Source organism: Limanda limanda, chromosome 4, assembly GCF_963576545.1.
Source record: "Limanda limanda chromosome 4, fLimLim1.1, whole genome shotgun sequence".
Lineage (NCBI taxonomy): Eukaryota > Metazoa > Chordata > Actinopteri > Pleuronectiformes > Pleuronectidae > Limanda > Limanda limanda.
In genome coordinates, this window is record NC_083639.1 from 20,268,478 (window position 1) to 20,339,341 (window position 70,864).

A 70,864-nucleotide genomic window follows, 5' to 3' on the forward strand; every position below is an offset into this window, starting at 1 on the left:
CCTGGATCACAGTGCAGGTGTTCTGTCCTTCTACAGCGTCTCTGACACCATGACTCTCCTCCACAGAGTCCAGACCACATTCACTCAGCCTCTCTATGCTGGAGTTAGGGTTGGTTATCCTGGAATCGCAGCTGAGTTTTGTGAACTGCTATAGACTCGAGTCATTAAAAGCAGTGATTTAGATTCTGTGTTTTAATCTTTAACTTCTTTTGTCTCCATGTTTGTTGATCAAAGTTCGTCGTGGTGACGTTTCTGCTCCGCGCAGAGCTCAGCTGTCAATCAAACACTGACCTTCCTTTATCACACAAATTTAGTTCTCACTTTGTAAAGACAGAAATCTATAATAATACTGACATGAATGTGTTTGAAAGAACCGGAGCACCGAGCGGTGGGAGGCCCTGTTGTATTTCGAAGGACTTGCATTTCCATTTTGGGGCTTTTTCAGGGCGAAATTGCTGTAACTTCGGTGTTCAATGTTCAACTTCCCTCAAACTACATGTGTGTATCAACAGCCCCCCCCCCCCCCCCCCCTGCAGACATTCAGATGGTTTTAAGAAATGGGCGTGGCAAAAAAGTGGCCATTTTGGCCATTTTCTACAATTTTACTCTGATGAACTTGTCGTAGGGTTTTCATCAGATCAACTTCAACTTCTGGGAATGTCATCTAAACAATATGGTGATATAAACTGCCTGAGTATATTTGATTTCATCACCAGGTGTGACCGTGGCCTGGCGTCAATCGAGTCCAAACTAGGCATGTAAGACACGAGTCGCGACCTGATGACATCTGCAAAGACACCATGACTTAAAATCACAGCGCCACCTAATGGATACAGGAAGTGAAGCGTTTATCCTTGCCGCAGTTTGCAAACTCATGCAACGCGGAGACGAGCGCTTGGTCATCGATCGCTCTCTCTTCCCCGACCGCAACAGACTTGAGATCGCCCGTGTGCTCAGGCCCGTTAGTGCTGCAACGTAGCCCTAGTTATTATTATTGCTATTATTATTAATAATAATAATAATAATAATCTGTGATTGGGAGACAATAAAGTTTATCATTAAAAAAAAGTGATAGCTGACAGTAGCTTCTGTCTGACAGAAGTTCCTGGAAATCGCCACCCACCACCACTTCTTAAATGACAAATAGTTCAGAGGTTCCAGTTTCAACACTTTATTTAGCTTTGTCTGTCTGTGTCCAGGTGAAGGTTCCAGGGCTTTGGGGACAGGACCTTCCCCGTTGCTGCCTCAAAACTCTGGAACTCTCTCCCTCCCCCTCAAAATAAATGCTCAAAACTCATCTGAGAACACACTTTGATTCTTTAACCTTTTAAGGTGCCAAGATTGTTGTGAGTATTATGCTTGTCGTTTTTATTGATATCACTGCATTTCTATTATCAATCTGTAAAGCACTTTGGATCACCAATGTTGTGTTTGAACTAAAGTGCTATATAAATAAAGTGGAATTTATCATTTGTTTAATATATGGGGGTCTGTGTGTGCTTTATAAGAAGGGAAGAATGACCGAATGTAAAAATACTCAAAGAAAACATTGCATTCAACATTACACATTGGATGATAAGTGGGTGTCTAGGTTGAGCTATCCACTATGTCCAGCACAGCCACAAGGTGGCCTCGTTTCACCAGCATGGTCATGAATTACTCTAAACTTGAGTGCAGGCAGATCACTGAGGCAAATATCGGATATTTGTTGTATTTAAAATCCAAGCAGATAAAATTGAGCCTGATAATTCATACAAGTGATAATAGAAAGATCATTATACAGGTATTTTTCCCAATCCATTATTCGTGTCTTATTTTGAATGGAAAACTAAAACCTGTAACCAGCTTCTACCATACGACAAACTGCACAAATCTATTAAACACATCATTACATTGAGCTGAACTGTATTAAACGTGACCCTCCTTTATCTGAACCTGTTCGTAAACCACTCGTCACATGTTCAATGACAGGGTTGCATCACATGTTAGGCAGAAGCAATAACATTTGTTTTATTGCATTTCTTGGCAAAATGTTGCATGATGGAAGTAAAAGCATACAACAGCAAATATTTACAAACAGTGCCAAATTACATTACATAATTACCATCAAAGGTCAGAACAGCTTCCATGCCCCAATAACATCAAATATTTGAATATTGCATAAAAACGGACTTCTCACTCTGTTGAATCTTAATGAGTAGGTCACCTTGCTGTAGGCTGCAGCCTCAACATTTTTCAGCCGGCAACAAATTTCCCCCGATGAGGTCACTGATAATGTTTTTCACTAATCTATAAATTAGCTAAACAGATCTGAACAAGAAAATCTTCAATCAACAATTTCATCTAGGACTGTGCGTGCATAATATGCATCACAGATCAACCTGTCTGAATTTACTCCTTAATCAAACCTACAGTATATTATATTACAAATATAGACATGGAAATTCAACTCGAGTGTTTGTACTGGTCACAATTTTAAAACACTGTTTAATTTCAGATCCTGACCAAGGTAAAATGATGTATTTTCAGGTAGCAAATGTAAAGAGTCGTGATTTTGATATTTTACATTCATTGTTCTTTTCAAAACACGGTTAACAGGCAACACAATGAAATATGATTCTAGCTTCCAGTATTGTGAAGGTCACTGGAGCGAGACTAAATGTAAAAGTACAGATCTCTCTTGAATTATTGATTGAGCTATATACTGTTATTGTTTTGCTGGCTTATGACTTCAAAAACTGTGCTTAACCTACTCATGACATGGTTTTTTTTCTCCAACATTAAAAATGCCAGGTACAAACATTGTTTACTGTATGTGCGACATGTTGGTGGAAAGATGAGAGACGTCTCAGGACAGAATCAGAGCCCGGTTGGGTGCGTGGGATTTTAGAGATCGAAGGTAGCGCCTGGCTTTCTCTGTCATTATGAGCTGGTCTTTAGTTTGTCCACAAACAACCCTTTCCCACTCCTTTGACATCTGAAAGGAGAAAAAATATGTCACGCTAGAATTAGATCAAAGTAAAAAAAGCAATTTTCCACTGATGAGGATATTACTTCCTTTTAAAGTTGAAGCTTAAACTTACAGGAACTGGTGGCACTGTGCTGGGAAATATGGCACTGTCACTCGGTCCCAGGAGGAAGCCTTGATCCAAAATATTGTCATGCCTCTTACTGCACAATGACGAGGAGTTCAGAGGAACCGTAACAGGTTCTTCCTGTGGCCAAAAAAATAACAAAAAGTCAAGAGTTAGAACTCATCAGATCTGCAATCAGAAAAATAAAATGTGTACACTTTTCTTTACCTTGATGCTGTGACTGAATTCAGTCTTCATGGATTTGCGCTTTGTCACTTGGCAGTCCATGGAATCTAGGGCCAACGACTTCCGAACTTTCTTCGTAGGTCGATGCTTGGAATAAAAACAACAAAAAGCACCAAGACATGAACAAAAAGCTTCCAAAGGAATGTGGATGATGAGATTTTCTGTCTAAAATAAAGGCAATGACAATAATTACATAATCACTAATCATGTGGCAGCAGTGCTATTCTTAAACTCATGCAGCGACAGGATAATGGTGTGCTCGCAACAAAGGCATTTTTCTCACGTAGAGGTTACATACAAAGTCAATGCAAAGACACAAATTTGAGCCATGACGCGTCTTTGCATTGACTTTGTATGATATCTTGATATGCAAAAAAAGTTGCATCATGTTGGGTGTAGACACACCATTAAATCAGAATGGGGCCAAAGACTAAAATCAGCCAGTGAGCAGCAGTTCTGAAGTGAACTTAAGTCACCTGCAGGCGACGGTAGATTAACTGAAGTCGTAATGTGCAGCTGACAGATCTGTTGAGCAGAATCTCTGAGGAACCCTCTTGTGGCAACAATGTCTGGGTGAGCAGAGAGTTTTGAGAGCAAAGGGGGGGCTCTACATAGTACTACAGTGCTGATCCTAGTTAGATGCTTGCACTGTGGGTGTTGTTAGTTTAAAGCATTCTTGCATGGTGGCGGCAGATGTGTTTCTGGTTGGGGGAACTGAATGAACAAGTGTTTTCACATTCACTTGCTCCTGTGCAGCTGCCTGTTGACAAACAATGGAGGACTGTCCCTGTAACGCACTGCACCAAGGTGTGAATTTGTCCGTACGTCAACAGACCGTTCTAGCGACCACAGAACAAACAGATCTGGGTGGGGTAGAGCGAGATGAGATTGTCCACAAGTTAAATAGCAGCAAAGGGTGTGTTTCTCTTGGGCAGATGGGTGGAATAATTTAAACAAATACAAATAAAACCATGGTAAAAGTTGACTTATAGTTACCATTGTTTTGCGTCTTTGCTCGTGCGGAGAGTAACGTACTGCCCCCAAGTCAATTCCGGCGTCTCGTAGGATGACCTCGTTTATGTCGTCCTCGAGGTTTGGAGTCTGAGGCTGAGATAACACAGCAGAGAGCAGTGTTAATGCAGTGTTAATAAATAACAACAAACCCACTGAGAGTCACAGACGGACACTGACCAGAGGCTGCAGGGGGCCGTACTTCTCCATGGCATTTTTGAATGGCGTTGGAGTTCGGGGTGTCTCGCAGAGATCGGACTTGTGGTTGGGTGTCACAAATCTACATGGAAAGAAAACGTGAACACTGAGGCTCAAAATCAAAAAGTAAAGTGACGGAACACTCAACACCAGATGTGGGGAGCACGTACGCCGAGTTCTCCTTTTGAGTCAGGGGCGTTTTGTCTCGCTGCAGCGGTGTACCAACAAGGGCCCTCTGGCTGCACACAGGCGTGGACGTGAGGGACGGGTTCTCCAGGTCGTGAGTATCCTGTTTGGTCCACAGGTTGAGGAACTGAAACAACACAATAGTTAACCTCACACCACACAAGAGGCAGCAGCACAGTCTGTGGTACAGAGTTAAAGTCTAAGAGCTCACTTGAGATGGAGAGAAGGGCAAGGTTTTGACCGGAGTGCTCTTGGGAGTCATGGAGTTGTTGTCGGGAGACAGGCTGATGTATCTCCGGCGTCTGCGGTTCAGTGAGGAGGGCGGCGTCACGCCTCCGGGAGAGATGGGGATGAGTTCCCCTCTGTTGCCTTTGCTCAACTCCTGCAACGCGCTGCCCTCCAGACGAAACTGGTGGCGCTCGGGGCTCGGACTGTCCTCGGGCAGGTCGAAGGCTGCGAGGTTGCACCAGCCATCCAGGTCCTGAGAGCAGAGGACACATTTTTGCTTGTTACTTGAACACCGTTCTCCATCAGTAGATTAAAGCAGTCACTAAACAGTAGCTTAGAGGAGTGAGTGCTCTTACATACACATGTAAATTATATGTTTTGCTGTTGGAGGTGTGACTCTGGCCCTTTTCATGTCTGGTATTAAAATGCATCCTGAATGCGCCTCAATCTTTTCAGGTCTTTGTAATCAGATCCCACTTTTCCATCTTCATGCTGATAATTATGTCATTTGCATTTGTGAAGATGCTTGTTTTTACCCAATAAGAGAGAGAAGAGTCAGGAGGGACTGAATGAATCTGGTGCAGCCCTGTTTTATTGAAAGTTTTTACCAATTTAAGAAAAATACCAATCATTATGTGTAGATCAATCAGTGTTGATATTACAGCCACAAACAAAACAACATATGGGAACTGAGAATAGTAAAAATATGTCGGATTCATTGTGAAACTGTTGCGGGTCAGAACATCAGCTGAGAAGATGGTCCTTCATGTGTGGCTCCTGATACACTTTTGTTCGCACAGCAAATAGAATGTGGTCCCATGTGTCCAAATGTGTTTGACGCATTCGGGTTCGCTCACACCTAACATTAAAAGCGGTCCACTTGTGATTAGACCACGCAGGACAGGTGTTGATGCCACGTCTGAATGGGGTCTGTGTCGAGTACTGGAGATTCTTACCCCATCCACCAGGTCCATCACCTCCTTCAGGCCCGGGCCAGCAGGCGAGAGGAAGCCAGAGCTGTCCACCACCCAGCTGGAGCGGGAAACTTCTCCTGAGGAGTCTGCTTCTGTCTTAATGGAACCGCTGCCCTTTGGAGAGAGGTCAGCCTTGGGTTTGGGGCTGTTACTGGCTTCATCGAGGGCTGGGACTGACATCTCCTGCACCAGGTGACAAGAGTAGACAACTTTATCAGCCGTGTTGCTAAAAAAAAAGCTTGTAATTATTGAGTAACGCGGCTATTATATCAGTTCACTTTATGTCCAACAATTAACAGATTGAGGTTTCGAAACCTTTTTGTGGCGGAGTGACTTTAACAGATTTTGTTTTAACCTTGTTTGGTTTGGTTTAGAATCACACTGAACTCCAATGTCAGCATCGCTGGTTTAAGGTCCTGGACCCAGAATTAATTAAAGGGCCTTGGACCAAAGAGGAGGATGATAAGGTAGGTAACTTGTTCACGAGCAATGCAGGAGTTTGAAATATGATTATACTTAAAGCAGTCAATATTTCCGGTGTGATTTGTGATGGAGTTGTTATACATATGCACACTCCTCAGCTCATAGAGCTTGTAAATGTCTACGGCAACAAACAGTGGGCACTGGTAGCCAAGCATCTGAAAGGCCGACTGGGGAAGCAGTGCAGAGAACGCTGGCACAACCATCTCAATCCCAATGTGAAGAAGTCCTCGTGGACAGCCGAGGAGGATCTCATCATCTTCAAACCTCACAGTCTGGGCTGAAATCGCCAAGCTACTCCACCCATGTTCTGGTTGAACACCTCAGGGGCGTGTTTACATGACTTTCATCTGAATGGGGTCTGTATTGAGTACTAGGGATTCTCACCTCATCCTCCAAGTCCATCAACTCCTTCAGGCCCGGGTCAGCAGGGGAGAGGAAGCCAGAGTTGTTTGCCACCCAGCTGGAGCGGGTAACTTCTACTGAGGTGTCTGCTTCTGTCTTAATGGAACAGCTGCCCTTTGGTGTGAGGACAGCCTTGGACGGCCCTGCTTCGCTGGACCTGGCTTCATCGAGGGCTGGGACTGACATCTCCTGCACCAGGTGACAAGAGTAGGCAATTTTATCCACCGTGTTGCTAAAAAAACACTAGTAAACGATTGAGTATATTATATTAGTTCACGTTATGTCCAACAACTAACAGTGAATGATGTTTTCAAAACCAGGTTGTTTTTAAAACCTGTTATTTTTCCAGTGGTCACTTACTGGAGGATTTGTGTTCTGCTCTGGGTCGTTGTCGTCACCATCCTGAGAGCAACCAGGAATCTGTGTAATCAGAGAGCAACGGTTTTATTGGACTAAATAAATCCAGCATCATTCTGCCCCATTGTATGATTTTCTTTCTCATGACAGTATTTCAAAATCAGAATCAGTGGTGGGTGATGTGTAACACACCAGCATCTGCACCACCATGCCACACCCAATTTTTAGCAGATGTTGACTCATCTCTGTGACAACCTCGGTTACCGGCTTCATGGCAAAACAACAACGTCCCCCTTTCCATGTTTGTAACTTTGATAAGGAACAGAAGGGCAGAAAAAAGGCTCCACATTCTTCTGCCTGCGTTTAATACTGGATCCATCTCCCTGGAGAACATGCTAGAAAGAAAACCCACCTGCCCATCCTTATCCACACGGGCCAACATCTCCTCAAGTTCTTCCGGCTTCAAGACCTCCCCGGCATAGAAGCCCATCTCCAGCTTCCGTTTGATGGTTGAATTCCAGTGATTCTTCACTGCGTTGTCAGTTCTATGAATAAATGTCATGACATGAATCCTATCAATATGGCAAGGACGTTCTCTGCAAAAAATCCTGTGAACAATTTAATCCCCTGAGCTGTTCAACCAGCACATTGACGGAGAGTCTTTTACCTTCCAGGGAGCAGCTTGGCGATTTCAGCCCAGCGGTTTCCCAGCAGACTGTGAGCTTTGAAGATGATGAGATCCTCCTCGGCTGTCCACGAGGACTTCTTCACATTGGGATTGAGATGGTTGTGCCAGCGTTCTCTGCACTGCTTCCCCAGTCGGCCTTTCAGATGCTTGGCTACCAGTGCCCACTGTTTGTTGCCGTAGATATTTACAAGCTCTATGACCTGAGGAGTGTGAATATGTATAACAACTCCATCACAAACCCCACCGGAAATATTGACTGCTTTAGGTATAATCATATTTCAAACCTCTGCATTGCTCGTGAACAAGTTACCAACCTTATCATCCTCCTCTTTGGTCCAAGGCCCTTTAATTAATTCTGGGTCCAGGACCTTAAACCAGCGATGCTGACATTGGAGTTCAGTGTGATTCTAAACCAAACAAAACAAGAGTAATACAGAAATAATCTGTTAAAATCACTCAGCCACGGAAGCCCCCATGTTTACTATAACAACTAGTGGTGGGGGAAAAAATCGATTCTGTTCAGTATCGCGATATTTTGCGCCCGCGATTATATCGATTCTGTAAAACAAAGTATTGCAATATTTTTTTTACAATTATATATGTAACAGCCCCTGGCTGGCAAAGCATGACCAGGAGAGTTTCAGAGTTTAAAAGATACCTAGTGTGTCTGCGGAAAGGATGTTCTCCACGGCAGGAGATATAGTAACGGCCCAGAGGAGCACTTTAACATCTGAGCATGTTGACCAACTCCTTTTTCTGAACAAAAATGCCAATATTCCCAAATGAATTTAACATTTTGGGTCATGACCTTGCAGCCAACTGGACTGGACTCTAGCAGTACACATTTGTTTATTTTTCTCAATTGATTGAAGCTCTAGGTTACTCTTATTTATATGATTATTCTGAGGTTTATGTTACTCTATTATGTCTGCTTTATGTTACTGTATTGTATTTAAATAATTGTAAGTTATGTGCTGGGAGCTCAGCGTTCATGTGAGAGGTCTCCTATTCAGAAAATAATTACAAAGGTCCTGTGTCCTGAATGTTCAAGGACAAAGTTTTTGCATTACCCTTTCTTAGTTTTTGCACTTCAGTTAATGTGTAGAAGACAATGTTGTTCACAGAATTAAATGTGACATTTGAAGTGAGTTGAGCAGTCTTATTTCCCTCTTTTTGTAATGCCTTAGAATAATATGGGGGACATGAATCGCAATATATCGCAGAATCGAATCGCAATACTTGCAGTATCGCAATATATCGCAGAATCGCAATACTACTGAATCCTGGCCCAAATATCGCAATACTATTGAATCGTCACATTTTTGCCAATTCCCACCCCTAATAACAACCAATAGAAAGTTAAACTCACCGGTATGTGGCTGGCAAAATATTTCCAATCAGTTGGTCCCAGTTTCTGAACCAGAGCCTTGAGCTTGTCATCCTGTCAACAGGAACAAATTAGCATGACTCAGGTTCCAGTGGATCAGTAGCTGAGACAAATTGCGAAAGGACATGTCCGGTCAGTTACCTCCTCTTGCTTCCACTTCACCTTGACCCTGCCACCGTCCCTCTGCTCGGCCACATCGGAGTCAGTGTCCTGGACCATGGCCTCCTCCCCATCCTCCCTGAAAGAGCACAACACAGCGCTGAGTGAATGGAGCCAAGTGACAGTGAAGCAGGATCCCTCCGCGGCTCGGCCCAGCCCTGTGGTGGAACTTGATTATCAGGTTTATCGCCGCAAACAGCTAGATCCCAGACATACTCTGTTGTATATTAGAGTGAGCAGGATATTAGATTCATTTGATCGATATAACCTTATGGGAAGTGTGTCTGGCGCTTTTTGTGGCAAAGGGCGGCACACACACACACACACACTCACACAACAGTCCGTGAACTACTCATACGTCCAGGCCACATAATACAGTTTTAACTGATATAACTGGAGGTTTTAATACAGTACAAATAACAAAGTGTTGAAATCCATCTGAGATCAAATACAAGTGCTGTTGTGTTGAAGGATTAATAACAAACACACAAACAACTTACCCGCGCGGCAACCAGGACATTTCCCTCTGTTTCTGTTGTTTACGCTGCGGCGGTGGGGAGTCCTGCTGCCGCTGCACCTCCTCCTGTATGTCCCCCGGTGCTGGAGGTGTCCACCCGGTGTGTAGTCCGGTGCTTGGCGGTCCCGGAGGCCTGGTGTCGGTGTGTATCCGGGGAGCTGTCGGGGTTCGGGACCGTGGAGGTGACGGAGCTGAGCGGGTTTTCCTCCGCGCTCCTGGATTCCTATCTCGCGCTCTTCTCTAGCGTCCTCCTAACCGGGTAGTGACGTCACGGAACTTCCGCCAGGGGGGTTGGCCTTCAAAAGAAAGCTTTGGGGGAATGGGGTTTGTGCGACTCTTTATCAAAACTTGCTCCACACTTCTTTTAAGGACAGTGTTGGGATTTCCAACTTTTTAACTATAGGTTGTGGCTGACAAAATTCTAACCAAATAAAATATAAATAAATAATTTATAATAATAATAAATAATTTAATTTATTTAATTATTGAATTGAATTATCTAATTATTTAATTGTATTGTTCAGTTGTTCTACTACTTACTATTTATTTGCTTATTTGACTGTTTACTTTTTCTTTTTGCTCATTGTTGTTTTTGTTTCTTACTTTGTTGTTTTGCTCTTTCTTTTGTTCTTGTTGCACTGTGCCTGCGCTGTTGCTGTAAAACCCTCAAATTTCCCCACTGTGGGACTAATAAAGGATTCTATCTATCTATCTATCTAAAGCACAACACTCACTGTACAACACTCCGCTCCATATACTGGAACACTTACTTCACATCATATGTGATATGTGTTAATATAAACCATACAGATATTATATATCATTTTATACAATAATATTGTCTTTTGCACACTCTGTCTACATATTCCTACACTCATAGTATATTATATTACCTATTGTATAGTCAAATACTTATATTTATACCTCTACTATATATCATATATTATATCATACTCTCTGTATATTCTTGGTATATATAAGTCTATATACACATATTTATACATGTGTACATGTTATAATTATAATTAATATTATTGTATTATTACTACTATTATTATTATATATACTGTTGCTGCCATTATTACTATATACTGCTATTATATTGGTATAATTACTATCATATATAAATATATATTATGTTATATTATATACTATATATACTGTACTATTTTTTTTATATACTGTCTAACAATAACATTACCATCATATCATCAGTACTATTACCATCATCTTGCCACTGCACCTTATCTACCTATTTTATTTTATTTTATCTTGTGCTTCTGTTTTTTTATTCTTACTACCTCAACATTTTTTATTTTATTCTATTGTATTGTATTTTATTGTATTCAAATATACCGGCTGCTATGACAACTTAATTTCCCTTCGGGGATGAATAAAGTACTCTGTCTATCTATCTATCTATCTATCTATCTATCTATCTATCTATCTATCTATCTATCTATCTATCTATCTATCTATCTATCTATCTATCTATCTATCTATCTATCTATCTATCTATCTATCTATCTATCTTCATACAAATTAATTTAATAACCGTTGCTGTTTAGTGCCAATAATGTATCTTTTACTTGTCCTCATAATTAACTTTTTTGATATTAAAGGCTTATTCCCTTGGATTCATTAGACATCAGACAGAGTTCATGGAGCTGTCCTTTCTGGGGTAAAGTCAGTATGAGATTGTTTAGTTTCGAGGATCCGAATGTTAACACAGTCAGGTTTGTTTTGATGAAGCAGAAAACATTATAATCTTTTCTCCAATTGTAAACACCTTTGGCCAACATGGCATCTGCTGGTTCAAGGCCTTTCATGACGTTAACAGGTTGCCGAGCAACTATAGCGTCATTGGGAGTGTCTCCCTGTTCACTTCCGTATTCCAAATGCCAGGAGGATGGATTACGCCTGCGCACTTCCGAGGAGGAGGAACGAAGATCTACTGTTATAAAATAGACAGACGCCGGATGTTCAGGGCGCTCTGATACAACTAATGTACTGGAAGCCCATTGCTTTGCTGTAACCTGTTCATTGCTTTCTAAATAAATACTTTGATTGAGCAAACTGAGTTCGGCTCTTCTTCTCTTAAAGGATAAAAGAACACGCTTTAACAACAGAACCCCTTTCATATGTCCTCACGTATTCACAGAGCACAAGACGCTGTGGTACATGTGGAGAGCATTCAGCATCATTTCATCAAATATTAACTGATTAAAAATCTGCCAGATAGACACACGTTATTCTTCGTCATCGATGCCAGATGATCTCAAAACACAGAAGATTGTCTTTCCCGAAACAAAGGGTCAAGCAGAAAACTCGAAAGTAATATGCTCCAGCTCACTTCCACCTCCCACCAATGTTTGGTGGAAAAGGAGGAGCTCAAAACAAACAAACAAAAAAACAAGGAATTATCGCGAGATGAAGGAAGCTGAAATCCAGATAATCCAGTGATGCCACGCAACACATCTGCAATACAGACAGGTCCTAGTTAAATAAAAATCACATGAAAACAAAAATAACATGTTTAATACATTGATACTATAATAATTATAATACGTTTTAATAATGAAACAATAAAATCAAAGACATGAAATTAAAATAGATCAAAAAGAGCATGTTAGGAATAAAACAAGGCACAAAGACTTCAGATGAAAGCATGAAACTAGTAGAGGGCATAATAAGAAGTTAAGCAATTCATAGACAATGATATTAAAAAAAAATGGTACAATTAATTAAAAGCAAGATAACATTAATGGGTCTCGAGTTGTCGCTTAAAACTATCAACAGAAGTAGTTTGTCTGTTGTAACTTACATGTTCACATCAACCAATATTCCTGTGTGATATTTTATTTGTCTATAACACAAACAACAGCCACCTGATCTGAAGAATACTGCATCAAATACTCATTTTTGTTTCTCTTCCTTAATAAACTTAATTACAACCTTGTTCAACTATCCAGGCACCCAGTGCCTGAGGAGAGAGCCTGGAGAAGAGGCCTCACAGCTGCCATCCGCGGCAGAACTCATCACTGAACCACTGACGTCATCTCAAAGGGACCCCACCTTGACCCACCTTGCTGTATCCAGCTGCCTAACCACGGTCTGAATTCCAGCCGAGAGGGAATATTGAATTGAATGTTCCCTAAATTGTCATCCCTGTAAATATTCCCTTCCTAATAGATATTAATCAATAATACATAACTACATTATCTGAGACTAATAATTAATAAAATCATATACATTTTCTCCGATGGTAACTGGTGCACCTTTTCCATAACAAGTGAATCATCAGAAAACTACAATGAAGACAATCCCACAGACTGATCTTAAAATATCACGTTCAAGAAAAACATAAACATACTTGAGGTCCCTGTGACCTTTTGATCTTTGGCAGCCAAATTCAAATCAGTACATACCAACGTACATCACGAAAAAAGAATTCCCCTAGTCACTGGCTATCTAGCAGGGAGGCAAAAATGATGCTGTGTATGTCTGTACATTATTGTCTTGCTCTGCACCTACCTTGGATCAAAGGCGACTGTTGATTACTGACGAGTACTGGATGATTATATTAAAGTAGGACACACAAGTAAACGATTCTTAAAGATTCATCATTGTTTACAATGTAAATATTTATTTCGTTTTATTTTCGTTAATCTCTGTATCCATGGGTGAGGACCCATGCAGACTTGTTAGTCTAAAACAAAATGTTTTTAAATATATGAATATTTAAATAAAAGTATGTTTTTCCACAATTGAATATAAAAGAGAGATTATAGACATCATATACATGTGTTTATTTCAAAACACAAAAGTACCAAGTTATTGAATTATATTCTACTGTTGAACCTGTATGTTGAAAAGGCAGAGTTTAAAATTATGAACAACAATCCACCGACACTGGAGCAAATCATGCCTCATTGATGATGTCGTGAAAAGTAACTCTTCAACCTGGAGGAAAATGTGTTCCAAGGTTTGCTTGGAATCCCTCTGATCTTGAGCTCAGTTTGGAGTCACATCAAGAAGTTTGAGTACAACTCCTGGTCGTCGACTGTACCTGTGACTAGAAACAGATGGATTAGAACAGAGTATAGTCTTACTGTGGCCCTGTTCACACCTGATATGAACATCCGTCCTGACTCCTGAGAGATCGATCACATGTAGACAGTGTTAAGTACATGTGTTCACAACTGACATTAAAATAATAATAATAATAATGACTTTATTTGTACAGCACTTATCTAAACGAGGTTACAAAGTGCTGCAAACAAAAGTCCATAGCAAATTGATTGTAATAAAATATATTCAATTCAGTCCAATTAAAGAGCTAAATCATAACATAATTAGGTTGAGACCTTTAGTTTGTAGAGAAAACCCAACAATGAGCAGCACTTTGGCAACTGTGGAGAGAGGAACTCCCTCATTAACTGATAGAAACCTCTGGTTGAACCAGACTCAGTGCGGGTGGCCATCTTTCTCGACCGGTTGCGGGGGAGCAGAGAAAATGGGGGAGGGAGGTGGCATAGAGAGAGTAGAAAAGAGAGAGAAATGGGGGAGGGAGAGAGAGCGATCAGGAACATCACACTGTGTGTAATGTCGTACTGTGTAGTTTACGCAATCCTGACTGGAATTTGTTGAAAAAAGTAATTATTCTCACATACATCTAGCAGCTAGGTCAAAACTACCTCTTCAAGAATTTGGGATATGAATTGTAGTTTTTGAAATGGGCCTCTATTTTTGTGGGAGTGATTTGTCAAGATTTGGCTTTTTCAATAAAGGCTGAATGGTAGCTTTCTTCAAATAATCTGGGACTTGGCCAGAAGAAAGGGAGCAATTCATAATTCTAAGAAGGCTAGGGCCAAGAGAGTACTGATTACTTCTTTTGGAAGTGATGGGAGTAGGATTTCGAGAAGGCTTGACGACGAGCGCATGTGCAGCACAGCGTTCCATGAGGAAAGATTTTATTCATAAAAAGAAAAAAAAACATTATGTGGTGGCTAATGATGATAATTTGGACCATAAGCAAAACAACGCATGGTCTCTATATCAAACATGTCCGCTAAGTAGGCAGTCCTTCATATGTGGCTCCGGACACAATTGTGTCCACACAGAAAAAAAATAATTTGTTCACATGCGTCCCACACCAACTCCTATCGTGGTTTGAGTGATCGATTCTAAAGATGCATTTACACATTTGAATGCATTCACACCCGCACTTCGTGTCACTGACCACTTGTGATTGGATCAGTCAGGAATTTCAATACCAGGTGTGAACAGGGCGTGAGTCAACTCCAAATTAACCAGATACATTTTTTTTCAGTAACAAACTTACACTTATTGGTGAGCTGTGCAAGGCGCTCTCCAGATTAAACAGTTCCAGCGTTTGTGGAGGTAGATCACTTACTGCAGGTGGAAAGTCCTAAAAATGAGGCAAGATACACTTGTGATTTTACACTGATGGGGCTTTGATTTGCAAATTACTAGAACTGAATGATAAGCGTGGAAAACACTGGAACACAAATACAGGAGTGAAACTTACAGCAGGTTTAAGCTCAGGCAGAATCTCAAACTGTGGTGTGATCCGCTCAAGTTGCTCGTCTTTGACACTAAGCTGTTTGTAAGCGCTGCAGGGGGGAAACAAACTCTTAGACATGAATATAAACAGCTGTAATGATGGAATAATAATGTCAGGTTAAGTTTGCATTCTCACCCGATGACTTGGGGTAAGGGGTCAGTTGAGAAATTTAACAACGACATGTCAAAGAGAGAGGTGAAGTCCCTGGGGTCCACATCATCCTCTGGTAAACACACTCTGAGCTGCTCTGACAAGAACCCTGTGTCTGGCAACATGGTGTAATCTGTGATCTAGGGGAGAAAAAGGTAAGATTGAGATCAGTTCATTTGAAAGATAATAATAATGACGGCATTCTCCTATCGAGTGTACATCACCTCTGGGTGTTCTGCATCAATCTGATTCAGCTGGAAATTGTCAGTCATGAGCCACTGGAGCATGACATCCTAGAATAAAATTAATAACTATTTGTGCACAAAAACATACTCTCAGTGTACAAGAGAGCAGGTAAAAGCTCTTAACATCTGATGTGTTCATTAAGAAATCTTTGAATGTCAAATGGACTTACCATGATTTTACTGTTCTCTTCTTTGTCGATGTATTGGTCACTGAACATGTGGCACGAACCCAGCACAACCAGTTTGCCAGACTCCTTCATAAGATACAAGACATCTTTGAATATCACCTCATGTGTATAAACTATTATATGTGCTGTGAGTATGACAGCTACATTGAGCCTCTTACCTTTCCTTGATAGAAGGCCAAGACAGGCCTGTTGAGGGGGAAGCAGTCTGAACCAGTAGAAAGAACTGGCATGGCCGGCTTTATCACATTTAGTGTAGCACCGTATGGGTACACAAATGTCAGAGCCCTACACAAACAAACAGAAACGCACGCGTTCAATACAGCTCCCAAATCATATCACAAAATTATAAACTCTATGGAGTGTATATAGACAAGTAATTTACTGTGCATTGTTCCCAAAATTGTCATCTTTAATGATTCCTGTGACCATTTTGCCAGCAGCCCGACTGATCTCTCTAGACAAGAGGGAAGCAGAGAACTCAGATGTACATCAGCTGGTAGACAATACAATTACATTTGAATAGGCTCTGTATTTACAAACAAACAGGGATTGATTGGAATATGTTTGCATAAGAAAAACAACATGCTGCAGCATCAAACCTGTTCAATACACCATTGGACACAAGCGCCTCCTTAGGGTGGAAGTATTTGTAATACACATTCCTCACAACAGCATCTGCAGCAGACATGGAGAGAAATAATAGAAGATGATACATGATTCCATAACATTATAATAAAAACACTTCTGACTGATCTCATCTGTCCTTTCAGTGATCTCAACACGCACCATTGTTGACCAGTATTCCAAACTCCTCCAGGAGAAAGTTGATGTTAGTGTCATATTTGATTTCTCCTCCTTCACCGAGCATGACCAGGACGTTTCCTCCTCCATCCAGGTAGTGCTTCAGCACCTCCAGCTGGAAACACGTGGGGACAGTGTCAAAAACATACTTGTGTGAAACCCAGCTGGCGAGTGTTTCACTTCCGCCTCCCCCCTGAGCCTTTTGTTGAATGACATAAGTTGAAAATCATATCAAATAAAGTAATACAACTAATAAACTGAAATAAGACATCCTTCATCACCTCTGATGCTGTGAACTTCTCTCTCGGACCTGCAGAGATCCACAACTTGACGTCCTTCAGCTTCTTCGCAGACAGCTCATGTTTCATGCTGTGGAACACATCTTTTATTTTTAAGTTTTATTACATTAAATTACTGCACAAGCTCCAGCAACTATTCAAGCCGAAGCGAGTAGTTTTGTTCCAGCTCAACACTTTACTTACCTCTGAATTTTCCCCTGAGCTTGTAGTTTCCTCTGCATTGATTTATATCCATTATTCATGGTGAAAACTTCTCTTTTAGAAGCGTTAAAGATCATGCGGTTGAGCGTTTTGCTCTCCATTTTAAAGCATTAAATCACCAAACCCGACTGGTAAACGTTGACTTAGAAACAGGTTTCTCTCTAACAAATTATATATATATATCACAACAGGTTGAGTTAGTGAGATTGTTATGATATTATCGAATACTCGAATATTTCTTCTTCTTTGATCGGTGCATTCCTACCAATCCAACAACAAAGGTAATATAACGATCCTATGTTCTACATCAAAGGACAGGCCATATTGAATGAGTTTGTCCTTTAAGTAGTTTGTTGTTTGCTGATAATCTTTATTAATACATGCTTCAGACAGCCCTCCCTCAAATGTTAGAGAAGGGAATTGTAGGTACTGAAACTAAGTCCTTGTCACCATCAGTTCTTGTGTGTGTGTGTTATTTTAAATATATACTAGACACTAATAGGATAGAAAGCATGCACATTGTGGCAAAGTTTCCTTTGTTGTTGTCTGCTCTTGTGTCTCCAGGATGCTTTTCTTCTTCAAACTATTTTGTTCGCTGAAGTACAGGAAACTTTCCTAGGATTTTATTTTCTATGGGACGAAAGCTACAGGTGCAAACAAAATATATCAAACTCAACGTAACATAAAAATAAATGATTTTCTAAATCCAATAGCTTGGGGTCTATTAATTATGTATGTTAGTGACAGCAAATAAGCATTCATTCTGAAAGTTAATCACCCAGGTCAAGTATCAAAACATTTACTGGTTTTAATCTCTCTAATTAACTATTCTTTTTTATATTATTATAAATTTAAAATGTTTGGATTCTGAGCCACTGTTTGTACAAAGTGAGAAGTTTAAAGACTAAGAACAAATCAAAAAGGTTATGAATACTATTTCATTCAACAAATTCTTACTTTGAATATCTTTTACACAAACGTAACTATGTTTAAAATATGAAAAGTGTAAAACAAACATCTACAACTAGTCCGAGCAGGATCTACCTATGACTTGAGGTTTGGATCCCCCCCCCTCCTTCAGACTGATGACCTGTTCATTCTCCAGCTGAGTCAATTAACATGCAGCCTCAGATAAAACCCACCTGGACCTCAGCTGACACTCACAGGCCCAGGGGAACAATGGAGAAAGCGATCGTCATTACAGGTAAGAAAATGTGTTTTGATTCTGCAGGTGAAATTAATTTTAATCTGATCAGATGATGTGTGACTTTTTACTTCCTAGATATGAAAAGCTTTGAGTGTTCATCTCCATCGGAGCTTGACAGGAAGTTCTTTGGTGAACAGAGTTTGATGTCGTCTTTGTCGCTGGAGCAGCTGTCCACGTCCAGGGCATCAAATGAAACGGTAGCTGATGGATCTGACCCCAGGCTGTCGAGCCCGGCCTTTCTCTGCCTGTCATCAGACCCCATTTCTCCCACTGTGACAATTTCAGTGAACAACCTGAATACTCAAGAGAAGGACAACAGTCACCTGGCCGTTCCTTTACAGGGAAAGTCCTCCACTCCCTACGTGCTCCTTCAGAAGCGACAAAAGGCTGCTTTGTCTGAGCAGTCGTTCAGTGATCTCGCTGCCTCTCAAATGTCATGGGATGTGTCTCTGATTAAATCAGAGAGCAACAGCCCAAAACCATTCATTGAGTCCAGCACTCTGGAGTCAACATTTAGTCCGAAACCCCTGTCTACACAACCTTCTCTGGCTGAAGTTTCCCTGTGATTACGTCCACCCTAACACACGGAAAATTGGGATGTTTGAAAGTAAAGATTGTATATGGCTGTATGTTGTTTTCCTCTGCACCCACCATGGAGCCAAGATGACTCAGTGTGAATCTTGAAAGTACTGGACGATATAAAAGGTACAATGCTCAACAACAGTTGTTAAAGATTCATCATTGGATGTGTTGGCAATATCAATTCATCTTGTTTTATCACAGGATCCATGTGGACTTGTGTAGAGCTGTTTGTCTACGATAATGTTTTTAAAGATTTGAATATTTAAATAAAATTGACAACTTTATTTGCTTTAGTTTATTTTAACAATGATTTTTACATGATTGCATACAAAAGGGATATAAAGATTACTAACTTTATACACAGGCGGTAAACACAACAGTACCATGTTGAAGTGCAAGTCCATGAACATGTGCATTTCCTTGATCTCTGTTAGAATCAGCTTGGTCATGGAACAGGTGCATCTCAAAATAAAAAGTTCTAAGTGAAACTTAATAAATATATATATGTGAAATATATCAAGTGTTTTTTTTTTTTTTTTTATATGAAAGTTTCACTCTGACTTAAATTACTGTCATGATATTCAGATTTTTGAGTTGCACCTGTATATTGAAAAGGCAGAGTTGAAGATGTTGCTTGACTCCACTCACACTGGAGTGAATCGTGCCTCTGTGTCCACGTCATGCTCCTGCAAAAGGGAATTGAACTTTTAGACAAGTCCTTCAAGACAGAAATAAAGTTGCTTGTAGGACATTTAAAAGGTATCCCTCACCTGATTGAGTTTCTTGAACTCTACAACCTGAAAGAAAATGTGTTCCAAGATGTGCTTGGCATCCCTCTGATCTTTATCCAACTTTGGAGTCACACCCAGAATTTCCCCACATTTACGCACATAGAACTCCAGATCGTCGTCTGTACCTGTGACCAGAACCAATTTGATTAGAACCGATAATCTGTCTGTGGCCCTGTTCACACCTGGTATTAACATCAGCCAGGAGATATTGATCAAAAGTTTACGGTGTTAAGTACAGTTTGTTCATACCTGATATTAAAATGCTCTATATGCAAATAATTATGTGCATTGGTGTTCGAAGACCAACTTGTTTTTACCGTCTTACTATATAGATGTGCCTGATAACCATGTTTTGTTGGCCAGTCTGAAGAAAGATTTTAACCTTTATATTTTAATCATGTGGTGGCTTGTATTGTTAAAACAAACAAATCAGCGTAGAAGAGTAAAAACCTGTATGCATAGTAGGCGGTCCCAAGATACATTGACACATCTGGGTACGTTTGTACCTGCACTGCTGACCACTTGTGATCAGTCAGGATGAATGTTAATACCAGGTCTGAACAGTGTGTAAATCATCTAACTGACCAGATAATTATATATTTTTCAGAAACAAACTCACATTTATTGGTGAGCTGTGCTAGCCGCACTTTCTCAGAAGAGAACGTTTCATCCAGATCAAACAGGTCCAACATGGGTGGAGGTAGATCACTCAAGGCCGGTGGAAAGACCTAAAAATGAGGCAAGATCCACTTGTGGGTTTAGACTGGCGGGGCTTTGATTTGCAGATGACTGGAGATGAAGTGTGTTAAACACTGGAACACAAATGGAGGATTGAAACTTACTGCAGGTTGAAGCTGAGGCAGTGGAGTCTCAAACTGTGGTGTGATCAGCTGAAGTGGCTCGTCTTTCACATTAAGCTGTTTGTAGGCACTGTATAAAAATGTCGATTTTTCTTAGACATGAAGATAAAGAGCTGTAATGATGGATTAATGTTGTCGAGTATCGTTTGCATTCTCACCCGATGACTTGGGGTAAGGTGTCAGTTGACAAATTGAACAACGACATGTCAAAGAGAGAGGTGAAGTCCCGGGGGTTTTCATCCCCCTCTTGTAAACACACTCTGAGCTGCTCTGACAAGCACCCTGTGTCTGGCAACATGGTGTAATCTGTGATCTAGGGGAGAAAAAGGTGAGATGGAGATCAGGGGCCTGTACTACCAAGATGATATTACCTGCTCTGATTTAACCATGGTTCAAAGACGGTGTTAAAGAATAATACGAAGCTGGATAAAATGTTGTGGAAGTCTGTTGAGTCAGTTTTAACTTATGTGAGTATGTGAGCACAAACCCGTGCAGTGCATTTCATGAGTGCACTTTGATGCTGAGCAGATGAATGAATCTAGAAAATCTTCCTAAAGTACTTGGTCATTATATTGTCGGTGTATGATGCTTTTAATTGATTCTAACAAGTTTTAGCTGCAATCACATGGCAAAGCAATCTGTATAAACAATTATCATCATTACAGTTTTTCTAAATAACAAAGTCAAAAATTGATGGAACTGGATTCACTTGATCTTCCTCATCACCTTCAGTACAGCAGTAGTTCTCTCTTATGAATGTGTTCACACTTGTTCATTGGGTTCAAGCATTAACCGAATCTCAAACGAAGGCCCTATTGATTTAACAGCGCTAAACAAAAGGAAAATATCTAAGTTGCACATTGTATAATGCATGATTCCTTCTGTATGAATCTAATGCACCTGAATGAAGCTCCTTATTCAGTTATCAGTCTTAATCCACCCATAGAAAGTGTCATCTCTGTGTTTATCTTTGCAGGTCATAAATTTAACAATATGCACTCGGGCAGAAAGAAACCGTCCATATGTGTCTTGTCTAAATGTTGACTGTAAGTCTGACATGTCAGAGACAGTTCATGGACAAACTTTATTTGAAAATGTCTCTTTCAGCAGAGCATCTGAAAACAGGTTTAAAAATAGTGTAGGTGCAGATGCAGCAGGGTCATATCTCTCTTTGTTCCACTGGATACGTTCTCATGGCGTCTATCCGATAGAAACTTGTGTTCTGTGTGTAGGTGTACAAAAACTGCAGCAAAGTTGCCATGGCAGCATACTGTCGGTCAAACCTAATCTCATTCTGAAGTACCAGTTAACAACGAAGTTACTCATGATGTCACAAAGTTTCCCTTGAACTTACACTGATAAGCCAGTAACCTCACTTTGTAGTACAGGCCCCAGCTAGTTTGAAAGACAATAATAATGCCGCCATTCTCCTATCGAGTGTACATCCTCACCTCTGGATCTTCGGCATCAATCTGATTTAGCTGGATATTGTCAGTCATGAGCCACTGAAGCATGACATCCTAGAATGACAATAATAACTGTTTGTGCACAAAAACAGACTCACAGTCCACAGGAGATGACATCTCTTTAACATCCGGTGTGTTCCTTAAGAAATCTTTGAATGTCCAATGGACTCACCATGATTTTACTGTTCTCTTCTTTGTCGATGTATTGGTCACTGAACATGTGGCACGAACCCAGCACAACCAGTTTGCCAGCCTCCTTCATAAGATACAAGACATCTTTGAATATCACCTCATGTGTATAAACTATTATATGTGCTGTGAGTATGACAGCTACATTGAGCCTCTTACCTTCCCTTGATAGAAGGCCAAGACAGGCCTGTTGAGGGGGAAGCAGACTGAACCAGTAGAAAGAACTGGCATGGCCGGCTTTATCACACTCAGTGTGGCTCCGTACGGGTACACAAATGTCAGAGCCCTACACAAACAAACAAACGCTTTTGTTCAAAGCCAGCTCCCAAACCTTAATACGAAACAGTAAAGGCTATGTGGTTTATAGACAAATCACTTACTGTGCATTGTTCCCGACATTTTCATCCTCAATGATTCCTGTGACCACTTTGCCAGCAGCCCGACTGATCTCTCTAGACAAGAGGGAAGCAGAGAACTCAGATGTACATCAGCTGGTAGACAATACAATTACATTTGAAAAGGCTCTATAGGTTACTAACAAACAGGGATTGATTGGAATATGTTTGCATAAGAAAAACAACATGCTGCAGCAGCAAACCTGTTCAATACACCATTGGACACAAGCGCCTCCTTAGGGTGGAAGTATTTGTAATACACATTCCTCACAACAGCATCTGCAGCAGACATGGAGAGAAATAATAGAAGAAAATACATGATTCCATAACATTATAATAAAAACACTTCTGACTGATCTCATCTGTCCTTTCAGTGATCTCCACACGCACCATTGTTGACCAGTATTCCAAACTCCTCCAGGAGAAAGTTGATGTTAGTGTCATATTTGATTTCTCCTCCTTCACCGAGCATGACCAGGACGTTTCCTCCTCCATCCAGGTAGTGCTTCAGCACCTCCAGCTGGAAACACAGGGGACAGTGTCAAAAACATACTTGTGTGAAACCCAGCTGGCGAGTGTTTCACTTCCGCCTCCCCCCTGAGGCTTTTGTTGAATCACATATGGGTAGTTGACAAATAAGGGTGAAACAGTATTTTTTTTAATAAAGTTCTAATGAGGATTACAGTTGTATGAAATTATAATGTTCAAATGCTGAATTTTTTTAAACTGCTAGTGTTCCGTGGATTTTTTGTATAATTTCATTGTGGTGTGAAAGGACATTTTCATCCTTGTGGCCATTTTGAGTCATTGCTATACAAGACTGACCTTAGCTATTATGCTAACTGAATAATAACACAGTTAAACCTTAATATGTTTAATTAAATTTAAAATTTAAAAAAATGTGAATTTTTTTTTACAAATTTTTAACTACAGCCGTCACACTACAGGACTCTCAAAAAATGACACATTCATTGTCTGACAGAAAGAGTGAAATTTATGAAATGAATCAGAGTTTAAGTCACCTTTCAACATACACAGTACATTCCAACATCTGGGGGGCTTCCTGGTAGTGGGATAAACTAAGGGCCCCTATAGTTGTCCATGTAACTTCCATTTCAAAAATCTAATTTTCCATGTCACGCCACAGGACAGCATTTGTGTTACGAAAGTTATTTTGCTGTAAATACTAATATACTAGTTTTGTGCATATTAAAACCTAATATTAATAAAGTCATTATATACAATATAATGCCAAGGCAGTTATTACCTGCACCAGATATTTCTGGTTTATTTTGTTAATATGTAAGTTTAATGCTTCACCTATGTTACGGTCACACCGCAGGACATTTTGTGTATTCACCTTAAAATATAATCAAAACATAACAGATATTTCATACAAAATCATAAGTTTAAAACAAAGTACCATAATATGCATCACATCCATGTGTTGTTTAAGTGGTTAAAGGCATCTAAATAATCATTCACACTTAATTACAGAAAAATCATGCGTCATGTCATCCACCCATATGTTGAAAATCACATCACATAAAGTAATACAACTAATAAAGTGAAATAAGTCCTCCTTTATCACCTCTGATGCTGTGAACTTCTCTCTCGGACCTGCAGAGATCCACAACTTGACGCCATGTAGCCTCTCCGTGGACAGCTCGTCTTTCATGCTGTGGAACACATCGTTTATTTGTATCTTTTGTTTTCCACAGACGCTTCAGACGCTGATCGACCTGAAGCTCGTAGCCCAGCACGACAGACAGAGGTTAGTGTTCCAGCTCGACACTTCACTCACCTCTGGATCTTCCACTGGGCTCGTAGTCTCTTCTGCATGGATTTGTATCCATTGTTGGCAGTGAACACTTCTCTTTTAGAAGCGTTGAAGACTACGCAGTTGTGCGACTCCCTCTCCATCATTTATTATGTTTAGTCCATTCACCTAGAAACAGGTTTAACTCCGAGTTAGATCTCAGATACGAGCTGCGGATTCCACTCAACACATTAATCATTTATTAGCTCGCTATGGGTTGAGTTAGCACGAATATAAAAATAAGCCAAACCTTTATGAAGAAGCGTCCACCGTGTTGGGCTCAAATTGTGTTAGCAAACCTAGCTAGGATGCTAGCAGCGCTAGTAGCGTTAGCCGTGTAGCTAGTAGCTTGACGTCGTTATCTTCAACGACACTTCAACGTTTAGTTTGTTTCTGTTTATTTGTTTATAGACAGTGAAGGTAACTACGCGATTACAACATCCATCTACACCTGCGAAATCGCGTTACATTTGACTAACAAGTTACCTCGAAGGCTCCATGAGAAGTGGTGCATTGTGGGGCAGAATGGTAACCAGAGACGCTAGTCGCTTAGCAACCAGGAAGCGCAGGATAAACTCTCCTCACTGTTTTTGCCCAAATCGCATTGTATTCATCAGTGATGAAACTGTTACACACATGACACAGATTCTTCATGAGCTCACAGAGTTTCAAAAGAGCCTGCTTAGAGAGAAAATGGATGGAAAGTAATAGAATTAAAAATATAAAGATTATATAACACATACAGAGATACAAAACTGTTGTGTTGTGTAACAAACCGAGATCCAATCAGTCCTGAGCTTTCTGGGATTACCCCATAATTAACCTTGATTTAGAAGAGATGAGAAATTTGTAGAGGACATATTGAGGATATATATCAACTTACCTGGATGGAATAACAACAAAAAGACAAACCTGGATCTGTCAAAAAAATCAAAAGACTATTCTCCCTACCCTGTCTAGTGCCCCTGAGCAAGGCACCTTACTCCCCCGACATCTGCTCCCCGGCGCCGTACATGGCTGCCCACTGCTCTGTGTGTCCTGCACCAGATGGGATAAAAGCAGAGGACAAATTTCACTCAATTGCATGAGTGTATCTGTGCATGTTTGTGCATATGTGTGGGATAAATAAAAATGTATCTTATGTATCTCTGTATCTTATCCCACTGACATCTGAGTTCATATACTTGGGAAACCAGATATAAAACCTACTGGCATTAGGGACAAATACATGTTCAGGGTAATGCTGATAGCAAGTGAAAAAAGCTACAACCAACAGACGACTGGGTAGATGTCCTAAAATAAAATCGGGGAAAACTGGATAAGATATATGTTGAAACCATAGAGTTTGTAGAGAGTCCACACAACATAGAACTCATTAGCTCAGATGTTTTTTTGTTAAAAAGATAAAGTTCTACAAATGGAATAAAAAGTACATCACCCAGAGGTGCGTTATCTGGCTACAGGTACAGATCTATACAAATATATGAAAAGCATTTATTTTCATATGACATGCACAGGGGTATATGTGTATGATGGAGTAAATGTGCAAGAAATGATATGAGTATAAAGATGAAGAAGTTGTGCATATGTATTGTGTATGTGAGACTGTTAAGGGAATGCATGATGGACGTTAGACAGACAATTTAATCTAATATAAGCCTTTAAATTGCTATATAAATAAAACAAAAGTTTCAGGGTTTAACCAACAGAAAGGTTTAAACAGGTATACTCACTTTTGTCTACCTTTTTAGTAATAATCTAACAATTAGAGGATTTAAAAACAACTATTCCTCTAATGCTTTATTACTTTTATATTGCTTTGATATCAAACTTGAGATTTCCCAGGTAAGGAATGAACATCAATATTACATGATTATTTATATGTTTGCGAGTCCAGTGAAGTGGTATTTATAAGTTGACAAAGCAACTATTATCAACCTTTGTTTAAAAAAAGAAAAATATAAACATATCATGTCTTATCCGTTGTAAGGCTAATGGCCATTATATCAGAAATATGTCCAATACACTTTCTTGTGCTTGTTTGCTACCATCATGAATGTCCATGGACAACTGATCCCGAAATAATTATATAATAACAATTCTCTTGTCTGGGGGAATGCATATCAAATAAATCACAATATTGTTGTGATCTATACATTGGCAATTAATGTTCATGAATTAAATAGAGGATTTTCTTTGAATGCTATATTTTATTCCAATATGACAGAGCTAAACGTTGTAGATTGCTTCGAAATATAACTCACACAGGAAGAGGATCAGGGATCTTAAAAGGCAAAACAGGTAAAAACAATTATCACAGAACATGCAAATTGTGAACATTTGTTAGGAGGTTTACATCTTTCTATCTGGACTTGGTACATCATTTATATGTTATCAAAATATGAAGTAACTTCTGCCCCTGTTGTCTGCTGCTGGACTCAAAAAGTACATTTAGACCTAATTAAAACAAACAAAATACAACAACCTCTGATCACCATTTCACAGGAAAACATAACAAATCAGGAAAATATATAGATAAAATGACTTCCCTATTTGTTCCAAAAGGTACAAATCACTTTTGACCTGCAAACATCTCAAAGCACATCAGATACAGGCCTTGGATGTGTACTACCACTAAACTTTGTTCAATACGTTGTAACAGAAGCTTTCAGGTCTTGGGAGGCGGACCCAGGATCAAGAGCGTGACCTAGAGCGGGACACTGAGCGCTTCTCGGGGGAGTTGGAGAGCTGACGGAAGTTGCCAAGAGGCGATCTCGTGGTGCGTTTTTCATTCCTGCTCTCTGAGTGGGAACCTGAGCGGCTACGAGACCTCTTGCTCGAAGATTTCTCCTTGGAGCGACTTCGGGACTCGCGTTCCACTTTAGCTTTGGATCTGCTCTTGGAGCGTGAGCGGGACTTTTTACTGTTGTAGGGACTGCGTGATTTGCGTGAACGAGACTTCTCTGGTGATTTAGAGTGGCTGGACTTTCTCTTCGATCTTGAGTGAGACTTCCGTCCTGACCTGGAGTGAGACCGGCGCTTGCCGCGAGACTGAGATCTGCAAAAGAGAAAGACAAGTAAACAACGTTTAAGTTATGTGACTTTTAAAAAAATATATATATATAAAATAAAATAAAACATTGCTTCCCCAGTTTCTAGACCTTATTTCACTAACGCTCAGTATAATTCCCACTCACAGAAGGTAGGTATAATCACTTTCAGCTAGACTCTTGAACTAAGGCGACCTCCATGAAAACGATAACGATCTCTTTCCACATGAGCATTTTGGCTCCTATATGCTTGTCACATGAACACCTTCATATCTTTTCCTCCGCAGAAATTAATTTCAACACCTTCAGCATTTTCCAAATTTTCCGGCCAGCACAGGAGCCAAGTACTTGACTTACCGTGAGCGAGACCTTGAATGGCTGCGAGAACTCCGGCTTCTCCGGCTGCGGCTGCGAGAGCGCCGCCTGCTGCGAGATCTGTTGGTTCAACATGACAACCTTGAATATAAAACAGTAAGGGAAAAAAACAAAGACAACAAATTGCACACAAAAGATTCATGAGGCATTTTTTCTGATTTTGGGCTTCACTTACCTGGATCTGCTGCCAGAATATGAGCGCTTGCGCCGAGGTTTGTCCTCCACCAGACGAATCTTCCTCCCGTTAACATCAGTACCATCTAGCTTTTCTATAGCTCGCTTCATTTCTGAACGGGACCGGTACTCAATGATGCCCTCATTGGCGCGGCCTTTATGTGCATCAGCATAGGTCACTTCACCTGCTTGCCGCATAAAATCCTACAAAGAAACAAAAAATGACTGTGCTTACTAGTCTTGGCTGTGTGTTTAAGATCAGTGTCATGCTACAGTCAGTAGTATATAGTAGGGGTGGGAATTGGCAAAAATGTGACGATTCAATAGTATTGCGATACTTGGGCCACGATTCAATAGTATTGCGATTCTGCGATATATTGCGATACTGCAAGTATTGCGATTCATGTCCCCCATATTATTCAAAGGCATTACAAAAAATTTAGGAAAATAAGACTGCTCAACTTACTTCAAATGTCACATTTAATTCTGTGAACAACATTGTCTTCTACACATTAACTGAAGTGCAAAAACCAAGAAAGGGTAGTGCAAAAACTTTGTCCTTGAACATTCAGGACACAGGACCTTTGTAATTATTTTCTGAATAGGAGACCTCTCACATGAACACTGAGCTCAATCATATAAATAAGAGTAACCTAGAGCTTCAATCAAATTGAGACCTGCAAGGTCATGACCCAAAATGTTAAATTCATTTGGGAATATTGGCATTTTGTACAGTATCGATATAATCGCGGGTGCAAAATATCGCGATACTGAACAGAATCGATTTTTTCCCCCACCACTAGTATATAGAGACTACCTCCCACATTTTTTCTCAGAGCAAAAACTCAAAACAGGTAACAACTGGTTGGGAGACGGTACACTGTTTTACATTGCATTATCTCTCACCTTGAGGTCCTGCCAGCTGCATCTACTGGACAGGTTCTCCACAATGAGGCGGTGTTCAGTGCGCACAGGTGGCCCATACTTGTCCCTGCCAGTGCGATTCCAGCTGCTGTGGCCGCCACCTTTAAAGACAACAGGAAGATAAAAATGTCCACTACTTTGTGGAAAGGAGAGGACTCCGAAATGGCATACACTATATGAGAAACCACCACTACAGTCTGGTCTTGGTAACCTAGAATATGTACTGGGCCTAAGCCTCCTAACTATTTATCTTAATAGACTGCTAAGTAACTATCAGATTTCAGAAACAGGATAATTAAAGATAAACAATGTTTTTTCATCCTCATCCTCTGGACCCAGTGATCTGATGGCTTTGGGTACAGCAGTTAGGGATTACGGAAACTGAATGAGAAACAGCATTTTATTCTAAACTGTGTTTATGAATAGTTTCTTTGACGCACCATAGTAAATCCTGTGACAACAGCTGTAAAGGAACGACTATAGATCAACTTTGAATGATATAGGATCCAGAAAACAAAGATGTTGAGTTGTGTGGTTAAATATATAAATATATATATATATATCTAAATATATTTTGTTTCCTCACCCAAAGTTATAGGTCTTACATTCTTTAATTATTTTTGCTTTCAACATTTAGGTCTAAAATTATTGAATTATCTTTGCTTTCAACATTTAATCACATTTCTTCTTTGCAGTTGAACAGCCAGAAAATATCTCCCAACTATAAAGCTAGAGTTTGATTTACTGAACAATACAATATTCCTTACTTTGCTCACAACACATTTGTAAAGTTATAACACAAAGATGACGCCTACCAAAAAGTAAATACTAGAGTATTTGGGCGCCCAATCAGTGGCTGACACGTGTGCTGGCTTGGTCCTCTGCAATATGTCTTGCAAGAGTAAAACCAACAGGATTCCTCACCATCACCCTGGTCTATTGGAAAAGGATGCTGTCATCATGGCTTCCGGTAATGTCAACCAATGGTCAAATGGCAAAGGTCACACACACATTGTAAGGGGAAAGCCCAGGCCAAACAGGTCAGTCATCTTTACCCTCATTGGACTCGGACTCAGCCCGCAGTGGACTCTTTCAAATTGAGACATCAAGCACTTTGTTAATGTTGACTTCAAACTGAATACATTATTGCTTCACAAGTCTTACCTTTTCTTTAATAACTGTTACTCATGGGATTTTATCACATATTTATCACTATTATAAGTCTTTATTTCTAACTGCTGTCGGGCACTGTGTCAGCTCCATTAGATGGCAGTGGATATAAGGCTTTTCTAAAATACAAACTACCAAATACAAAAAACTGAGTTATAATTACCAAGGTGTGAATACAAGTCACATGAGTACCGACAGCTTTATTTAAATTATTGTACGTTACACGGGCAGTCAGTCTATAGTTATGATATTAAACAAAGACTGATTAAAACCCAAAATTGGCATATAGTTAGACGCACTGAACTTACTGCGTCCCCCAAAGCCGGATCCGTCTCTCCTGGGTCCTCGGGCATGCTCAATGACGACTCGCTCCCCACACAGCTCTTTCCCATTCAGTTCATACACAGCATCGTCAGCATCCCGCATGTCCTCAAACTCCACAAAGCCATACCTGTGTGGGATCAATGGGCAGGAGTCAATGCAGGTACTGCTCATTACTGTCATCATGCATTCATACAAATGAAGATTCAATTCTATTAAGTGTCGGAAAAAGGGATTAAAAAGTTAAGCCAAATCATGAAAACCATGAGTCGTCACGAACTAGCAAATAAACAGAGTTTTAACTTCAATAGTAAAGTCAATATTAGTTGATTAGGGATGATTAAAATAAAAAGGGGGTTGCTCCTGATTACCTGCTATTGTGGTATCCCTCAAGGTTCTGGTTTGGTCCACTTTTATTTTCTCTTTGAATTTTTCTAAAACATGGTATTTCTGGAAACGCCCAGACCTAGATATGACACTTCCTCAATTTAAATATTTGGATGATTTCAAATCCTGAACTGATGCTATTTTATTTTGTTCCACTACCTTTGTCACAAGCTTGTACAATACTCTTGGCCCCTATCCAACATCTCACATTCTGGAGTAAAAAATCTCGGGGTCCTCCAAAACTGTTTTCTTAAATTTGATACATACTACCTAAATTACTACGACTAATACTAACGTTAAAATCGACATGGAGATTTCATGCTAGTTACAAAGGCCTACGCGCACGCGCACACACACACACACACACACACTGTGTGTACACACTGCACGGCTGACAGCCTACAAGGGACATTTAACTACGCCACAATTTAGCCAGAGATTTTCTTGTTTTTGGGGTCTCATATCATAGTTGAAAAAATACGTATGAATATAAATGTGCACAAATATCTTATCGCATTTATTTTGTATTAGAGATGCTCATTAGAGACTCTCTGAACGACAGAAAGACTGACTCTGGACAGTTAGCCACCGTCCACAGTCAGTCACATGCAGCTGAGATAACGGTAATGTTAGCTTATAAACAATAGCGGCCTTTTCTGGTAAACTTTGATTGAATTTAAACGTAATAAAATAAGATGACTCGGGGTTATGTCTTTATTATGTTCACCCCCCTCCCCCTACACATCAGTCTAATTATAGCTGTAAATACTGAACAGTTGCACCCGGTCCGTCTCCAGTGGACCAGAAGCGTGAGCTAACCAGGCTGTTCCACATGACGAGGGGGGGTCTTACCCATTTTTCAAGTCGATCTCCAATAGTTTACCATAGCCGCTGAAAAACCTCTGAATGTCCTTCTCTCGAACATGGTAGCTGAGCTTGCCGACATAGACCCGCGGCATCTTCCGGTCCAATGGAAGAGCTTATTCCACAAGTTAGAAAACAACTGGTGTTAGCGGAGGGCCGCAGTCAGGCCGAGCAGGGGACGCGCAGAGGTCTGGCCGTTTCCGGCTGCATATTACAAAATAAAAGCCCGGCGTCCAAAAGAAGGAAAATTAATTAAATTGCATTACTGAGTGTATCTAACATTCCCCTTTACCTCCATGTTGTTATTTTATCTGCATCTGTAGAAAAGGAATCTACAGGGATCCAAATGGTCCTGGATAACATTTAGAACACAGCCTTTAATCTAGTCAATCCCTTTGACAACAAACACATTTAAAGACACTATTGCAGGTGGACAAATCTGTACATCTTCATTCCATCATCCTCTACAATCACGTCCCTTTTCTGTAAAGATATATATTAAGATGTATATATTTTATTTTCTATTTTAAATTTTTGATATTATATTCTATTTCATTGTTATTCTTTTTTATTCTATTTTATACTATTTCTATTTTTTATTTATTTTGAGTTGAAATTACTGAGGATTGCTTTAAGAGAGTGTGTGACCCAAGCATTTCATTGACAGTGACTACTTCATGTTATCTCTGTTCATTTGACAATAAAAATCTTGAATCTTGAATCTCGAATCATCTCTTTGAGAATCAGTCTGTAAGTCTTCCTGGTCCTCATGCCTCAGGTCATTACTTTTCTTCTGTGTTCTGTCCTCACTGTATTCAGTTCATGTGTCTTGACTTCAGATTGTGCAGAATGCTGCTGATCGCATTTTAACCAACACAAAGCGTAGGACCCATACCTCTCCAACTTTCGCCTGCATTCCTTGGCGACCATTATATTGACTGACGATTATAAGATTCCTTAAAATAACTTTCTTAGATATATTTCAACCAACACACGGTACTAGTTCCTAAGAGTCAAGGGTGGTGACTTAGGGTGAGCGTGCTCTTGCCATCAGGGCCCAGAGGCTCTGGATCTCCTTCCCTGGGGTAATTAGACTTTGCAGCATGTTACCAGTTTATAAAATCATTTCTTCAAACAAATTTTTACAAGAAAGACATTTAATCTGGATGTTGTTTTCAATGTTAAATTTAGTTTTCCACCTCTGATCACAACTAAGCAAGCCAGGATATCTGTCCACTATTGTATTATTATATATCTATAAGCACACTGAAAGTGTCAATGTTGCTCTTATGTTTGTGTGATGAACTTCCAAAAGCTTGATGAAACAAACTTAGATGCTTTGTATTTCTTATGTTGACAGAAAACGATGTGTCAAATCAGGGACACTAAAAGTATAAGCAGATCTTTACAGTAGAATATGGTCTCGACATTGATGAATATCAAATAAAAGTATGTCATGAGCAGCAGCTCAAAGAAAAAATCTCATCTAACAAATGAGAAGCATGTCTCCATTAGAACCTCTACTTTATTGACTGCCAAGAACATTAGATTTAGCATGTTCTTGATACAGATATGATAAATCCTATAATCAATATATTTACATTAAATTAATCTATTTATAAAATTATTAATAAATTGACATCATCAAAGTTATACATAAGTTAGACTTAGGAATGTGTTTAAAGTTTGCTGGGCTCTTTGAGGGATTTTACTCTCAAGACGCCCTCCTGGGCACAGGACACAGCGAGGACCCCGTCTCTTCTCCACAGTCTGCCTTGAACCAGTCCTCTACTGCCCCCTGCCGGACACAACACAAACCACGTTAGACAAAAGCACGATGCACAGAACAGATCTGTCTCCAGGATTTTGACAAGGTCTGCTGACACGAGCTGCAACAGTTGTATTGTCACTGAATTGGAATCGATCCCATACCAATTCACAATGCTCTAAATTGACTTCTAATTTAATTCAACTCAATTTCAGTTATTATATCAGTTATAACTAATATTGCTTGGACATAAAATAAATTCTTAGAGAACACAGGGTGTTAATTGTACAAAAAACATTCTAAACTGATGCATTATTAAATTTGAATGTTAGTACTGATATTCTGCTGTAAGCTCACATTGGCTGATATACAATACTGGACTGAACAGACCTCTCTGAAAGTCTCTGTGGTTTAGAGACCTATTGTACATTTTAAAGATACAGCTATTAATTTATGTACATTATTTTATATAACCACGTCTGGAAAACTCAAACAACCTTTTAACATTCCTCAATGGAAACTGTGTAGAACTTCTACAGACAGAACTCAGGTGCCCGGCTTTTCATCAGAGTCAACAGGTTGGAACACATCACCCCGGTTTTTAGCCTCTTTACAATGGCTTCTAGTAGGTTATATGAATTGATTTAAAGGGTATTTTAATGGTCTTGCTCCTCAGTATATTACAGATCTTTCATCCGCATACAACCATGATTGTATGTAAGTTGTAGATCCTCCGGCAAGGGCTCTTTCACTTTTGAAATAAGAGCTCATAGGCTCTGGGTCACCCTGTCTGAGGAAATACTGTAGGTTGAGTTAGTAAGCAAAGCTTAAAACGTATTTGTATCGTACCAGATTCCCTGATCTTACGTAATTCTAGTTTAAATTATTGTAATGGGTGCATATTTAAATATCTCTCACACTAAATACATGTTACTACATGGCTTCAGTAGTTTGTAGCACTGTGTAACAACAAATGAACCACATTCACTTGTTGTGTGCTTCTCATTAAGTGAGCTGCACACACCACACTGACCTGCCCATGGACTGTCGCACTCGTACAACATCCACTCGTCGCTGCGGAACGTGGTGTGGAACCACATGGCGTGGTCCAGAGAGGCCACAAACTGGGCCCTGTAGCTGGGGTACGGCAACAGTGCAGTGCCCAGGAATGCAAAGTCTGACACATATGCAGCAACGCAGCAATGCAGCTTCATGTTGCCTTCACCTACATGAACACAAATATAAACATATCATCGAATTTAGCTTATAGTGTCTTATCAGTCTCACATTTTCATTTATTTTCCCATTGAAACTTTTCCCCCCAACGTTTATGCAGTGTAGACATTTTTGTATTTTTTCTCAGTATGCTCTATCTGTTAATATTGATACTTTCATCATGATAGCATTGATTGTTTGTTTTAGCTGCAGCAAATATTCAATACAGTTACAAAATTAGACATGGACGTAGAATTATAGGATGACGCTTCAAATTCTATTCCATATACGCAACACATTCCTGCAAATGGCAGAATAATTCATTAAGATCATTTTACCAATATATCCTTGTGCTCGCACCCAGAACAGCTTCTTCGGCTCACAGGCAGCAGGTCTGTAAGAGGGCAGTGGCAGGACTGGCTTTATCTCAATGGGGATCTCATTAGCCAGCAGTTTGGTCAGGCCTTGTCTTAATTTGTCCGACAGGTCTGGTTTACTGTAAAATAACAGAAGATCGTGATTGAGGAACACCATCTGCAAGGCAATTCAAGGACTTTTTTAGCAAAGGTTTTTCTGTTAAAGAGTCAATGTGTCAGCTGTTGGTGGACCTGCTTCAAGTAGCACCTTTGTGAGCTTCTACTGGGATACTGTTTCAAATAAAATGAACAAGTGATAATGGAATATATATTCTGTGTTGTTTGTTTTTGGTTCCGGAAACACAGCTTGATCCAATTTCATGTTTGAAGCTTAAATGAGTCCTCCACCTTTGTGGTCTACTGCAATCTGTCTATTTACTTTTATCACATACTGGGATACAACAGTCAATTCCACTATTTGTTCTTAATAACTTGAACACGATCCAGTAAAAATTGCAATATGATCAATTTCAAATGGAATACCAATGGACAGTGATAAAAGTCGGTAACCTCAATCTTCTACGTTACCCTCCTTATACTTTAAAATTTTCATCTTCTCAATCATTTCACTGCTTTTTTCCCCTCTTTCTCCCCTTCAGGCACTGTTCATTGAAAAACAGCAGACACTGTTGTTGGGTTTTTCCAAATGTAATTTTCAGTGCTGAAACTACAATTTTTTTTTAATTTAACCTTGATTTTAATGGGATGATGACGGAGATCTTAAATTAAAAATGGAAACCACTGACGATACCTTTTAATGTGATATTCTAATCTAACAAACTGGGAATAAAAGCTCCACATATGTCTTGCTATACATGTGTGTTTTGTCTGTATTGGTGTCTTGTTAATGACAAATGGTTATTCTACTTGAGATGAAGATGAATAAGCTCCTCCACAGTGAGGAGGTCTTCAGGCGGAGGGACCACCGGCATGGTAAACTGATGCTGCACAGGGCTCGGCTGCAGCTTGTGGAAGGACGCTTGGCAGACCAGTATTGGCTGCCCGTGCTGGATGGCCTTCACGGAGCGCACTGTGAAACTACGACCATCTCTCGTGCGGTCCACCTGATACAGCACCGGAACCTTAGGGTCCCCTGAAAAACATCCAGAAGACATCTGAAGAGAAACAGTAACAAAGACTCTCTGTGCACAATTATCTGGACCGTTTTATTGATTATTGGCAGATGGGGAACTGTTAAATGTATAACTCTGTGAAACGGTCTATACTTTTGTTTGAAATCTTGCTCTGAATAAATTAACATGGTCAGATATCACATGTTCAGTTCATGCTGTCTGGGGTCAGCTCATCTTACCTGCTCGCACAAAATAACAGTGCAGAGAATGGGCATAGAGGTTATCATCCACAGATTTGGCCGCGGCCACGAGGGCCTGACCGATTATTTGACCTCCAAACAAACGCTGGCTGCGTGGTATCCAGTGATGCGTCCCTCTGGAGGAAATTAGAAAAACAAATAAAACATTCATACAGTTGCACCCAACTAAACCTAATATATTATAATAAACAATCATCAAATAAGTGAAACCTCCATGATTGGTTGAATGTTAAGTTTGTTAAAACGGGTGTAGATGTGAATGTGAGATCAGTATGACACTATGGTCAAGCCAGCCAAAACTCGCATCTCTGAGGTCAAATCAGCCGACACAGAAATTCTACTGCACTCATATACTGACACTTATGGTAAATGCATCCAAACCGCCAAGAAAGGGGAAGGCAACTGAGTACTCGAAGTCAGAGGAAGAACACATGTGGGCCTAGGTCCGGTTTGCAAAATAAACTGTTGACATGGAGCCTAAACAAAATGAAAAATTGGATTAAATTCAAAAGAAGTATATATTGTCTTACCTGTGCCATTTTTATGAATAGCATTTTGACGGTATAAATTATGAGATTTTACAAAATAAAAATCACACATTTTACGCTTCAAGTAGCTAATTTCTGGATACCTCAAAGTACTGTAAAAACACTTTGCTAAATAAGTTCAGAGAGAGACTGATATGCCTGTGTTCAGGACCTCTCTGACTATGAATTCATCGAATATCAAACAATTTTACTGTATAGATTAGGAGATTTTTCAAAGTAAAGTCCAACATGTGTACAATCAAATCAGTTCATTTCTGGATATTTCAAAGTACTATAAAAACAATTTGCTCAATAAGTTCAGAGTGAGACTTTGAAAAAATCTCTTAATCTATACAGTAAATATGTTTGATATTCAGTACATTGATAGTCAGAGAGGTCCTGAACTCAGGCATATCAGTCTCTCTCTGAACTTATTGAGCAAAGTGTTTTTACAGTACTTTGAAATATCCAGAAATTAGCTACTTGAAGCCTAAAGTGTGTGACTTTTATTTTGCAAAAATCTCTAAATTGATACAGTCAAAATGCTATTCATAAATATGACACATGCGACGATATATACTTCTTGTGAATATAATCCAATCCATTTCCTTTTGAATTATGCATTTTGTGTTTTCTCCATGTCAACAGTTTATTTTGAAAAAACGCTTTGGATGCGTTTACCATAAATGTCAGTATACGCGCGCAGTAGAATTTCTGTGTCGGCTGATTTGACCACAGTGGTATAGACTAATGTTAGCAGACTTCAAAACACACAGACGTTGAGGTTCATTTGATGGCATTGTGTTGCTGAACCAAAACGTGTTAGGGTCATACAGTTTACTTGGTTAAGGAGCATATTTCCTGCAGTATTATAAACACCAGTGTACAAAGACACAGGGGCTGATAGTCCAACCGTTTAGATGTGAAACTCAGGTAAGATCTTGAAAATGTAAGATATTGGAAATATAGATAATTAGAGGTAGTGCTGTCGTATTTACGGTGAACCCGACAGCCCCAGCTGTCATGTCGCCACAGCTGTGCGCAGTGACCTCACCTGTACAGGTCTACATCCAGCTTTTCTAAGTTCAAAACGCTGGTGACCAGGACGCTTTTCAGGTCCTTAGTGAACGGAGCTTCGGCTCCATGTTCAGGTCTGTCCGGGCTCTCTTCCTCTGGTGAGCCGGTGCCCCCTGAACCCTCACAGCTCTTAGTTACACCGCTGACAGTGTCGATAGCATCCGCCTCTGTGTCTGCCATGTTTCTACAGACTTCTTCTTGATGCCTCTTCAGACTCCGCACGCAGCGAAAACACATTGATGCCCCCTTCAGGTCAAGCGCAGAACTCCACTTATAACTGTAAACCAATGACTGCTCATACTGTATATAAATTTACTTTGATGAATCTTTAAAAGCAGTAAATATATCTTCATATCTAAATTAACAGTGTATATATAATTTTATATTATAATAAGATAATGTATCTTCATACTTTCATATACATGTATATATTTTAATATACAGAACATGTATCTATTTATCTCTACAAAAAGAGAACATGTGTTTATATCTTTATGTAAAATGTATATATATCTTCATATATGTGTATACAGTAAATATATCTGCTAGGGCTGGGCAAGTTAACTAGTTAATTACGAGTAAACTCATCACTTATTTAACTCAACTAATTATTTTATCTCGCATTAACTCAGGTTTGATTATTTATTGTTTTATTGTGAAAGTCAGGCTTTTATTTTGTGAAAGTCTGTTGCTGACTGCTGCGGAACCGGAAAAAAGAAAATAATTGGCGGATAAACAACCATGGATAAGGCTACAGAGCTTTTACATGGCCATTTTCATTTTAAAGTCCTTCCAGACGGAGAGTCGACAGAACCAAAGTTATTTGTAGCCACTGCCAAGGTGAATTTTCTTATCACCGGAGTACTTCCAGTCTAAAATATCACCTGAATGCAAAACACACAGTTGATATCAGCAAATCACTCAACGAAACAACGAGTGGACAGTGTTGGGGAGTAACGGAATACATGTAACGGCGTTACGTATTTAGAATACAAATTATGAGTAACTGTATTCCGTTACAGTTACAAATTAAATAGATGGTATTCAGAATACAGTTACATTGTTGAAATCAGTGGATTACATGACGGCACTTCTCTGTTTCACGAGTTTAATCACTGTCTCGTAAATCCACCGGAGGCAAAGCCCCCAGGAAGCAGCTGGAGACCAGGGCTGCCGTAATAGCGCCCGGACCCCGGCGGCGTGAAGAAGCCTCACCGCTACCCGCTCGGGACCGTTACAGGCCCCGGGACCTTGGCTCTGAGAGAGTTCCGTCGCTACCAGAAATCTACGGAGCTGCTGATCCGCAAGCTGCCCTTCCAGCGCCTGGTGAGAGAAGACCGACCTGCGCTCCCAGAGCTCCGCTGTCATGGCTCTGCAGGAGACCAGCGAGGCACGCAGGGTTCACACCGGACGCTGAAGCGACGCTAAAATAATATCACCCGTTGACCCAGTAGTATAAAAGCATATGGTCACTTGTTGCTCCAACATTAACTGCAACAGCGTCCCAATTTAATGTCATCCATCTCCAAGAACTTCTCCGCTGTTTGCTCTGTTCAATGTCGGGTGTCGAGGGTAAATTACGTATTCTCCGCCCCCCCCCCCTCTCTTTATTTAAAACTCCAGGACAACAGAAGGGGAATACAAACTATGGGATGCATGCTTTATCATTTATATCATATAAAATATGTCATCAATATCGTTTAAAATCCTTTTTCAGTGTGTTTCCTGGAGCGATACGCTCGCGTCAAGCGCAAAAAATAGACCCGACGCCGAAACGATCGCTGCACGGCGCGAGGCAGCCTTGGCGCAGGGGGGGGGGGTTCAGCCTCCGGTGAGACCCGCACAGAGGTGGGAGTGGATGGGAGCCGGACATCCAGCGGGCCCGCAGCATCGGTGGAGAGAGAGTTTAAACTGCTGCTGCTCCACTGACTAAAACAACGCCGCAATCATACACTTAAAAAATGCAATACAAACCGGAAGTATTCCAAGTATTCAGAATACGTTACTCAGATTAGTTAATGTAATGGAATACGTTACAGATTACATTTTTGTGCATGTATTCTGTATTCTGTAACGGAATACGTTTTGAAAGTATCCTTCCCAACACTGCGAGTGGAGCGAGGCTTCGGCAGACTACGTTAGACGCAGGGAGGAGTATACATTTTTCATAACGAAGAGGATAACATTAATGCCCTGGCAGTGGCATTGAGCTTTAACTTTGTATTTGCTTTGATAACATTGTTAAGTTGAGATTTACACTGAATATTTTATTTAACTGCTACTGTATTAAATGCTGATGTTAAAAGTGTTTGCACAACAAATGTTATGGCACTTTCGTTCATATGGCAGAACATTGAAAATAAAATTGCGCTATACACTACTTTTTAATTCATTATTGGATTTTGCGTATACAAATGCGATTAATCGTGATTAATCAGGGAAATCATGCGATTAATCGCGATTAAAACTTTTAATCGTTGCCCAGCCCTAATATCTGCATATCTTGAGTGTATACGTCTTCATATCTTCATATACAGTGAATATATTATTATACATACATAGGCATTGTCTATATGTGCTCATATCTTTATATACAGTCAATATATCTTCATATCTTTGTATAGTATGAATATATTTTATATATTTTTATACATTTTATATATCCTTTATACAGTGTATATATCTTCATATCTTTATGGGCAGTGTATTTGTTTTCACATCTTCACATCTTCATATAGCCTATGGAGTCATTCTTCCTGCATACTGTGCTCTGGTATGACACAGTTCCACATGTGAGAAGTTACAGTAAAATGTTACTTTCTCTGTGAGAGTAGCTGCAGTGGATTAAGTTGTTTCCTTTTTAAAACCAAATGCACAGTACTTGGATTTTTCTATAGGAAATTTAAAACATTTATCTTCCTTTGTACTTAAACCTGCAGAAACTGCCTTAAATGTGATCCATATTACAAACATTGTTCCATATGGTGTCAGAATTGGCAAAAAGAAAACAAAAACGCTTAATGTGGATTGCAGGACTGTCACCTCATTACCACATCATTTTCCATTCGAGTGCACCCAGTAATGGTTGTTCCTACTGCCTGAGCTTCTGTGATCACGCCCTCCACGACAACATGTCTTAAGCAGCTACTGCAGATTAACATGTTAGAGCTCATGCAGGTTTTCAGTATGTTGACACATGCACCGTGATAGATTGGAGAAATTAATGTACTATTATTACATCACCTGTCATATCTGTATGCAATAGGATGAATAAATCATCAAATGACTGCAGCAGCCTGGGAGTGTAGGTGTAGTAGAAAGCCTCTGAGCATGTAATGAGGTTCTAAGCTCATTGTTACAGGCTTCGTTCATATAATATTTTTTCACCATTACTGGTGTTATTGGTTAACATTTAGTTCTATAGTTTTCCCACTGCTCCTACAGGTCATCAGTAAACATGGCTACCACTGTCAGTGTTTCTATTGTATAGGTTTTCCATTCAAGTGTTGCTAAGTCCTCATTACTGCTCTGGTCCACCTGAAATAAATAAGACTTGCAGAAAGAAGCAATAGAGAAATCTGTCATGGCATAACCAAAACTGCTCCAACAGTGGCAGCAGAGGATTTTAACTTTGCTCGAAACTTGATGGAAGGATGCAATGTAGGTCAAGGAAGAACCCATAAATCTCCCTTGTGGATCCAGATCAGGGGATGGACGGTTGGCGTAGGTATGCATTCGACCAAGTGTCGTTATAGTTTTAAAAGCTCTCCGACAACACCATCCAATATATGGATATTTATTTGTCCAATAGACATATGTATATAATGATGGTATATTACAATTTAATGTAAAGCTAAAGCAAGTGCTTACAGTGACTTCACATGGAGGTCTGAACTTCAATGTTTCACTCATTGCTGCTTAAAAATGTATCCAAGTTCTTACGCACATCTCAGGAAAAAGGAGTCTGTTCTAAAAAGTCTGAGAAACCTGAAGTCTTGAGTATTTCTCTCAGATATTTTTCACAGGCCACAGTAGAGTGTGACTGAGATTTATCATCTGCATATTCATCCTACTGTAGAAGTTTGAGTTTCTGCTGGAAAGTATCGTGTGAAAAGATTTCTGCAGTGGAGTATTGGACATTTTTTAATCACATCTTCGCAAAATGAATCATATATTTACAAAAGACACTTTATGATGACATGGGGGTTGTATGAAGCTGAGGTGGTCAGTGGACAACTGGGCTTTGTCTGCACCAATGTGGTTGGACAAGGTTCAGAATGCACGAGATTGAGTAATCGATAACAGACTGTGCACATTTAGGGTTTGGATTCAACAACTGTGGTCACTCAAAGCATCAGGGTCATACATGTCTACTGTGACATGTAAGTCTGCATTTTATTTGGTTGGTTTGAGTTTATCCAGATTTCTGCTGCTCACCTTCTTTTCTTGTCTTTGCTCTTCAGACAAACAATTTCTCCTTCAGGCCCCTCATCCTGTTTGCTCCTGTAATCAGCTGGAAGCTGGCGTATCGCTGGGCGGACGCCATCGTCTGCTTTGAACACATTCTCTGCTCACCTGGCAGCCCCTGACTCTTCCAGCCACCAGTTGTGTGATGACACTGTTTGGAATCAAGTGCCATGCTGGGCTGGTATTCTCTACTGATCACTTCATTATAACATGATCTTTTTGTTTTTATTTATATATATATACATATGCATCTTTCTCTATGAGAAGGGGAAATCTTGGGTTCAATATCTTGCCCAAGGGCACTCGTAATGGGAAAGATTGGGATTGAACCATGCACTTTCTGGTTGCAGGACGACCGCTCTAGCCCCTGAGCCATAGATAGACAGCAAAATAACTTTTGACCACTCAAACATTATTGTATTATTTGCCACAAACAGCTATTGTGCCCACTGTGTATATGATAACTTTATGATAACTGTGTAATGTAAATTGGTTTAAATTTGGTCCAGTTTATGCAGTAGTCAACTGGCACAGCCACACATCATATACTGGCTTTTCCTGTACTATGTCTGAAATTTCACTTGAGCCAGTGAGCCAGGAAGTTACGTAGAAGTCCACTGTTCTACTCCTCCCATCACAGTTATGATAAAGTCAACTGCATTTATCTTTTCACACTACTTTAAATACAAAAACACACAGAATGTCGGTTTGGAAATGAGATTTTTCAAAGATCTGCATTTCTGGATTAGGAGCACATTTCCCACATTTTGAGCTTTCATTCTTGTTTTTCCGCTGTAGTGTTTTTGTATTGTTTGAGTATTTTTGCTACTCACTGTGTGAAAGACCCTGGGATCATTCTTTTATTTTTAAGGCAACATCAGACATGACTTGAACATTGCTTTCCTAACTTTGTTTAAAAAAACATTTGAAATAGTAAAGTATTCCATCATAGTAAATGGTGTGTATTTATAGAATGATTTTTCATTACAGTTTTGCCATTCAGCCAATCATGTACACATTCATACAATGCATCTATGTGCAGCACTTTCTCTAACTCTATCTACCATCAGGGGCAATTTAAAATTCAGTATCTTGCTCAAGGACACTGCGGTATGCTGAATGGAGGAGACAGGGATCCGACCACCATCCTTCTGGTTAGTGGATGACCCACTCTATCTCCTGAGCCACAGTTTTAACACTGAACTTGTTGTTGTAGAAAGGATAAAATAAACAACACTTTATTTTTTAGCTCCCTCCGTGCTGTTGCAAGATGAGATTAATTGTTCTCCCAGTTTATTTCGTAATAACCTTGTTTTTCCTCAGTTATATTGATCGACAACAACAGTGCATACACATTTATTGTATTCTGTTCAGTGCACTGATACAGAACCTGTTCTCAGCTGCTCCCCTGCAGTGTTGTCAGAGGCAATGAAAACAAACTGCAGGTATGAAATATACTTTATCTAATTGCCTTTTTGTCTTTACAGATAAGCCACAGACTACGTACATCTTTGTGGCTACCCCATCTGTTTTAGATGCAAACCCTGATGACCCGTATGTGTGAAACTTCATCCAGGTTTGTGTCTCAAAAGGCTTTTGGACTTGTATGTAATGTATATAAATTGTCTGGTGGTCCTAGTGACTCAGTCTGACGTGTCTGCCAGCCATCCTGATGACCCTTAATGTGTGTGTCCCTCTTTAGTCCTTTCTTTCCCTGCCCTGCTCTGTCCCCTCCAGAGTGACAACCCAAGATAGAATACGGATGTGGGCCACTTCAGGCAATGATTCGGCACTTCTGGCCTTCTTGTGGCCCAAACAAAATGGATCTGAGCCTAAACTGGTCTACTAAAATTGGCAAACATGTAGTGCTCTCAGCAAGGTGTAATTTGGATGTGAAATTAAACACCGTAGTGTCATCATTCCACGCAGTATGTGCGCCCTAATGTTGGATCTGTGGAATGTGGGCCAAATCTGCGGCATTCAATTTTTATATGCGGGACACATCTTCCTTCACTGCAGAGTGAGCAGCAAGAGCTGCGACCACTGTGTTCCAGTGGGCCAGTGTTGGGATTTCCAACTTTTAACTATAGGTTGTGGCTGACAGAATTCTAACCAAATAAAGATAGAAGTATTTTTAGTTAGATATTATGCCTTCATACAAATGCATTTAATAACCGTTGCTGTTTAGTGCCAATAATGTATCTTTTACTTGTCCTCATAATTAACTTTTTTGATATTAAAGCACATTTTCCCTTGGATTCATTCAACATCAGACAGAGTTCATGGAGCTGTCCTTTCTGGGGCAAAGTCAGTATGACATTGTTTGGGTTCAGTTGTTGCGAATGTTTACACAGTCAGGTTTGTTTTGATGAAGCAGAAAACATAATAATCTTTTCTCCAATTGTAAACACCATTGGCCGACATTGCATCTGCTGGTTCAAGGCCTTTCATGAAGGGTAGAGTTGCCAAGCAACTATAGCGTCATTGGGAGTGTCTCCCTGTTCTACTTCCGTATTCCAAATGCCAGGAGGATGGATTACGCCTGCGCACTTCCGAGGAGGAGGAACGAAGATCTACTGTTATAAAATAGACAGGCGCCGGATGTTCAGGGCGCTGTGATACAACTAATGTACTGGAAGCCCATTGCTTTGCTGTAACCTGTTCATTGCTTTTCTAAATAAATTCTTGATTGACTAAACTGAGTTCGGCTCATCTTCTCTTAAAGAATAAAAGAACACGTTTTAACACCAGACACTAGTCCTCTGACTTAACAGAAAGAATCGATCAGTAATCAATGCTTTACTGCCCAACATCGACTATGGCCTCTAATCATTCAACCCCCACCTCACCTCACAGTTTTTCAGGAGGACTCGTCGCTCTGTTCCCAGCTCTGCTCGGCTTGATCCCCTCAACACTTGAACAATCACCTGCAAGTGTAAAATACAAACAGGCATCAGAGCAGTGAGCTGTACAATCAGCTTGAGCTTGAGGGAAGACGAGACATGGCGTGAGCTGTTACCACTGCAATAAAACATTTCATTATGTGTTTGTTGTTTTCACATGTGCTCAATTATTGCTCGATCTTTTATATCTTCTTAGTAACAATGTCTAAATGTGTAAAAATTATTCATTTCAATAAAATAACACCACATGTTGTAATATAAATATGCTTGGGAAATATGAGTGTGCTTAATAAAGTAAAGGATAATCATGATGCCTTTAACTTGTTACCATAGTCTGTGCTCCAAGGTAAATCTTATTCTCTTTACCTTACTTTCTTCCATTTAATTCCAGAGCAGCATGTTTATATTTCTGGCAGAAAAATACAACGTCTCAGCAGACAGATCTCTCATCTGTGTAGCCCTGCGTCCTTTGAATCAACAAACGGAGACGACGCCCAGTGGGAAAACGTCATTAACATAGTCCCCATTTTCTGCCACTCCGTAAATGCGAAGCTGCCTTCAGGGGCTGTGGGACAGATCACATCTAAGAGTTGGCCCATTGCAATGTAAGTCATCAAAGCGTGAAATAACCTCAGAAATGAGTTAAGCCAGTGGTGGAGGAAATACTCTGATCCTTTACTAAAGTACTATAACCATGAAGCTAAAATACTCTTGTTTACTTGAATAAAATTAAGAAGATTCAGAAAAATTATGCCCACATTTTAAGAAATCACTGCAGGGAAATGGCCCCAATTATTTGGACCTGCTATCATAGCTGTCTGAGGTGGATGTAGTTAGATTTGTGTATGGAAAAGGTTCAATGTGCTTAATTGACTGAGCTTATAAATATAATAATTTAGTATATTCATAAAAAATTGTTTAATGGTGCATCCTTGGACGGCTGTGGCTGAGGGGTCAGTGGTCGTCCTCCAACCTGAAGGTCGGCAGTTTGATCCCCAGTCTGACCCATCTGCATGCCGAAGTGTCCTTGGGCAAGATGCTTAACCCTGAATGGCCCCCCATAGAATAACAAAGTGCTGCTAATAGATGCACTGTATGAATGTGTGTGTGAATGGGTGAATGTAAAACTGTGCTGTAAAGCACTATGAGTGGTCATCAAGACTAGAAAAGCGCTATATAAATACAAAACCATTTACCATCCTTATTTTAAAAGTTATTCATATGTTTTGCTTATAGCCTCAATTCTTAATTTATAAAACAACTGGTAACTACATATTAGAACAGACATGGGCAAAGTACGGCCCGTTGGTCTTTTTAATCCGGCCCGCCGAAGTTGTCCAAATAATAAAAAAATAAAAAAATTCAAATTAAATTTTTTTTGAAACAATTTAGTAGCACTTAAATGGCACGTACTTATAGCACTTTGTAGTTTTGCTTTATTTTTGAAGAAATCATACTTTCTTGATTCTTGTTGTTCTGGGGTTGAATGCACTTATTGTAAGTCGCTTTGGATAAAAGCGTCAGCTAAATTAAATTTGACCGGGAGTGTGGTGTATAGGGCTCGAAAAGGCATATGATCTCCCTTCACTTTTCCCCTTTGCCCTGTGAGCCCTTCTGTAAAATGAGAGGATCAAGGAAACGAAGAGTGGACAATGAGTTCCGAGTGTTTAACACGGAGTTGACAACAAAATACTTTTTCACTGATGTCCAATCGAAGGCTGTATGCCTGATATGTCGAGAAACTGTCGCAGTTTTCATGGAGTACAACATCAGCCGTCACTTTGCTACGAAGCATGCTAACTACGCTAGCAAGCAGTCAACGCAAGAACGGGTGGCTGCAGCTCAGAGGTTGGCGACTAATTTACAGACTCAGCCACATTTTTTTTCACAGATAAACTGCGATTAAAGAGTCATCTACCAAGGCATGTTTTTTGGGGGGCATTCGAAATAGCAAAGGCTAGCAAGCCTTTCTCTGAAGGCAGGTTCTTGTTAAATGGCCTTGCAAATAAGTGCTTTGCTACTTGGTAAAGGCCAAATCCTTTCATGTAATGATTTTTCCATGTCATTTATATTAGTTCACAAAAACACTCCATCCATCTGTTCCTGGCCCGGCCCCTCTGTCAAATTTTAGAACCCATTGTGGCCCGCGAGTCAAAAAGTTTGCCCACCCTGTATTAGAACAATATTTTTGTATGAACGTTAAGTACAAATACATGACATATGTAATAAAGTCCATGCATTTAGTCACATTCGTGGACCCAGCGAAGGCTTCGCTTATATGGAGAACAGTGAGCTGCAAACTCTATGGTTATAATATCAGTCAATCAGTCAATCAGAATCCTTTAATAGTCCCACAGTGGGGAAATTTGAGGGTTTTACAGCAGCAGCGCAGGCACAGTGCAACAAGAGCAAAAGAAAGAGCAAAACAACATGGTAAGAAACAAAAACAACAATGAGCAGAAAGAAAAAGTAAACAGTCAAATAAGCAAATAAATAGTAAGTAGAAGAACAACTAAACAATACAATTAAATAATTAAATAAAATAATTAAATAAATTAAATTGCACAAATTGCACGAATTGTGTTGTGTGTTCAATGGGGTCACAGCTGTTTGTACAGTCTGACAGTCTGACACACTCTATTGCATAACTAACATTATATGTCTGAAGCCCATTTGCAATGTCTGGCCTCTAGATAGGTATTATTTTACCTTTCAAACCAAAAATGAATCTCACAAGTTGAATTCAGATTTTGTATCTAAAGACATTGGGGCACATTGAGAAAGAAGGGGGATTTACGAGGCGCTCGGGAAGGCGCCATGATGCTGAGCGCGTAATGGATTTCCCCAGCAGCGCTGCAGCTGCTCGTCTCTGAGCAGGAGCTGCAGCTGCAGCAGCGCAGCCCCAGTGAAGAAGCAGCTCCACCACTTGATGCTGGCGACCTTGGCCGGCGCTGGCTACGCCTTCCGGCTTCCCCTCTGCCACCATGGCATCGTGCTCCGCCGGGCTGGAGGAGGAAGAGGAGGAGGAGGAGGGATGCGTGCTGCAGCGGGGCCGATCTCAGAGTGACCCGAGCAGCATCACCGAGGTCCGCCTGGGGGAAGCGCACAGAGCAGGTAAGCAGCAGAGGGGGTGGAAGGGGGGGGTTGCACGCCTGCTGTGACAGCTGTCACCTCTGCGTGCTCTGGCCCAGGTGATTGGATTGATCGCAGGGGACAGGAGCGCTCGTCTGCAGCCCGATCACATCCCTGTGGGAATATACATGCAACAAACGTAGGTTGTGTTGTAAACGTACGTCATTTACTCCCCCCCCTGTATGTGATCCGTGCTGAGCCGTGCTGGGCCGTGCCGTGCTGTGCTGGGCTGTAGGCCTTATTGCTCTAATAACGGTGCCACTCACAGAGACACAAGGAATCAGGGTCGTTTCTTTGCCATGCAACACACACAGCATGAGATGTTGTCCAATGGTGTCCCTCCACTCACGTCTCTGATGACTCATTATAGCGGTGCATTAAAAATAACACGCATTGATTAGGTGACATTTACTCATGTGCAGATGTTCCACAGCTGGAGCCCATGCAGTGTTTCCCCCACCAATCTGTCCCATTACCCTGTTTAACCCTCTCCATATAAACATCATTGTTGTCATTACTTGCAGACGATGCCATTAATCCAAAGAACCCCCAATGACAAATGTAACCATTATATTTATATAGATTCTATATATATATATTCTATTATTTTTTAATATTTTTGCAGCAAGGTGAAGATGTAATGTACAACCTGCCCTCACGCATGGAATGCAGTACATGGAGCTGAAGCGGATGAGAGTGATGGCTGTGTATTTGGCTGTTTCCATGGCGATCCAAATGGCAGAAGGCAGCACTTGGCTCTCCGTCTCTGAGCTGACACAGTGTTTGTCTGCTGCCCTCGCTGCTTATTGTTGGCTTTTTGGAAAACATTTAGTTTTCAGAGTGTTTTTCCTCATCGCTCTCGGTGATATACTGCAGCCGGGCCATTCAGCGAGAAACGCCACTTAGTCTGTGAATCTTCTTTGGGATTCACGTTTCCACTGGGAGTCGCTGGGCTAAGTTGTCGCCAAGCAGCAGTCATGGGATGTGTACGGTTTTGAAAGGTATTGATCAGTGGATCTACGTGGCAGTACGATAAATCAGACATTTTAATATCCACCACCGCCCACACGCTGTCGACTCAACTGGTTTCACTACGTAGAAAATGATGCTACTCAGCTGCTGTTGTACAAATGAGAGGCTCAGTTACCGAATCCTAGTCTGATGTGTAATATTTGAGACAGCGCATAGTCCAGAGTGTGCACTTTTGTTTTCATTTGTGTGTGTGTGTGTGTGTGTGTGTGTGTGTTCCAGTCTGAAGGTGTCACAGGGATCAGCTATCTTTAGAAGTGAGGGCCATGGCAACACCGCAGAGAAGATCTTCAAGTTCTCCTGCCGAGCCGACAGGAGGATGTTGTGTTCGTGCACTCGGTTCCTACCGCTGGTCACGTTGTCGTGGTTGTTATGGTTACGTAACAGCGTTGGTGTACAGGCAACGCTGGCAGCAGTGTCCTGTGATACACTACATCCACTGTTCCTTACCGTTTTAAACCTGAATTCACCCTGATCCCATCTCCGAAAGAGGCGCTGCAGCAGATTTCATCCAGATCTGATGTTTTCCCGTGCAACATCAGGAAGAAAAGGGATCGGGCAATGCTGCAGTGAAGCCCGCCTGCCCTTCTCCTTCCCCTCTGTTCGGTTACTAACCCTTTCCTAGCCCTGGCATGCCTACTGCCGCTTTGATCCTCGCCCTTGAAGAACCATCTCCATTAGAGGGGATAAAAGGGGGGAGTGACACATCCCTGATGATGGCATTATCATGGCATCCAGCTGGGCATTGTCACACTGAATCAGCTGCACACTAAATTGGGCCTAATACTCAAATGTCTTCTTCTTCCATTGTGATGCTTTTGCAGTGATGCAGGAGGTAGACGAAGCATTTCCCTCTCTGACACGTGGTCCCAACCGAAACAGAAACCACTCAACATTTGTGCAAAGAAGGAATCTTTCAACTCAGATTCAGATTCTACATATTTTGATGCCATCACACACCACACAGAGCAACAAGGACTCTGATTCTACCGGAATACATGCTTCTCAGAACCTAACACATGACAGCCTGTAGTTAAAATGCTTTTCTCTACCAGACACAAATGGCAGAATCAGAGCAACACGCTCAAATTCTCTTTGCATGGAGGTTCGGAGATGGTTTTGCTTTTAGAGGCGATGACAAGCAGCAACATTGTTCAGCACATACAGGTTACATCACCATCTCAGTCAGAGATGACACAGAGCTGTAAGTGTAGCCAAAGTATTGAAGCCCAAAGGTGAGATTCATGCTGCGCTCAAATTCTGGCGCATAAAGTAGCCAGCAATCCACAAATTCATTACGTTCATGAAGAGAACGACTGTGCAGGTACAATGTGACACTTGCACCTGCACCTGCAGACAGAATTGGCACATTTTTACCAGCTGATACGGTCTGCTGGTGGAGAGGACAAGTGTGATTTTGATGGCCTTGGCTTCTGGTATACTCACAGTCACAGATTCATCATCTTGATCCACGATGTGGCCACAGCAGCGACCCCGGATCGGCATTACATAACTAAATAAAATCAGACCTAGCAGAAAATGAGCACTTGAACATACGTCAGTTTGATAAGAACCAGCTAAAATGACAGAAATCATCTTTGGAAAACAATATATTTGCCATGTTCTTCGACTTGTTCAATTTGGCCCCTGTCCCATCCACTAACATTGAGGAGATGGGGTTTATGACTGCACCTGTTTCTGCAGCCAGTCACCATGATTTAGCTTCACTCTTGGGAAGCTGACACACTGTCCATCTTAATATACAGTCTATGGCAGGGGTTTTCAACCGGGGGTCTGCGGACCCCTGGTGGTCCGCGACGGCATTGCAGAGGGTCCGCGAAATTCATTTTGATATTTCAACACATTTCCAGATTACTCTTGAATATCGTGAAAAATATATACAATAAGAAAAATATGTCTAAAATAATATAAAGGTGCTGGTGATCATGAGGTTAAACTTAAGTAGGCCTCGATTGTTCGTGTTATTTTGTATGATTATCATTTGTGACATATTCTGCATTCCTTTGTCATCTTCCCTCTTCAGTTGTAGTCCAAGCTTATGTTGATTGTTATTGATCACCGTTACTAACGTTCTCTCAACATGTCAGCTACATGTCTGTACATTTAAGTCATGAACGTTATATATTGATGTTCATATGGTTCTGAGATGCAGTACAACTACAAACTGCATTTTAATTTTGTTTCCAATTCTTAAGCACTGAAAATCAACCGTTTTTGTTGTTTTTACACAGATTTTTCTACATTTGTTTGAGGTTTTTAGGTAGATATAGATATGTTTGAGGTTTTTAAATAAAATCAACATGGAAAACCAAATGTTAAAACTTCCTTCTATCCACATGCACACACGCACACACGTAGGCACGCGCGCGAAGGCACATCAGTGGGCCGTGGATTATTTTCTAGTCAGAATGGTGGTCCCTGGGACAAAACCAGTTGAAAACCCCTGGTCTTTGGTATAAGCCTGCCATTGGCTGTGTGTCTCACCATTTATTACCCCTCCATGTCTACATCCCGTTACTGTTTTTAACATCCCATTTTTAATAAGAAGTAGTCTAATTGCTGAAAATGTCAAGGTTTGAGGAAGACCTCATAGTTTCAGGTGCAGTTATATACCCACAACTTTCACGCTTTAGTCTGTGTACCTGTCACTCGCAATCTGTTGTGCATGAGAATGACCATCATGCACGTGCACCCCCGCTACCGCCATAAATTGAATTTTATTCTGTGGGAAAGGTTGCAAAGGAAGTGAAAAAAAATCCTGGGTCCACCAATTTATTTTGATCTGTCCCCAAATTTTAATGGGTTCTTCTTTGGGCCATGTCGCACCCATCTACAAAATATGAAATCACAAGAATAAAATTATTACCCAAATATCCTGGTTCAGCTTCGTACAAACATTGGTTGTGTGCAAATTAGACATTATGAGCTGATCCATTCACTTTCACTTTCACTTCCAAATTAAGTGCTTTAGATAAACGTGTTTCTCAGCGATCAACTTGGTACCATGTTATCATTATCTGTAGAAATGATGACCAAAACAATAACAAGAGTTGTTAGTTATAATAAACAGGATTTTTAGATTCTGGTTTTTAGAGTAATATTATAAATGAATAGCACAGAAAATATGATTGTTTTAATGTCCCTAATGAATATATCACTCAAATGTACTTTTGCAAGTGACATCCTGATGAAGTCCCAGTGGCCTCAGCAAACAAAACACAACATTATAGGGCTGACGGCAGTGCTCTGTGCGTCTCTGGTGTTACCTCGTAGCCTGCTGGAGTCTCTTCTCTTGCTCCCCTCGTCTCTCTGAGCCGGTGATGTTGTGCTAATCTGACATGTCGCTCTAACATCAAAGGCTTTCTCCCTGGACTCCTCCGGCGTACTCCAACCACCTCGGCCCGTCACACCGCCTCCACCCACACATCTCAGCTACGGACTGGCCTCAGCTTGGTCCTCATGGGGGTTCTGACGAGGCGATTAAGATTGTTTTTATTAAATCAGGAGGCCTCATGTTTTATTAACCACATAGTCTATACATAAGAGAGTGTGTCTCATATCATATTAAGAGCTGTTACTGAACAGTGAGCCGATTAGAAGACAGTATGGCCCCTTGCCAATACGAGCCACTTATGGCTCCCCAAAAACGTCACTTCCCTTTCAGTCACAAATGTATATAAACAAATACAATTTTGTGCTTCATCTAAAGAGGTTTTTTATGTAACATGTTGTAATATCTGTATATACAAATCTATATTGCAGCAAACAGCAAACTTTTTTATGGCAAAAAAGTTTGCTGTTTGGTGCTTGTGAGAGATCGACATGTAGATTTAGATACATTTTAGAGCTGATTATAAAATTATGTTGATACGATTATAAATGATAACTTCAACAACTCGACGACTCTTGAACCAAAATTTTCACAGATTTTGCAAGTTGTTGATGCAACTCTAGATTGCATTCATGTGAATTTTCAGCCTCCAGAAATAATTTTTCTAATTATTATGAATCACCACATGAACATACATTAAGTCTGTTCTTAGGCTACAGCAGTATCTGGAGTATCTACAGTTGTTCTTACATTCATCAAGTCATTTAGCATTTTGAACACTGCAAGGTAATGAGGTAATGAGGCAACGCTAACACTGGATAAATACATATATACATTATAAACATATATGGTTTGCCCACTATATATATATGGTTGGCCCGCTGCTAAAAAATAATCCAAGGGGAAACGCTGAAATATATATAGAAATGGATCATCAGGGGTTAATGCATACGCTTTGAAGTCAGTGTTTATTAGGAACACATACCGGACTTATACCTGGCGATCCTACTCTCTTTTCATCGGCTTGCAGGCCTGGCATCCGCAGACGTGAGGTTTGCATCTGTACAGTTGTACTCCCTGAAAATACCATGCCTGGTGACACTAGAGAGATGTTTAAAGGTGTCTTAAACACCTGCCCATAAGAAGATAGGTCCAAAAATGCTGCTAAGTGGGGTCAAGAGCAGTTGAAAAGTCAAACTGCCACCAGAGGGCTCAGCTTGGCAGATGGCTATGTTTCATAAATGAGGTAAGCGGTCAATGTCAATGAGTCCGGCACTGCAGTCACCTGAGAATGGGGACAAATGGTTTGTCCAAGGTCGTACTGCATATAGAGTGGGAATGGACGGACATCCTCAGGATTACTCAGCGCTTTACTGCAAGGTTTAAGAGGAGATGCAAGTACACTGATGCACTCTGAATGAATATTCACTTTACGTCGAATCACCTTTCAGACTGTGAGACAGGAATGATAATTGTCCAGGCATCGTTAGAATAAGCTCTGAAACCGTTTGAAATTCTCGTAGAGGAGGTTGAAAAAACTCCACGCTGGAAAGTAAGCTTTGCGTAACGTCATGCTCCTCTGGATATTTTTAGAGCAGATGCAACTCCTCAGAGTGTTTTAGGATCTCGCGTCTATTTAAAAGTGGAACATCTAAAAGCAAAGATGAAGGGTTTAGTGAGGAGAGTATGGCAATGATTTATGTGGAGCATTGCAGATGTGATGTGATGAATCTAGGGCTATTTTGTGATTTGCTGAGAGAGTAATAGGTTGGTCCGTCAGTGGGTTTTTACCCTTGAGTCTTTGTCACATCATTGATTCTTTTTTATGAGCCAGCAGAGACTCAATGGTGGTAGAGTGGCTAATTCAAAAATACCTCTTTTTGTGCCAACTCATCTCTCATGTCATTATGCACTATACAGAGATATCTCTGTGTCCCTCTGTCTCCAGCTCCTTGTGGAGGCAGGCAGGATAAAACATGACATCACTCTCTGCCAGTGTATTGGAAGGACACAGCACTATGTAGGAGACTCACAGTGTAGATACAGACCCCCAAACCAAACTCTCAGTTCACTCTTAGTTCAGTTCATGAATTGCCAGAAGTGGTGTCACTCGAGTCAGTAAAGTTGGGGCTGTGAACTCAAAAGTTTGAAAAGCTAAAATATTTGGGGATGTAGACTTTTTCTTAAAGACTAAAGGTTAATGACACTTATCATAAAATCAATACCAAAATATTACAATAAGTCATAAAAAAACAACACCATACAACATGTGTAAAGATATATTATATAAGTCCTCTACATGCCTAACCTCAATGTCCACAAGTCACCAACAAAGGTCGTTCTATACATAAGGTTGTTTTGATTGTCAATGCATAGAATTAGGTCGGTGGACTATAGTTGCTGACTCAGTCCTTGACCACAAGGGGGCAGTAGAAAAATAGTTGTAAGTATATGTAGCAGCTTGTTAGCAATTCATTTTCTGCAGAGAAACATCAGCATTCTTTTGAGTGGCGCGTCCAGCAGCCTGATCAATATAAGTCGAATTTTTACTCTTCTTTATTTGTTTTATGCAACATTCTCGTAGGTGTTGAATGCTTAAATATTCATTAGCTAGATGCTTACTTTGTCCAATGGAGTGGACAAGTACTATAACATGGTTTCGTGGGTATATTGCTGAAAATGTCTTGAAACTAGTGTTAAACACTTAATAAGTAAACTTAAACCGAAAAAGATTACAGTCTGACTTATATATCATAGATCATCGTAGATATACATATATCAATATTGAGCTTTGGGGTGATTTGATCTCCTGCATAAATCAAATCGAGCAAATTGTCTGATATGACAGGATGCAACAATGTGTGAATTCGGTGTGACAATTAAAGAGCAGAAAAGGGAACAAAATCATACTAGAATGTGTTTGTCTCCATGTGCAGACTGAACAGTTGCACGAACAGACATGGTGAAGCTGTACAACCCCCACCCCTCTGACACACAAACACACACACCGTCTCCCCTCCCCCAACAACTAAACAATCCGGGATCCCTAAACAACAAGGATGTCACACATACAGTAGGACTTAAAAATTGCTGCAATAGTCTGCTGTACACTGATGGAATTAAAAACAGAGCGGTGGTGAAGCTTTGCCCAAAGAGACCAAATCTTGCGGCTTGTGTTTACTTCTCTGTGTGCCACTTACGTCTTTCACCAACAGAGCTTGGCTTTTATTCTCCATTGTGCTCTCCATGACAGGTTCTCAGGCAATGCTGCCTTTATGATTTAAATAGATGTTTTTCTGCGTGTGTGCCCTTTTATTTAGTATTCTTACAGGGTTTAATATCCTGGAATTGCTCTCACATGTCTGCAAGAACAGTGACACCTCCTGAGGGTGCCCATAATATGATTTATTTTAAGGAAAAGAAAGACTATGTGTTAAGCACAGGCTGATATCCTGTGACTGGGTCAGGCATGTCGGGGGACTCGACTTAAGCTGTCAGCCATTTACACACGATGTATCTTTTATGAATGTTGCATGGGCTGACCTAATTCCTTTCAGAGACGACGAGAAGCAATATGTTGCACAGGAGAACACACCACAGCATCCAGCTGATCCTTTTGACATCCTCATCCCACATCAACATGGGTATAAGGCTCAGACAAATGGAAACAGCAGCGATATGATCACTCCGACGCCCCTGGAAAGGCAGAGGCTCTTGACCACCTCCAGCAGAGTTATTTTCAGCCATTCATCTCTACAAAATCTACACTGCACATCCCACGGAGCTGGGGAGCGGAAACAGCCTAGTGAGGGTTTAATTAGAAAAAAAAAGATCCTTTTGGTCTCTGCGGCAGATGTAATTAAACAAATGCTAAATCCCAGAGTAGGAATGGAGAGACTCTGGCTGACGAGACTCTCTCAGCAGTCTTAAAGAGACACTAACAAGAACAAATGAAAGCTACTAATCAGCCCCCAAGTGGTTTTGAATGTGACTTGAGCGAACCCTGTGAAATGCATGACATTTTTTTATTAATAGACTGAAATACAATTAAATTGCTTAATTTTGAGTTTCCCTCCTACACCAGTCACACTTGTTATAATGTCTGGAGCACAACCTGCCTCATTTCATCATCTACTGTTGGAGCAAATTAGTCAATTGACAGTAAATTGAAAAGAGAATCATAGCTTTTGTTATTTGTTCACTGCATCATAGACTGTATATAAATATGGACTACATGACTGGTCGCCAAAAGTGAAGCCAAAGTATATTGATCGCCACCTGCTGGCTGGCTGAAGTATTGGTGTTCAAGTGCATTTTTTATCTGGTAAGTTTATTTTTTATAAGTTAATTGAATATATAAAAAAAAGAGCATCACATCATGATTGACAGCTAAGATTTACACGTGGAGGAACTCCATCACCCCACTACTCTGCAGACTGTGGCTCCAAATGTGCAAAATGGTGCCATTTGTGTCTGGTATTTTAGCTTCATATCTGGATAGTGGGAAGAAGTGGAGATGCATTTGTCCATATGGTACAAATGCTGTACACAATCTTTGTTTACCTGATAAAAACCTCTAGCTGCTGTGTGAATTGTGATTGGTAGGCACCAGGTCCAAAGGTGGAAGCTTCCTTGAGAGGATGTTGTTCTGTCGAATGTTGGATCCACCACTTTGGTCAAGACTGAAATACCTACTCCTTAATTTAGCTAAATCTTAATAAATTAAGATAATTTTTGTGTCTAATTAGCTTAATCATGACTCTCCTTTTGTTTCTGTGGAGAGGAACATTGGTTTTCTGCTGGTGGGGGCATCAGATCCCAAAATGATATCCTGCAATGACAAACAAAAGGTTTTGATGTGTACTTTGGTGGACTGCTCACAGGTGAACTGTTCACCATGTTTGCTTGGTCCGACCTTTATGTGAGCATCTGGTGCCTTCCTCCATTTCTCATGTGATTGTTAACTTGAAAATCCTTACCGCTTTGGATTGTGGGTCGGACAGACCGAGCCATCTGAAGATGCCACCTTGGTTTTGCGGTTGCTGTAATGGCATCTTCATGATTTTACCTGACACTCTATAAACTAAAATGATGAATAGAGCCCAGGCAGGATGGCGTCGACCTGAGAAACCTGGCCTCTTCCCAACCTTGAAACATCCCCTTCGGAGGAATCCCAGATACTATTTTGTTTGCAGCTCACACACACTATGCAGTCGAGGCTGTGTCTTCCCCGCTGCTACAGTCCCCCATTTGTCACTGTGACACTGCATTGGCTCGCAGTGTGCACAGGTTTTGGCTGTACCTGATGAATGATTCAGCAGATTTAAAGGGGAACAGCGCTGGAGTGGAGCAGCAGCAGAGTTATGAAAATGAAATGTAGCTTGCACTGTCGGTCTCCAAAGCCTGTTTAGGACTGAAATGTCAAACACAATGAAGTTACTTAAATTTGATGATACATTATGGGCTGTCTCTGACGTATGAGTTTAACAACCACTGTAGATGTGCAGAGTCACAATATGCCTCATATTAATAAACCATTTGCAAAAGAATCTTTGGGCAAATGCTTGATTATATTTATTTAGCCAAAGCTGGAAATTATTGTAGGTCACAGATTCATGACCTCATGATTCAGTTACTCTGCGGTTATGCTGTGAAACACAAGAGATCTCCCATCCCAGTGAATGTGATTACTGCACGTTTGAGGTTTGCAATCAATTGTAAAGTGCTTTGGTGCAAATTGCTTCACAAATGGACACTCCATAACTGAAGGTTTGAGCAGTTATACTGCTGATGTGCAGCGTGCTGCTCCAGTTTCCCTCGCCTCCCTTGTGACTGCACAACAATTACGTAGCCTGCACTTGCACAAACACACAGGCATAAACACACACTTGTGGCCACTTCCCACCATGTACACTTTACAGCTTATTTACAGAGAATTTAAGGAGGCAGAAGTAACCTCACTAATGTGTTTTGATCTCCATCAGGGCATTGACAATCATAGAATCACTTGTCTACAAGGTAAAAGCACATTCAGCCAAATCACAGAGCCTTTATTTTGAAAAGTTCTGAACTTGGGTCTGAAGATTTTGTCAATTGCTCAACAGACCACTGTAGTAGCCGTTATGCAATGAATGAAAAATAACAGCAGTTAAGTACATAATTAAAACGTATGTACACGCCACATACATGAACAGTAGTTTCCTTTATGAAAAACATCGGCTACAAAATCGTAGTTGCAGATAAACCAGGTAGGATTAACATTAAGTTTTCCAACTTCAGTCTGAACCTTAGACTGTACATAAAAAGCTCTGCATTTCAGCAGGCCCAGCAAACAGCCCATTCCAAACAGACAGGGTTAGAACAGACACTTCACTTAGATATGAACAGAGAAACAGACAAACACTGGTATAATAATAACAATGATTCAGTTTCATAGTAATCCAGGCTGTTGAAGCAACTTAGCTCTGGAATTCATACATTTAAGTGAGCAGTAAGTCATAATGAATGTAATGAAAGTGTTTTTCATAATGTGATGAAAAGAGTTTGCTAAGAAAATTGTCTATTTAGTTAAAGTAGATTTAAGCCCTTTGGCTTTGCAGTTTGAAGCTCTGCTCTTGATAAATATTTCCATCTGCTCTTGTTGGTGAATGGATCCTGCATCACTGAAGTCACTTGAGATTCCCTCATCTTCAGGTTGGCAAGCTGGAGGTCGTGTGTCACTTTTTCACGAGCTGATCACAATTTGTGTGGACAACCTTTTGGCACTCCGTACGTGCTCGGCCATATTAAATGAAGTCTTGTAAATATTGAATGAGATTCATGTTCTCTGAGTAGCCTACGCCACCAGTTTTATTCTTTGTTTACTGCTGGTTTGTCCCTGAGGAGAAATCCAGCCACTGACTGTTATTATCTCTGATGTACTGTAACTCGGCCCTTCCTGTACGAGCAGCTCTGTAGAAAATCGATCTGAAACCACAAAGGTTTTGCTTAATTGACGTTGTCTCAGTATTAAGTCATCTGTGCTGATGAAGCAGAGATGACAAAACATATTTAAAAACTGGTCTTTAGCAACATTAACATAAAAGAGACACTGTATCTAATGAAAATCATGAACACAGTCTCTCTCTATTATTGCAACAGGGTTTGTGTGACTGTATAAAGTCCTGAATAACTAGCTTTTTGATCGGAGCATGTGAGTATATTTCATCTTTAATAACCTGTGGCATTTTCTAACTTCTTTGGGGTTTTTAGCCACGTTACCATGGACGACACACAACTATTGAATGGATTCTCTCATTACTTTGTTGATTCCCTGACTTTTTTGGGGGTGACATTTAGTGAATCCTCTTTAAAAACCTGCACAACCAAGCATATTATTCTCTCATCATTCTCCACTGCACTTTGTGATTGTGAATCAGCTATTTGTTAAAAATATTATATCATATTCTTTTTGTCAAGAATGTCAAACATTGATTGTTTATTTTCTCAGATGTGCAGCTTTTCATCTTGTCTTTGTCTCTGGTGAGGGTAATTTCATTTTGTTGGGCTTTGGACTATTGATCAGACAAAATACACATTTTAACGATGTCACTTTGGGCTGTAGGGATCTTGATGTGTACTTGTCACAATTTTCTAACATCTTATAGAATAATCACAGAGAATAATTAATCAAATAAATGGCATAGTGCAAGCAACTTTTGGATTGTTGCAGCTGTCGTCAAACTGCTGTAGCCTTCTAAATCTTATTTTCTATATGTGGCTATAACATTTCACAAAAGTTAAGTAAGGACAAAATGCCAGTCAACGTAATTTCTTCCATTGGAGCCTGCACGTTTATTCATGACACAGGCTATTCTGTATTCATGGCTGTTCTGTGGTCGCCTAGTTTTCTGTCTGCTGAGTCTGAAAAAAACCTCGGCACAAACTTATACCTTCATATGATGGCTGATTAATGTAATAAAATAGTATATTGGAGAAATAACTAACTAACCTGTAAACTTTGACTGCATCCTTCACAGCGGACAGCATTTACTATTAAAATGATACTCTAGATGTGACAGGACCTATTTGAACTGCAATGTTATACATTACAGCCCAGTGTTACTTTAACTGTTAGTTTAATTTGAGGTTATCACAATAATACTTAACACATAATACAATTTATTGCAGAATAGTAGTTGCAGGATAGCTGCAATAAATATACCTGTCTCCTTGCACTGTGTGCCCTGTACAACACTCCGCTCCATATACACTTACTTCACATCATATGTGATATGTGTTAATATAAACCATATTGATATTATATATAATTTTATACAAAAATATTGTCTTTTGCACACTCTGTTTACCAATTCTTACACTCATAGTATATTATATTATCTATTGTATAGTCAAATACTTATATTTATACCTCTACTATATATCATATATTATTTCATACTCTCTGTATATTCTTTGTAAGTCTATATACACATATTTATACATGTGTACATGTTATAATTATTATTATTATATTACTATTATTATATATACTGTTGCTGCCATTATTACTATATACTGCTATTATATTGGTATAATTACTTTCATATATAAATATATATTATGTTATATTATATACTATATATACTGTACTATTTTTATATACTGTCTACCAATAACATTACCATCATATCATCTGTACTATTACCATCATCTTGCCACTGCACCTTATCTATCTATTTATCTTGTGTTTCTGTTTTTTATTCTTTCTACCTCAATATTTTTTTTTTATTCTATTGTATTGTATTTTATTGTATTCAAATATACTGGCTGCTATGACGACTTAATTTCCCTTCGGGGATGAATAAAGTAATCTATCTATCTATCTATCTATCTATCTATCTATCTATCTATCTATCTATCTATCTATCTATCTATCTATCTATCTATCTATCTATCTATCTATCTATCTATCTATCTATCTATCTATCTATCTATCTATCTATCTATCTATCTATCTATCTATCTATCTATCTATCTATAATGATCCTCCTCAAATGCCATTGCAGCATTTAATTGAAGGAGACATTTGGATTATCTCCAGCTACCCGTGATGCTGAAAGTGCACATAAGGCATTTTAGGTTTAGAAAATAAGCCTTTATTTGTTATTTTCTGTGGGGGGGTGGGCTCCCAGATGCGTGTGGCCGCCTCTGGCTGTACTACGTGGTGCAGTAGCCAATGGCAGAGCCCGAGGAGGATGAGCGTGTGTCGGTTTAGCTGGCCCCCTCCTCCGGGCGGGAGGGGCGGGGCTCGCATGGCCCATCAGCAGCACTGGCAGCAGCGAGGTTGCGGACTATGGCTGCGGATGGAAACCAGTGGGCTCCACCTGAGTGTGTTCCCGCTCCCACCTTCACCGTCGCTGTGACACCGGGATTTTATATATTTTTGAACGAACCATTGTTTCAGGGACTGGTTTTGAAGTCGTTCGCTTCTTAATTGAAATAATAAGTGAACAGCAGCAGCAGCTCCGGAGCGTCGACCTGTGAACACATGAAGCGAGCAGCGGGTCTGCTGTGATAGGTAAGAGATATTCTCCAACAGTGCTTCTCTGATTTCATACTTCACATGGATTTACCCGAAAAGTACTGTTGATCATGTGATGAGTCTGCTGGGACTTGTAGTTTTTGTCTTTATGGCCATATGGTGCTCAGTGCTGCTATAACCACCATTTATATCACCATCATATAATTGTAATATTCCCACAGTGACTTGTGGCATTTCTTGTATTTTTTTGAGTGATGCTTTTTATTGTTTCCATAAGAAATACAACAACCTTTACTACAGCAGGTAAAGTGTACTTCTATCAACAAAGTAAAATAAGGGGTTTATAGCATAATGGAAGTATAAAACAAATACATAATAATATAATCTAAATGGGTTATGTAAAGGTTGCATCATAATATGCAGGAAACAGCACAGCAGTACAGTGAGTTTCTAGCGAAGAGGGCTTGTATGATATTTTCATTTTTATTAGGGTTATGGGTCTGATAAATCTGTAATATTGCTTTGGAGACTTGTCATGGACATAGCATAATATTACTACATAATATAGATTTAAACATGCATTTATTTTATGAAAACAAAGCTCATGACAGTAAGTTGTTGTCAGGAACGTGAGTGAGGAGAATGCTTGCTCATTCTCTGCAGGAGCAGCTGCTTTGGGTTACAGTACATCGACTGTACATTATCTCTGATATTTGATATTCAAGCTTATTTTTCCCTGCTTGAAAAGACGACTCTTTGCAGAGAAGACATGTTCACGTTCACCCAAACCCCCAGCCACCTAAGCACTTTGATAAATATTTCAACATAACTTGCAAATTGCGCCCTGATTTACATTATGCATCGTTGCATGCTGGGCCGCCATTGGCTGCGGGTTCTCCGTCTCTCTGTGTGGCAGCATCCTTCCCCGATCCGCCCAGCAACTCCCTATTCCTCATGCCGTGGTGATTCTCTACCTCCGAGGGCCTTTTTTTTCCCTCCTGCAGCATCCAGCGTAGTAACCATGGCAACGGCAGCCTGACCCTGGGTTGCGCTGCTCCTGCTACTACAGGCCTGACCTGAATTCGCAGCTGCATCCCAGGCAGGCGCACACGACTTGGGCGACTGACCTGCTTCTCATTGTTGGTGGACATGCAGCTGAGGGCGTCAGATAAAGACGGGGCACCAAAACCGCCGCTGCTGCTCCTGCCCATTGATCGATGAACTCTGTGGTGATTGGCCCAGTGTTTAAAGAAGAGGCTGAATGTCTGTGATGTTAATGCAGTGTTATGTTAATGCAGGGATTGATGCAGCTTCCGTATGCAGATGCAGCAGCTGCAGTCTCTACAGCTTCCTAGCTTCCACGACAGATTCCTTTTTAGCAGAGTGTTGTTCAATCACAAAACACCTAAATTATTGTTCTTGTGTGCCAGTACATTTAAAATCACCTGAAGGGCTTTAAGAATGGTTATTGACATTTTTTTTCACTATTTTATTTTCACTAAGATTGGATTAAGTGATTAATGGAGGAAGTAATTGGCAAATGAATCAATAGTGAAAATAGTCAATGGAGCCTTCATGAAAACCCTCGTTGTGAACATTTTGATAGTGAGTAGCTGCTGACATGATGCCTTGTATCTGTGCTGAAATCCTGTGTAAATATAGCACCTAGTTGAAAGGTGCCTTCTGGTATCTGCACATGGAGATTTCTTTTTTTTTTTTGTTGGATTTTGACCGTGTTGTTAAAACCACATTGTGAATATTTAGCACTTTAGCTTTGGGTGCTAGCTACTGCTACAGAAGGTGATCACCTGTCACATGCTGACACCACCGCCATCAAATCCACCCACACCTGTGGAACATCTCAATTTTTAGCTCACAGTACCTCTCCTTCTGTCTTCCTCTTATGTGACTGGGGCCAGTAAATGGGAGCGCATGTAATTCATTTCGTAAGGGAGATATTTGAGCAGATGTTGTCGATTTAGATGCGGCTGAAATTGATTTAAGGGATGAAAGTGTTTGTGGAGCGATCCCTGCTCAGCCCACAGCTCAGCTGTAAGTGTCAGCTTGTTGGCGGAGCCAGACTGTGTAGGAGTGACTATTTCTGTCCTTTCTCCAAGGAACTTCAATAAATCTGTTCGGGCATTTATAACATCTCTCTCTCTCTCTTTCTATCTTTCTCTCTCTCAGTCGGCCTCAGTGCTTCCCTCCCTCTCTATCATTGTGATCTGTCCACTACAGCTTAGCCTGTAGACTTAAAAGTGCTCCAAGATGTCAAATGAGCCGCTGAGAGGATTAGCCACTGACCGTCTGAGAATCTGCCCTCGATTTATCAATTTCTTGATCAACATCAATTAATATTTACCAAGTATTTTATGGTTTTAGCTCCTCTAGTGTGGAGATGTTGTACATTTCTTTTTCTTTCACATTCGAACACTGATTGGTAAGAACAGCCAAATCAATATATTGACAGGCTGAGTTTATCAGCTGCTTAATGCTACAATGGATAAATCATTGTTGGCATTCATGACAGCTGATAAGTGCCAAATGTAAGTAATGGGAAGCCAAAGTTAGCTGCTTGGGCTATCTAATTTCCACCGCTGCTATTATAGTCTTTCCACGAGAGCACTGCCACACCAAGGCTGGCACCACTCTAATCCCTGATGGTTCATTGAACGCAACACAGTTAAGCCAACTGCTGCAGAGGTTGAATTTCAATTGAGACTGCATAGACATTTTATTGATGAAGAGGGCCAAGTGACATGTGTTTAAATGACTTCTGTCTGACTTACAATCTAAAACCCAATGGATATTCCGTTAACAACAATAAGAAAGAGAGAGAAGCAGCAAACCTGCTGGAACCAGATAATATATTCTTCTTGTTTATTTATTATATTCAACTTAATCTGTGTTCTTAGCAGGTCCCGGGCTTTCCAACAGATACATTTTTCATAATTGTCAAAACAATATCCTGACTAAACCTCAACATTTATTTGTCTGCAATAATACTTAATAACTGTAGTCAAAAAATTCACAATTAATAAAATAAATCTCATTTGCTTTCTTCCTCACAAATGAGAAATAATTTTGTCTAATTGAGGTGTTTTGAAAAAGCATTTCAAAAAGAAGTTGAAATTGACTAAAAATACACTAGCTGGGTTAGGGAGATAAGCCAGGAAGACCAAAGTCACATGGTCGACAGAAAGATCAAATATGAGCGAGCAGCTAAAACCAATTTGTATCAAGTGTGAAAACAGTGTGACTGTGTGAAAGAGGTCACTCGTAATGATGAACCTACCTCGCCGCCTGCTCCGCTCAGTTCTACAGAGGTTTATAGTGAGTTTCAGCTCGTTGAGTTGTTCTGTCACATGTTTTTCTTCACTCTCACAGCCCTTTAGAAAACGCCTCAAAACGCCCCTGTCCAATACAGCAGACAGAACCAGTCAGAGGCCAGCTGGGGAACAGAGTTGAGCATTTAGCTGTTAAAGCTCAAGACATTTCCTTCAAGTGTTGGTGAACAACTGAACCAGAGATGAAGTGTGAATATATGAACTGACAATCATCAGGTGACCAGAGACATGGCTCCAAAACGAATGGCAACATCGCTCTGTTGCCTCCAAGTGGCCTAACAATCAGTAATTGCACAATAAACTGTATATGAACAAGTATTCATTGTTTCTCAATTGACTAATTAATTAATGCAGTGCCAAACAATTAGTTAATAAACTGATTATTTTATTAAGGATACATAAAGTGCAAGAAAATTAATTAGTTCCTGTTAAATTGAATAATGTTTGGATGGGTTTGTCTTCTATGATCGCAAACTACTTTGACTTAACATACGAGATTTTGTCAAACTTTGGTTATTGGATGATGTGACATTTTATAGACAGAAATAAATCAAGCAACTGAGAAAATAATCTGCAGATTGGTTGATAATGAAAATTGTTGTTAGTTGCCGCCCTAGATTCATATTTGTCTTTCTCCATTACACACGCAGAACATAAAGTAAAGAAAAGTGTACATAAAAAGCATTTTACATATAAATATGTTTGACTACTATTATCAAGCATTGTGTGAAAAAACTAGTTAAACCTTTAACTTCAAGAAAAGACCTTTCCCTCATAAATGAAAACCTCTACTGTACAAAATAAGAATTCAAAAATATACATTAGACATGGAGGCAAAACCAGTTGCTCATCTGCTTGTTTCCCAGTAGCAGCCTGTAAGATGCATAACATTCTGTCGCTGCTGTTTGTTGTCAAATAGTGCAGTAAATCTCTGTAATGCAGCCAAAGTCATGTAAACTGTGTGGGGATTGCAGGCTGCAGATATCTGCTCTGACCTCAGAAAGAGGCTGTTGTGCTGGAGCTGATTTAATTTATCCTCCGTGTGGCTTTTAAGAGAGTTTTTAAAAGCCTTCCATTGTCTGCGTGTGTTGGGGCCAGGAAGGTCTGGCTGCCCTGAAACCATGTGAGTCATTCACAAACAATGTGATTCTCTGTCTTCTCTCCACCGCTCGCTCGCCCGCTGCTCCTCAGAATTAGACCGGAATCAATAAGGCATTTACAGCCACTGACCCACATTTGCCACTTTCACATGACGATGGGATGTTTGTAGTGTTCGGCCAATTGTGTTACAAGTGATTGAATACATTTCTGTAGCTTCTGCTACACTGGACCGCTGACTGATGTCACCACTGCCTGTTGGCACGAAGGCCTTTGTTGTCTGCATCCCATTTGAAGGCAGCTGTGTTTGTTTGGTGTTGCAGATGGGATGGACCAGCAGAGGGCACTGCACTCGGGTTGCCTGGTCTCAGGGGTTCGCACGCCTCCCGTACGCCGCAACAGCAAGCTGGCCAGCCTGGGACGCATCTTCAAGCCGTGGAAATGGAGGAAAAAGAAAAACGAGAAGCTGAAGTCTCCAGCAAGTGAGTGTGTCGTAAGACTTGTGCTGCAAAAAATAGCAAAACAACAACACCTGATGGTCGGGGAATCAGTCAGGGAGTAGGGGAGAAGGCTGCAGTTATGTTTTCCACGTGTTTTCATTTCCCAAGCATCCAGCAGACTGCTTTCATAACTGTTTTTTGTTGTTTTTTTAGCGGTGGAAAAGAAGGCAGCTGCACGACATAAGAGAGATGACCTCGTCAGGAGGAAGCCAGAGGAGACGGAGACAGGTGCAGAACGAGAAATGAGGACACACACACATGACTCCAGGCTGATCACAGTTAATTTGTTTAGCCACATGATGCCACGCTCATTCCCGTGCTCCTCCTCTGTGCACTGTGTTTTTTGCAGAGTCAGATCTGGCCTGCGGGGGGGACGGTGAAGATCCAGACACGCCGACTCACTCTGACGCTGAGGACAGAGATGAGGAGCCTGTGGCGCCTCTGGCCAGCACCAACGAAGACCTGGGCAGCGACTTAGAAGCTTCAACAGGTGGAGTACAACACAGTGGCTTGAACACATTTGAGAAACAAAGAAATGTGTAAAGCAAAGCACTTCTTGATATTTAGGTTAAAGCTGCTTTATAAAACTACATCTGCTGACAGTAAGAAGGAGAGAGAAGTAATAGCTAAACTTAAAGCTGCTATTATTCATATACCTTACAGACAGTTAACTGTGTAATGAGAATTATTACGCGACGGCAGTTCCCATCAGGTTTACAAAGCATTTTAGCAACCTTCCTTCCGCCTTTTGGTTTTTATTTTGTGGCCCATAGCTCTTCACTGTTTTGGTTCGGCCCCTCTGTCATCCCCAGCAACAGTGACGGCAGCAGCTGTTTACAATGAAAAACCTCCAAAGATCCACATTTCACTATCTGCCCTTCACCAAACAAAAGATAGGCACATTAAGATCTATATATATTTTTTTCCTGTCTTTATTCAACAGCGTGGTCTTTCAGTTTGAGGGCAGGACTTCATGATTTCACGTTCACATTTGGCAATGCCCTGCACCAGCTGCTTGTCCTTAGATTTGCTCTGCAATGCTCAAACTGTGCACTCAGATTCCCAACATCTTCGCTCGGAATTCTCCTCTGCTGTTGGATAATTTCTTCTGTGCCTGGATTTGGTTTTGCAACAAGTCTGTTAAAATTCCTCAACCGATAGAATGCCAAGTGAAGTGTGAAATCAGCGACTGAATGTGAAATCAGTAAGCCCTGCTCTCTAACTGAAAGGCATATAGAGGAGTAAATGGAGATAACAACAGAGCTAAAACCGAGCAAATACTGGACTTGACTTTTACTGAAGGCCTGAAACACAATTCTAAAAAACGCTATCGCTGTCTAACATCTGCTGGATGTGTAAACAGGCCCCTGTTTTCCAGCATACAGTCATCCTTAAGTAATGATGATGATAGGGTAGTGTTTTGTTTGCTGCACTGCCCTCAAATGGCCAAACATTGAAATAACAGAGGTTACATTACTTGAAAGAGATTTAGACTATGACCGAAAAACATTGTTCAAGTACAGTATAATACTAAATATGAGTATTATAGTATTCCATGCTGTGCAGTACACCTGAACAGGTTTATCACAGGGCCACTACTTCTGACCGAGGCAGATAAATGAACTGATACTAGCTTTTAGCAGAAATAGTAGTGTCTGTGAATATGTTGGTTGATAAATAACAAGAAACAGGAGTAAAAAACGACGAGGTTTGAGGAGAACCATCATCACCATTACAGTTTAATCACTAACAGGTTTTTTAATGTAATGGAAAATATCTCAGTATGTATCTTGGTCACAAACCGATAAGGGATGCATTTGTGTTATGAGCTTATGTACAAAAAATAATCTACAGCCCTATATCCAAATATCAGTATCAGCCTCCGTATTGGTTGGTCTGTGATACCATTAAAAATCACACTCAAACCCAGTACCCGCTTGCCATGAAGCAACAGTGCTACTAATTCCTGCAGAGTGTTAAAGGTGTGATAAAAATTATACAAATCAATGATAATTAATCATCAGGAATAATCTTGTGGTGTTTTGCTTGGTCCTGCCTGTATATGAACGTCTTTTTGGTGCAGTTCTAGTGGCACCGGATTCAGCCGGGATTGCCATGACTCTGACTGTCCACTAAGTGGAGACAGAGACTTTCTGAACAAACCCAACCTCTGCCTCACCATCGCCGATGCTTCGTTTCAGTGCAAGACCTGACAGAGGACTCAAACACCGTGGCAGACCCCATTCAGAGTGACGATGGAGGAGACGAAAGCATCTCGCTGAGCGACCCCAGTGAGTCGCAGTCGGGGGGGAAGGCAAAAGCGGTTGAAGGGAAACAGGAGGCGCCTGTGGCCCAACCCCAGAGACGAGCCAGCACACCTCCTCCGCCTACCATGCCGGTCAAACTGCTCCCCAGACTGGGCAGCCTTGACGGTGAGTTCACCATGGTAACGATGATGTGAAGCCCCACTGGTTTACTGTGGTGTCTCACCATGATGGTTTCCCTCCTCAGGTGCTCCTCCGGTGTCGGTGAAGAAGTCCCCAGCCACCTTACCCAGAAACTTCACACTTCCCAAAGATTTTCATGGCTCCTTGTTGAGAGGCAGGATGTCAACACCCACAGGGTCCCCCCACCTAGGGGCACTACACCCACAGCTGCCCCCTAGCTGTATCATTGAGGAACTGCATCGTGCTCTGGCCACCAAACACAGACAGGAAAGGTCAGACTTTAGAGCAGGATGCATGTGTACCTACAATACTAAGTTAACTTTGTTCATATACTTATACTTAAGTGGTATTACATGAGCTATAATGAGAGTTTTGCAGAATGTCTTAATTGATTATTTCAATAGGAAAAAACGATCAATTGTCACTTTCAGTAAAGAGAGATAACGCATTAGTCCTGTTTAACTATTTAAAGGCCTTGTTCATGATAATCCATTATGAAAACTCCATTTGAACACATCACAATGTCACATCACAATGTAAATATTCAATTTAGAATCATGTAGGACGTAGAAAAGCTGCAACATTTTAGAACCCCAGCAAAGTTGCAGTTTTTGATTAATTTAAGAAGAATTCAACGATTATTACATTATTTGATCATCAACATAGTTGCTTATTACGTTTTTGTCATACAACTGCATGATTAAGTGATTCATTGATTGTTTCAGCCTTTCTGCTGACATTTACGACCTAGTCTGTTAAAATGTTTAGTTTAAAA

At 40.4% G+C, this 70,864-nt stretch overlaps 6 protein-coding genes across 8 annotated transcripts in view; 1 reads left to right on the forward strand and 5 right to left on the reverse strand.

Annotated features, from left to right (window-relative positions):
* Window positions 1-2,414: 2,414 nt before the first annotated feature.
* Window positions 2,415-9,922, reverse strand: mybl2b (v-myb avian myeloblastosis viral oncogene homolog-like 2b). The gene is made up of 16 exons (XM_061070353.1): window positions 9,894-9,922; window positions 9,376-9,472; window positions 9,217-9,288; window positions 8,162-8,254; window positions 7,827-8,047; window positions 7,572-7,704; window positions 7,163-7,222; window positions 6,935-6,991; window positions 5,900-6,049; window positions 4,927-5,196; window positions 4,700-4,842; window positions 4,512-4,611; window positions 4,317-4,427; window positions 3,303-3,407; window positions 3,084-3,215; window positions 2,415-2,977 (listed from the first exon to the last, which is right to left on the reverse strand). The coding sequence occupies exons 1-16, from the start codon at window positions 9,911-9,913 to the stop codon at window positions 2,849-2,851; spliced, it is 1,893 nt and encodes a 630-aa protein (XP_060926336.1). The 5' UTR covers window positions 9,914-9,922; the 3' UTR covers window positions 2,415-2,848.
* A 3,837-nt stretch (window positions 9,923-13,759) lies between these two features.
* LOC132999596 (intraflagellar transport protein 52 homolog) lies at window positions 13,760-17,482 on the reverse strand. The gene is made up of 12 exons (XM_061069294.1): window positions 17,364-17,482; window positions 17,163-17,250; window positions 16,867-16,996; window positions 16,680-16,755; window positions 16,463-16,534; window positions 16,239-16,365; window positions 16,063-16,146; window positions 15,872-15,940; window positions 15,633-15,787; window positions 15,462-15,546; window positions 15,255-15,341; window positions 13,760-13,771 (listed from the first exon to the last, which is right to left on the reverse strand). Exons 1-12 carry the CDS (start codon window positions 17,480-17,482, stop codon window positions 13,760-13,762), a joined length of 1,104 nt encoding a protein of 367 aa, XP_060925277.1.
* A 1,982-nt stretch (window positions 17,483-19,464) lies between these two features.
* On the reverse strand, window positions 19,465-25,224 carry ift52 (intraflagellar transport 52 homolog (Chlamydomonas)). Of its 2 annotated transcripts, none has more exons than XM_061070107.1 (14): window positions 25,177-25,224; window positions 24,676-24,819; window positions 24,463-24,550; window positions 23,262-23,391; window positions 23,075-23,150; window positions 22,857-22,928; window positions 22,636-22,762; window positions 22,460-22,543; window positions 22,273-22,341; window positions 20,980-21,134; window positions 20,804-20,891; window positions 20,581-20,689; window positions 19,941-20,086; window positions 19,465-19,856 (listed from the first exon to the last, which is right to left on the reverse strand). In XM_061070107.1, the coding sequence occupies exons 2-14, from the start codon at window positions 24,795-24,797 to the stop codon at window positions 19,815-19,817; spliced, it is 1,308 nt and encodes a 435-aa protein (XP_060926090.1). In that variant the 5' UTR covers window positions 24,798-24,819; window positions 25,177-25,224; the 3' UTR covers window positions 19,465-19,814. The 2 variants fall into 2 exon arrangements, with proteins under 2 accessions (XP_060926090.1, XP_060926089.1); XM_061070106.1 differs by having other exon boundaries at window positions 24,941-25,195.
* Window positions 25,225-26,880: 1,656 nt separating this feature from the next.
* On the reverse strand, window positions 26,881-32,144 carry LOC133000029 (serine/arginine-rich splicing factor 6-like). Of its 2 annotated transcripts, none has more exons than XM_061069885.1 (6): window positions 31,944-32,144; window positions 30,692-30,834; window positions 29,196-29,314; window positions 28,291-28,493; window positions 28,098-28,175; window positions 26,881-27,748 (listed from the first exon to the last, which is right to left on the reverse strand). In XM_061069885.1, exons 1-6 carry the CDS (start codon window positions 32,048-32,050, stop codon window positions 27,385-27,387), a joined length of 1,014 nt encoding a protein of 337 aa, XP_060925868.1. In that variant the 5' UTR covers window positions 32,051-32,144; the 3' UTR covers window positions 26,881-27,384. The 2 variants fall into 2 exon arrangements, with proteins under 2 accessions (XP_060925868.1, XP_060925867.1); XM_061069884.1 differs by having other exon boundaries at window positions 30,683-30,834.
* Window positions 32,145-33,124: 980 nt separating this feature from the next.
* Window positions 33,125-38,471, reverse strand: acot8 (acyl-CoA thioesterase 8). The gene is made up of 6 exons (XM_061069707.1): window positions 38,269-38,471; window positions 36,667-36,803; window positions 36,222-36,447; window positions 35,277-35,434; window positions 34,757-34,948; window positions 33,125-33,753 (listed from the first exon to the last, which is right to left on the reverse strand). The coding sequence occupies exons 1-6, from the start codon at window positions 38,469-38,471 to the stop codon at window positions 33,635-33,637; spliced, it is 1,035 nt and encodes a 344-aa protein (XP_060925690.1). The 3' UTR covers window positions 33,125-33,634.
* Window positions 38,472-48,645: 10,174 nt separating this feature from the next.
* Window positions 48,646-70,864, forward strand: part of phactr3b (phosphatase and actin regulator 3b) — a 47,946-nt gene continuing 25,727 nt past the window's right edge. Inside the window, exons 1-6 of the mRNA XM_061070567.1 lie at window positions 48,646-48,775; window positions 67,466-67,624; window positions 67,796-67,870; window positions 67,992-68,132; window positions 69,844-70,074; window positions 70,154-70,361. Coding sequence (XP_060926550.1) covers window positions 48,646-48,775; window positions 67,466-67,624; window positions 67,796-67,870; window positions 67,992-68,132; window positions 69,844-70,074; window positions 70,154-70,361 — 944 coding nt within the window. The remainder of the gene's footprint in view (window positions 48,776-67,465; window positions 67,625-67,795; window positions 67,871-67,991; window positions 68,133-69,843; window positions 70,075-70,153; window positions 70,362-70,864) is intronic.

Bases quoted from the DNA above. Each gene is read 5' to 3' on its own strand.
- mybl2b (XM_061070353.1), bottom strand. From the start codon at position 9,913: ATGTCCTGGTTGCCGCGCGG. The intron at 4,843-4,926 runs GTGAGCTCTTAG...GTGTTGTTTCAG, and splicing joins TGCCCTTCTCTCCATCTCAA to TTCCTCAACCTGTGGACCAA. The intron at 4,612-4,699 runs GTACGTGCTCCC...CTTTCCATGTAG, and splicing joins ACTCAAAAGGAGAACTCGGC to ATTTGTGACACCCAACCACA.
- LOC132999596 (XM_061069294.1), bottom strand. From the start codon at position 17,482: ATGGAGAGCAAAACGCTCAACCGCATGATCTTTAACGCTTCTAAAAGA. The intron at 16,756-16,866 runs GTGCGTGTTGAG...TGTCTGCTGCAG, and splicing joins TGGAATACTGGTCAACAATG to ATGCTGTTGTGAGGAATGTG. The intron at 15,788-15,871 runs GTGATGTACACT...TTTCTCCCCTAG, and splicing joins TTGATGCAGAACACCCAGAG to ATCACAGATTACACCATGTT.
- ift52 (XM_061070107.1), bottom strand. From the start codon at position 24,797: ATGATGGAGAGGGAGTCGCACAACTGCGTAGTCTTCAACGCTTCTAAA. The intron at 24,551-24,675 runs GTGAGTGAAGTG...TGTGTTCCACAG, and splicing joins GCCCAGTGGAAGATCCAGAG to CATGAAAGACGAGCTGTCCA. The intron at 20,087-20,580 runs GTGAGTTTGTTT...TTCTGGTCACAG, and splicing joins AGCACAGCTCACCAATAAAT to GTACAGACGACGATCTGGAG.
- LOC133000029 (XM_061069884.1), bottom strand. From the start codon at position 32,050: ATGCCGCGGGTCTATGTCGGCAAGCTCAGCTACCATGTTCGAGAGAAG. The intron at 29,315-30,682 runs GTGCGTCTAACT...TTGTCTTTAAAG, and splicing joins TGGGGGACGCAGTAAGTTCA to GTGGCGGCCACAGCAGCTGG. The intron at 27,749-28,097 runs GTAAGTCAAGTA...TCTCTTTTGCAG, and splicing joins CATTCAAGGTCTCGCTCACG to ATCTCAGTCTCGCGGCAAGC.
- acot8 (XM_061069707.1), bottom strand. From the start codon at position 38,471: ATGGCAGACACAGAGGCGGATGCTATCGACACTGTCAGCGGTGTAACT. The intron at 36,804-38,268 runs GTGAGGTCACTG...AATTTCCTCCAG, and splicing joins CTGGATGTAGACCTGTACAG to AGGGACGCATCACTGGATAC. The intron at 35,435-36,221 runs GTAGAATAACCA...GTTATTTTACAG, and splicing joins CTTATTCATCTTCATCTCAA to TAAACCAGACCTGTCGGACA.